This window comes from Homalodisca vitripennis, chromosome X (assembly GCF_021130785.1).
Source record: "Homalodisca vitripennis isolate AUS2020 chromosome X, UT_GWSS_2.1, whole genome shotgun sequence".
Lineage (NCBI taxonomy): Eukaryota > Metazoa > Arthropoda > Insecta > Hemiptera > Cicadellidae > Homalodisca > Homalodisca vitripennis.
Window position 1 is genome coordinate 112248804 of NC_060215.1, and position 72089 is coordinate 112320892.

A 72089-nucleotide genomic window follows, 5' to 3' on the forward strand; every position below is an offset into this window, starting at 1 on the left:
AAACAATATTTGTGCAGTTTATAATACACAAATTCATAACTTATAATAGCACCCCAATAATACAAATGAGAGCATACAGCTTAAGAGTTTGTAACAGATATTAAAACATTATCTTTCTCAAAATGAGACTAAATGGAGGAGGTTGTTCTGCTTTTCTGTGCATTTCTTCGTGGTGGCATCGGTTCTTGTACATGAGATGTGCTGTGTTGGAGTTGATTTGACTCCATGAACGTGTGAGACGCAACCTACCGTGTTTGCTTGTGTCTGCAAAACCTTTTTCTAATTCAGTTGTTAAATTTATTCTTTATGAATATTGATTTTCTAGTTGTCTTTCGTTGAGCCACTGTTAATATTATTATTTTCTTGGTTTTAAATGATTAATTCTAATAGTTGTTATCATTATTGCTATGTCCTTGGTTGCTGTTACTTAATGTTTTTGACTATTCTTATTTCTGTTAGAGCTTTTTAGTATCTAGATGTATCAGACTTGGACGTTCCATTAATATTGATACTTTTTTGTTGTTATTTTTAATCACTAAACAACTATAATTAAAGTATTTATTGCTGCTTTAAAATTGATTTTTCATTTGCTTTTCGTACCTAAATATACAAAATTAATGTATAATAATGGATAAAAATGAATAATAATAAATTGAGTACATTATTTTGCAGTGCTGTATTAAATATACAAGTAATAATTGCACATACAATGATACTATTGGCTGTTATTATTTTTTTTTAACCAGTTGACATATGAATGCTGATTATCCTCCAGGTTAGCGACTCTGTTATTCATGAACAAACTGAGTCTATGGGTATGACAATCTCCAAACACATAAAACGATAAGTGCCTCATCTATTATTGCTGCCTCGTTTATTGGCTAAGCTTTAGAAATAAAATCACTAGTGGGACTGGAAGAAAATGTCATTTCTGTCTATGTGTCTGTCCGTCCACACAATATCTCGAACTCGAACTGACTTATAAACTGTTTTGTGTAAAACTTTATTTATATATTAGCAACACTGAATTCGATGATGTGTGAATCAATATTTTACGACGATAAGCGTTACTGAAAAGTTTTACACTGGTCTTATGGTTAACCATAATGTCAACGAGAAAAGAACAGAATAAATAAAGTTGTAAACAAACCAAATCATTTGATACATCAACATGTACTCTTAATTCGTAGAAATAAAACAAATTAATGAAAAGTAAACTTGGTAACAAGATTTGCTTTCAGTGCAATTTTGTGTTGTAATAATAGGGAAGGTAGCTCACTGGAACTTGATTTTATTTGTTGGCTTTAAATTTTGGGTTAAAAATTTCTACATAGACAAGAATGGGCTTTGTGGTGGTGCATGTCCAACTAAAGAATTTGGCTGATCATCATTGAAGGTTAACGCAGTTTCTCTTTTGCCTGCTAGAAGGCAAGTAATTCAAAATAAATTACAGTCTATAGATAAATTATAAAAAAACTCAAATAAGGCAAGCGACCTTATGACCTTAGATCATTTGTCTCTCGAGTGCCTCCTTAAGGCAATAAAAAGCTCTACTAATCAAGTGAGTTTAAAAATTTGTTTTAAAGGTTTTTGAATTATTAGAAGTTTTAATGAATATGGAAGGCAATTAAAAATCTGGTCCAAAAAATAAAACTGAAATTTTAGACAAAGAAAGGTGGAATCGATCAACAAAAAGCTTTCCCTCTGTCTAGTTCTATAATTATGACTAGGCGCTGAGAAGCTATGTTTGTTTTTAAACAAAAAAGTAGTCTGTGTGCCGCTGGACCAGCCTCCAGACAACCCTTAATGCCTCCTTTTGGATGCAGAAAGTTCTACTGAATGATTGAGCAGCACTGCAGAAACCCTAGAATATAATACCGTAGCTTAATACCGTAGTTGATTCTAATAAGCCACTAAAACACTAGTTTTTGGGAAGAGTAGGAAATTTTTTAAATTAGTCTCATAATGAGGCATTTTTTTTAAAGGACTCGTTCGATGAAAAAAAAATGCTATTACTCTTACAAGTATTGTACTCCCCTCTCTCACTCAAACATTCACTAACCATTTGGTCTGGTTCAACGTATTGTAATGATATTCACCTTGTCAATTGAAACGTTCAGTGGGGAATATCACCTAACTGTATTATATATCATTTCATTTGACTATGTCCGTAAAAGTCCTTGTGTTTTGTATGTTTTCGATAAGAATATGCAATTTTAGGAATGGTGTTAAACCCAGTTTGCCATGTATGAAAGTAAGGAGACACAGGAAAGAGTAGTGTAACAAATAAAAATCGTATGAAAATTGTTTATTCTGTTAGGACACGGTTGACAATAAACGCAGTACTCAACGGTGTTCTTGTTGGTCGACAGGAATTTATCGATAAATAGCGAGTCCCTGTGTATCGCAGACATAAGAATCTGGAATCGAACTACACTCATCCAAACAACCTATTTTAACGTTTTGATATATTATTTCAAACAAACATTGCTGTAATAGGATTAATTTTAACATAATTTCATTAGGATTAATTTAACAAATAATCTTATAATAGGTTAAAAATAATAAATAGACCTGTAATTTCCAAAACACCTTCTGAACGCATGTCATGTTATTAACAGTTTATAAACTTTCAATAAAACAAATTTTAAATTTTTGTTTGAAGATTACGCATAAGAAAAAATTGGAATAAAAGCATTATAGGGAATTGATCAATCCTGATCAATCATGATGTAGCCCACCAATATTGATTAAGTTTGATTAAATTTTTATTTCTGTCCAGAAGCCAAAACTTTTTGTAATACCTAAAAAGGAAAGAAGTGTAGGCCAATAAATTTTTGAAAGCGTTTGAAAATACGTTGCATCACTATATTTATTATTTTATTTAAAGCCGTATAATTCAAAAATTGTTAAAAACACAGTCTTGGTAAAGTACAGATTCATGTACATAATTGCAAAATAAAACACTGTATTTAAAATAACGTCGTTTTTGGTTTTCATCCGATGATCAATAGCTAAACCAATTTTTAAGTATGTCTATTGTGAATTATTATTGGATTGAACAATATACTTACACACAATACAAATGTTACTTAAAAATATTAAATTATTTAGGAATTCAGTGTCAGAATGTTCAATGTGTGGTTCAAACCTATTGTAGCAAAATGTTTTGTCTTTAACAGAGGGAACAATATTGAGTTGTTAGTGTCCTGAAATAATTATTTTACTATTTCTGGCACCTCGGTAGGTTGTAATTATTACTAATATTATAAGTAAAGTAGCCGTGTTATTACGAAACTTTGTTTTAAAAAATATAACCGAGCTCTGTTGATAGACGTTAGAGAAATAAATAACAATATTAGTCTTACACATGCCCAGAAAACAAAGTATTTTAGGTACATCTTCACAGCAAAGGGCTTACTGAAAAGAAGGTTTTGCTTAGTTGTTACCAAGGAATCAATTTCCAGAATGTCTAGATTCCTCTGTATGATCAGTAAATTTTGAGCTATTTATATTACCATAACATAACGACTAGTGGTACAAAACTAATACTATATTGCATGTAGTGACAGCTCTACAAAAGTGAATTTTACAAACATATACAATAAGGATATGATTTTTTACAGTATATGTATGAAAGAAAACTAACTAAAGGTAAAATATATTTTATAAGTTAAAACGTATTTTTTTAAGCATTGTTTTGCTTAAAATATACTGTTCTTAGAGTATTTTTCATCAAACTAATTTCATTTTCTTAAGAAACAAATCGTGAAAAAATCTAATTGTTCTAAATCTCAAAATGTATAATCTCAAAATTTGCACTTTTATCCTTAGCAGCTTTTACTTAGCCTCGTTACAAATTGGTGTGATTCCAAACCTGTTAAAAAATTGTTGCGATTCTTAGGAAACTATTCTTCATGGTTGAGACTGAAACAAAAGCTAGCCAATCCAAAACCAAATCCATTACTCTAATAAAATAAATCTTTTCTCCTGAAAAGTGAAAGTTCCACGAAATGGTTATGAGGACCGAAGGGTGGAGGCGTAACTGAAGCAGTATGTTTACATAAATTTTGCTTTAACAAGAACCACAAACCACAAGTAACTAGGGAGGGATTAGGGTTGGTTAATATACTGGTTTTGGTGCATTACTCAAACCAATTAATAACTAATTATTAACATTAGTTGGTTTATTAATCTAAGTCTTTATGTTGACCACTAAAAATTAATAAAAATAAAAATATTAGATCCGGGATTTTCGTGAGAGAAGAACATTTGAAACACTAGTTTATACGAATTATGCTGTGTGTCAATGCACTGTAATTAGATCAATACTATATGTTTTCCTAATACAGTGATTTGAAATTATTAAGCTAATTCAGTAATTGAGCACAATAACAACTTTTACTCTTCAAAATATTAGTCTAATAAAATCAAATTAAACGAAATAACATTGGGTAACTGTAAAAAGACTTTACAAACAAATCGACGAAGTTAAACAACTAGCCTTGTAAGATTTTATTCTCCCTTTCCAAACTTACCTCTTCGACGTCTGTATATTTCGTAAACATGTATTTGACATTTAACGACCAATAGATCTGTTTCAAATATTTAAATTCAAACACTTTTACTATAATATGCATAAATACTACACTTGTGGTTATATAACATTTAGCGATTGTATTTAATTTGCACTGCCCAACATACTTATTACGCTATTATTTCATAATCAAAATGAAATTGTCCTCATTTAAAATTAAATTCATTATATAAATCATTCAATCGCTACATTAAAAAATCACCACAACTAATACTGATAATTGTTTATTCCGTGAGACCTTTCGATAGCAAGGATATTTTCTTCAGACATATGGTGAAATATTTCAATATTAGTTGTGATTTTTTAATGTAGTGATTGAATTAAGAAAAGCCTATATAAGCTCCAGCTTCAACATAAATCAAATCATAACAGAAGCATATAATGTTTAATGCACTTCTATACACAATGATATATAATAAAATTGTTGTAAAAATTTCCAATGAACCACAAATATTCATGTTTTGTCTCACAGAAAGAGAGAAAGAGGGCGTTGATAACAAAAAAGTCACTTTCATTCAGTTACGTTATTGAGTTTATGTCAATGTAACTTGAGTTGTGTTACGCTGTTAAAACAATGTACACAGTTCAATTACAGTTAGCTAATATATGTATTTATTGGCTGAGCCTTAGCGAATCCTATTACATTTGGGGCTGGAAAAATTTTACCTCTGTAAAATGTCTCTCTCTGTCCGCACGACATAGACTTGAATTTGAGCATGAATCTTAATTTATATATGAGGAACACTAAGTTAAGTGATGGTACATGTCACTATATGGTATATCATGTGGTATGTATGGTATAAGATATGTCAAGGAAGATTTGTTATTAGATTTTTCCTTGAAACTAAATTTCTACAAGAATAAGTCCTATGGTGCATCATTGTTGTGTTAATGTCTATTTTGTATATTGTTTGCCAGTCTTCGAGGCCTGGAGTCTAGAGAATGGAATGAGCTATAAATTAGTGATTTTGCATGCAACCTTATATGCAACTTTATATTCATGTAGGTCTTGTAATGTCTTATCTATAATGGCATGCTAACGATAGCTGACAAAGTAATTAGTGCAGGAAAACCCATACTATCAATTTAAACTAAGGTTTATACTGAAAGTCGCGTAAAAATAAAATTATAATTTGTGAAAATTAAAAATTCTTCCAATTCAAGGAAATTCACTTAACTTAATTAAAATTAATATATACATATACATATACCTATATATAGTATAAAAGAAAACAAAACACGTTTCTCCAACTTGAAATGCTTAATATTTCGTCACTTTTCAGTAACATTATCAAAAGCTTGTATAAAATAAAATGTAAATAAATATATGAATGAAGGTTATAAAACATTGCAAACAACAAAAATATATGGTATCGTAACAAGTGAAATAAAACATGTAACCTTTCCTAAACACAGGGATAGATAAAATGGTTGAATGATAAATTTAAATTATTTGTGTCTCAAATTTAATCCAACTGGTGATTTTGATTGAAGAGCCATTATGTTTGCTTGTTCATATCTTCTTAGTAATCATTTTGTGCATTCTTTATTTTCATAATCTTGAAACTTCTTGATGCCAATTAGAGAGAAACAATTTTCAAAGGTTTTATTGTGTTCGACAGCGTGTGCAGATACGGGTCTCATTGACCCGGATATACAGGGTGATTCATGAAGTTCTCCCCCCACTTCTACAGCACATTGTACTAGTAAAAATAATGAAAAAATGTTATATAAACATAGGTCCGAAAACGCTTTGTTAGCGAGTTACAACTAGCGAAAGATTTCACCTGAATTCCTGGGTAAAGAGTAAAATAAAGCCATACTGAACTTTTGGAAAGGTTAATTAAGTAAGAAATATCGTGGATTCTTATGTATTTTTACCTGATAAAGCTAATAAAATAGGTTTCAGAACTGTACCTGTAGTAGTTTTTGAGGGATTCAGGGTTAAATGCAAAAAATTGGGGCACGAAACAATGTTTTTTTAAGTTTGATGTACAATAACTTTGTTAAATTGGTAATAAATACATGAAATCAACAAACATTAATTGTAGAGAATTTAATTCTGAGAAAATTGATATAATCAAAGTCTAAAATAAAACAGAAATAAGTACCAAAAAATCGATTTTATTCAGTATAATACATTACTAGTTTTAAGCAAAATTAATCAGGTTGGGCCAACCGTACGCACCTTTTTATAATAGATGTTCGAAAATGAGGCCATCATTATCAATACATTTTGCAGCACGTTTGTGTATTGCTTTTTTTGCGTTTCTTAATTTTTCAGGACTTCCCTGTATCTGCACAGCCGAATCCATAATACGGGCAATTAATTCATCATGAGAATTCACTTTTGTCTTGTATAGAATGTCTTTCATCCATCCCCAGATGCAATAATCCAATGGAGATAGATCTGGTGATCTTGGTGGTGGGTGAGGCCCTCCACGACCAATCCAGTATCCAGGAAATTGATGATTTAAGTAAGCAGAAACGGCACGTGAAAAGTGGGGAGGTGCTCCGTCATGCTGGAACTACAAATTTTGTCTGAGATGTAAAGGAACATTCTCTAACAGCTGCGGCAACTCTTCTTGAAGGAAATGCAAATAGAACTCAGCATTTAGGCATCCAGGTAATATGAAAGGTCCAATCAGCCGATTGTGCAAAAGGCCACACCAGACATTGACGCTAAATCGGTGTTGAAAGTTCTGTTCCACTACCTCATGTGGATTTTCTTCTGCCCATGAGTGTTCATTGTGCAAGTTATTGACACCATCCCGAGTGAATTGTGCCTCATCCGTAAACAAAATACGCTTGTAGAGTTGATTATTAATATTCAAAAAGTTGCAAAACTCCAAGCGAAGCGGACCATCCCCTAGCTGTAGATGTTGAACCTTTTGTTTATGAAACGGATAAAATTTGTTTCGATTAAGTGAAATCCACACCGTTGACTGCGAAACTCCTATCCGCCTAGAAATACGTCATGTACTTACACCTGGACTGCGATGAACAGCATTAATAACAATATCATCATCAAGTTGGACAGCTCGCTCATAATTGGTTCTAGTACTTGGTAGTGATCCTGTTTCCCGAAGAGTACGAAAAGTTCCTGAAATTGTTTTGGTATCTGGAATCCTCCTATTAGGGTAACGTAGTTCATATTCTTCTACAGCAGCTCTAGCATTACCATTACAGTAACCCAAAATAAAAACCATATCAGCGTATTCCTCTGATGTAAATAAGTAAGGCATTTTTTCGCTGAATAAACAATCGAATTATAACTCACAGAAAAATTGCATTTAATAACACGATTCACAGAACCCGATCTCCTGCTGTAGCTTGCAAAACACCACTAATACACAGTTCTAACGTAACAGTACAGAATACCATTGTTGATCAGCTGTTATTCGTGCGTTACCAACTTAGAAATTAATAAAACAAAAAACTGCATTTCGATGATTAGTAAACAATAATGGGAAAATGTTTGCTTCATTTATTTTCGAACATTTGATGTAAATTTTTATTTAAAAAAAAAATACAACGTAATAAAACATGATATTTTTATTTACAAACAAATTTATTTAACAGTTAATCTTGTTTTCTCAATTTATCTCATCATTAAGGAACAAACATTTTGTTTTTGTTTTATTTTAACTAAATACAGTAAGGTATTTCTTTACAGCTAGTAATGTATTATACTGAATAAAATTTTTTGGTACTTATTTCTGTTTTATTTTAGACTTTGATTATATCAATTTATCTCAGAATTAAATTCTCTACAATTAATGTTGATTTTATGTATTTATCACCAATTTAACAAAGTTATTGTACATCAAACTTAAAAAAAACATTGTTTCGTGCCCCAATTTTTTGCATTTAACCCTGAATCCCTAAAAAACTACTACAGGTACAGTTCTGAAACCTATTTTATTAGCTTTATCAGGTAAAAATACATAAGAATCCATGATATTTCTTACTTAATTAACCTTTCCAAAAGTTCAGTATGGCTTTATTTTACTCTTTACCCAGGAATTCAGGCGAAATCTTTCGCTAGCTGTAACTCGCTATCGAAGCGTTTTCGGACCTATGTTTATATAACATTTTTTCATTATTTTTACTAGTACAAAGTGCTGTAGAAGTGGGGGGAGAACTTCATGAATCACCCTGTATATATATATATATATATATATATATATATATATATATATATATATATATATATTACGGACATTTTAGCCAAAATCGTTAATATGTTTTAGTTGTAAGTTGTTCTGAATTTGTAAAAATAATTGTAACCTATTTTAATGATGTAATTATATGGTACATTGTTAGTGAATTATGGTCATATTACACTATGGAAAACAAATAACAGATTTTAGGCTATATTTTATACTTTAAAAACAAGCTGCAATGTCTAAATATTGAATTTTGTGTCATACTGATTTCGGTTTACAAGGTAAATATATAATAGTTGGCTGTTGCATATTTTGAAACTTTGCAATTTCCATTAGTCACGTGTTTAGTTAAATTGAGGGGGACAGAACCAAGATTTGGCGTGGTCAGGTTTTAGAGAAATGAAGTTAGGAGTGGGATCTTAATCTCTATAAATGTCTCTATTTGGATGTTTTGTTACTTGGAATCAAAACTATCCAAAACATTTAAAAATGTGCAGTCGAATATCAGGGTCAGAAACATATCAGGTCTTGTCCACTTGGTAACAAAACTCACCATGTCCTAAACTCTACTCAGGGATGACTAATTCAGTTGACGGAATCACAACTGGCCATTTTATTATTAGTTTACTGTTTGTATTAATTTTCTTAATATTAATTTTTAAAAGTTTCCTAGTTACTAATATAACTACATATTAGGAGAAAATTAAAAAATCCGATACCTGGCATTAGCAAGTTATTATTGTTCTGTAAAATGAAATAAACTGCAATAACTTCTTACACATATATAATAAGTTATACACTATTATTCTCGTTTTTGTTACTTGTTAAGAGCAATCTTTAAGAGTGCACAAGAAGAGATGTTCCAACTTTAAGATTAAACAGAATTTATTTATTTCGATCTTTTGGAAACATAGCCGTGAATGTCGGTGTTTAGGTAGTACTGAACTGTTTATAACCTTTGTCCTATGGTTTTTGTGTGTGGAATGCTCATAGATTGTGAAAAAAGCATTTAATTTTATAAGAAAATTAATTGAGGCTTCATAAATTAAATTAGCGGACCAACCGACCAGTCCACACCCATTCGAAATTAGGTCGCTTTTGACGAATTTTTCGAATTTTTTTTAACGAACCTAAAAGAAACCCAAAGAATTAAATAGAATAAAAATTTCTTCTAAAACAATGAGGAGTCACACTGTGGAAAACTTGCCATGGAAAAAGTTTATCTTTAACCTTTACTAACGTTTTATTTTTTGCAAGTTTTTAAATATTATGAGAACACAGACTAAATTGGAAGAGCAGTGAAAATTTTGATTCGAAAATTAGCAAGGATGATGTGCTTGAGTGCACAACGAATTTCCATTTCAAATTTGATAAATCTAAAAGGATTTTTATTATAAAGGTCAATAAAAGTTAGTGTTATTCTTAGAGGTGAAGAGCGTTATAGGAGCAATTTTGGGAAGTACAAGGGTGTCTGTAAAATTATAAATTTAATGTATTGTAAATCTTTAAATTTATAGTAAAAGTTAGATAATAACTTTGTATTTCGTGTGTAATACTTCATGTTTGCTAAAAATTTACAGTTTATTTTTAATAAAACTTTTAATTTTTCAGTCTGAAAATGTTTTATACTCGATGGTGAATAGTGGGTGCAGAAAAGTTTGATAAATAAGTGTACCAGGTACCTTAAGAGTGTCCATGTAAACTTTCGGTACTATCGGTTGAATAGTTTACGCATGAAAGCAAAACAAACAAAGGCACTTACGAATTTATAATATTATTAGGGTTATTACTAGCAATAAAACTTACAGTTCCCTATTCCTCAGCAACACAACTTGCCATATACTTGAAGGTAAGAAACAAAACTAGTTATTTACAATAGTTAGTAACAAAACTTACCATGTCTAAACTATTTTATTGTATAAATTCCTTTCATTCAACATTTTAGGCACTAAATGGGTAAATTAGATATTTAATTCATACTTTAACGCATTAATCTACATGAAATTTTGTGTTACAAAAAGGGAACATATGCAAAACAATTATGTGGATTTCTGAAAATGTTTGGCGAGTTCCTGAAAAATGGGCGTGGAGAGTTTTGATTCGAGCTCCATTGGATATTTTTACTGTAAATTAATTAGCTTAGTTAGCTACTGTAAAAATATTATGTTTCCCTAACTTGTGACATAAGTAAAACAGATTACAACTTAGTTTATTTGTGTATTGATTGACGTAGTTTATCAAAACATTGATGCTGTGTAAAGCTTTTACGAAACAGTATTACTTGTTTTTAAACCAAAGTTTTAATTGACTTCTTTAAAATTGATGTAAATTCTTTCACGAAAATATTAACAGTCTTTGGGGAAGACCAAATGCAAATTTAAATAATATTTTGTTCTTCAAGTTAGAACTAGGTTACATATTTGCTCACTTTTTGAGTGAGAACATTTTATTTTAGTTTTATTTTTTTTTTTAATTTTCCTTCATTATAAAACTCCTAGTATCAATCTAATTTACTGGATACTAACTACAATAACTAACTTTATTTAATACTTCACAGTCAAGTACGATTATCGTGCAATGTAAATAATAATTGTTGAATTTGTTCAAATGTAATAAACAGTTAGATAGTCATCCATAACATTTAAATTGAACCCACTAACCCACTTTCAGTGACAGCTAAATTATAACGCAAGCAGTCACTGCTTTATTAAAATAGAAGCAATTTGGTTAGTAATCAATCGCAATATGTTTTATTGCTCTACTCAGGGAAAGGATCTTTATTATGATTCCTTTACCAAGTTTGTTAATTTTTAAGCGTAGTTATATTTTATTCCCAGAATATACTACTAACGTAACAATAATAATATGGTCAACCCTTAAAACTGTTTGTAAATGGTGCATTCCCAAAAACCATAACACACGGAAATCCCTATTTACATTTTTAATACATATTAGCACATATTGTGATTTATAAAAGCTATAAATATAATACAATACAATTTAACTTTTACTTCATCATAGTAATGGGCCCAAGTATCATAGATTGAGGGCATATGTTTCACTTCTAACTCGTCTTCGTGTCTCCTCATAAGGAACACGAGGCCTATGAGGACACGTGTATCTCTGGTTTGTTCCGCTTGTTCCTTGTGGTTCGGCGCAATACATTGTGCTACTAATCATATAAAGTAATCTAATCCATTTTAAGATAGAATATATAGCCTATTTTTTTAAATTTTTTAAGAACATTTTAACACATTCCTTTAAGACAACATATGTGAAGACAGAAAAAAATTGTCAGGGTGCAGTAGGAGTTTTAAGACAACTTTTGGAACATCTTAATATGAGGCTATTATTTTAGAGTTGTTCATGAAAGATGTATGGAGGAAGTGCCATGTTTTTTTATTCAAACAGAATTTAATTTCCTTAAGAAAAAATTTAAAGTCATGTAATTTTCTCCTATTTGATTCAATAAAAACATGAAATTTCCTTATCATAAATAAATCAATTTTACCCCGACAAGCTATAACCCATAAACATACTGGAAACATTTCACATTTCTTTTATTTAGGCCTGACTACAATATTTCCACATTTTAAATTAATTTAATTCCTCTTGGAGTGATACAAATTCAACATTTTCTGTCTTCAGAGAATTTATTTTAAAAAGTTATGTATTTAAAATAAACAAATAATTTCCCGAGCAAAATCGATTAAAGTAGGTACTTTAATTATAGACAGTATACAAGCTGCGTAAAATCCAGAATGATAGCTGGAGCCAAGACTTACACGGCAAATTTAAAACTCATAAAGACGATTCTCAGGAAACAATTAATCATAATTAAGCTATTGTGAGAAAAATAAGAGTACGTCTACTATAATACAGATTAAAAATTACAAAATTATAATGCAGCAAAAAAGAAATTTCAAGGAACATATAATGATTCATGTATTTTCTTCCAATAACAAAGCAGAAATAATGAGGAATTTCAAAACTTTTAACATCTACAGTATATATAATTATGTTATTTTCCTTTTATCAGAATTGCGAATTTTATCCTTAAAATAAGATTGGGCTTAAACTGTAACATTTCTGTAAATGCGAAAGAATGAAACAATATTGTTCAATTAGTTTTAATCATACTACATAGTGTACTTAAGCGTGTACTCAAAGGACGTAGCCAGCGAGGGGATCCAAGTGTTGCGGACCCCCCCCCCCCGAATTTACCATTTTTTCTATTACTTTTTCAGTAAACGATTATTATTATTTCAATAATTCAATATTACTGAAATGTATAGCTAAAAGATCGGTCTCAACAAAGAAACGGGTCAAGAACATTTTAAGGAACAAAATAGGGCCTTACTCTCTGTCCACTAGGGGAAAGTTTTAGTTGTCTGGACCCTCCCCCCCAATTTTTTCTCTGGCTACTACGTCCTTGGTATACTCTTAAATTTCCCTAGTTTAGTTCATGATTTAACTTTGTTGCCATTAAACTCGCACTTATGTGTATGAAATAACAGTAAAAGTTAATAGACTTAACATCGAAAGTGGTGTTAAAATATAGTCACGCTCCATCCCCGACCGTAATGCCTTGTAAAAGGATATTTTAAATATTTCTTCTCCCTTTATTAACACCTTTTGTAAATGCATCTTCTCATTCGTGACTGACTTTTTATGCTTATGAGTAATTCAGTAAACAAAATATCATTGAGTTCATTTACGGGTTAAAGAATAAATTGCAAACTTTTTAAAGCACTATGAGTTTTATGAGTAGTTTAAGATTTGTTTGCAGTAAAATTTAAACTATTTTGTTTCAAATAGTTACTTAGTTAAATTACTAAGCTTTTGAAGGCTAAAACAGGAAACTATTACGGTCCACATTCCGAACAAATAAAATAAACTGAAATCGTAAAAACTATAACTATGTTACAATTTTATTTACTTTTATTGAGTTTTTTGGAATAAAGGAACGCAAGCTACTAATCTCAATCTAGAACAGCACATTCTATTGAATGGTCTGATGGCGACAAAGACAGGTACGACTTTGCTGAGATCCATGATTGAAATTATGTCTTTGTTAAGAAACTCAACACACAGAAGACTAATGCTCAGAGTACTATCAACGTTTAAATTAAACACGAAATGTACATATTACATATTATATTGTTACTCTGACATAAATTAATTAAGTTAAATACGTTAACTCCTTTATGGTTTCCTCATTGTAATGTTAATTATGTAGTTTTTCTAGTCTATCAAAGTCTGGTAGAACGCAAATACTATAGACTGTTTTTGGAATTATGTGCAAACACAACTATCATTTAAATGAAATTCGTGCTCTTAGATTGTAATTTTACAGTATTATTACAATATAACTCTGCAATCGAACTATCTTACATACACTGCGTACATCACGTACAGCAGTATCACAAGAACTTGGCACATAAAGGTCTAAAAAATCTTTAATCGCATAGGCAGTGAAATTACTGAAAACTTGAATAACAACAGCATGTTTCTGGATAAAATGATACTAGGCATTGTTTCAAGTTGACATGAGCCATCGTCGGCTGAGCGCTTCTCATTGAAATCCTTAATACTTTCACAAAATAAATCTGGTTAAAAGGAACAAAATTATATTGTGTTATGCCAATCTTTTCATCTATAGTGTTTCAATATAATTTTAACAGTGCCTGTTAGTTGATAAAGTGTAAGAAAATGAATATCATGGTAGTATTGTACCATACATAATATATATATATATATATATATATATATATATGTATATATATATATATATAAACACTCCCTTAACTAAAAGTAAAAATATAACCCACACGAGCAGTGTGTAAATATTCAATAACATAAAACTAAATGACGTGTATAAATATTGCAATCAGTATTAGTTGAATAATTGAACAAAATTCTATACTATATACAAAGTAAAATTTTTATTTGTTTTATATTATACTCATATTATATCAAGTGGGTTTATTACAGAAGGCCGGAAATGAATAATTAGACATTCAAGCTCAATATAACAACGATAAAATTTTACTTGTACAAAAAAAGGCATTGTTACAACCAATGTTTTTACTGCGTTTTCCTTGGTATTACAATTTACACTAAATGCATTAAAAATAACACTCCGATGTATTCGTTTGTTTAGTTTTAAATTTACTCTAAGGTAATTCATAAATTAAAAACCCTGTGCGAGCCTTCCAAATCAACTAAAAGTGTGAGTAATGTAAATATTCCACTGTGTTTTATTCATTCGATCACACATGAACGTATGTAACCTTCTATCTTAATTATAACCCTGCAGAAAATAAGTTTGTGCGCCTAAACAATTTAAGTACATGCCATTTAGGATCTATTGTATGTATTTTAAAATATGTTATAAAAATATAGATGAAACTTAATTTAATAGGCCTGAATACAAAATAAACGAACACATTTTAAAATGTGTATGAAACCTAATTTAATAGGCCTGAATACAAAATAAACGAACAAATTTTAATGACTATTTTAACACTAGCGGAAAATTCAGTGACATAGATTACTGTTATATTTACATAGCGCATATTAGGAAACAACTCTGTCGGTTTGGAAGTATATAAAAAAGGAATAATTAATGTCTAAAATATTAAAAGAGTGTTGAGGGAATAAAAGCAGATTTATCGATGTGAGTACCAGATCCTGGAATATCACAGACGTGGGTCAACCCACATGTAACGATTAGTTAAAATGAATCGTTCGTATACAAAGTCAACGATTGTATAGCCATTTCACAGTTGAAAAACGATTTATAGTTCCTGGAATATCCCAGGCATAGGTCAACTCACATGTAATGGCACGGTTCAAATTGTTTACATGAATGTGACCCCGTTAAAGTAGAGATACATGTCAAATCTTCTGTCATCTTGCATCACCCTTTTGACATTGGTTACGTAATAAATATAGTGACACATGACTCGCTCCCTAATAAACATTCACATTAAGATAGGCACATCACATTTCTAGTCCTTGTTAATTACTAACGGCGCCATTTCCGATAACGATCTCACATTTTCTTTAATTGGACTGGAATAGTTCCTATTCCGTTATCGACGACTTATCTGATATAGAAATTAAAACAATCACGGTTAATGGCCGATTCCCAATAAGATAAATATGTGTTGTGCTGAAGTTTCCCAATGAATTGTTTGCTTTTTAAACTGCAGTAATGCCTTTGAAAGATTCACGATTACTGGATGGAGAGATGTCCTTAAAAGGTGCTGCTTTTCGAAATCCAAAGCTCAATTAAAGCACATGTCGGATTAATGTTAGAAATGCATGTAGTTTAAATTGTAATGCCAGAAAAAAACATTGTAATTGTAATCCAACTTTAGGGTTTGTTGTTTCAGTTGCAAATATCAATTGCTGTTATTATAGGTAATTAATAATGTCAAGGCAAATTATAATAATTATTCAATGAAAGGAACAAAACTGCAAACCTACTTCACAGAGTATATTACAAGCGAAATTTGTAAACAAGTTTGTTTTTAAAGTATACTGGGTTTGTTGATTAAAAATAATTGTTGTTAATTGTTTAACTAATACTGATTGTATAGCCATAGAAGCACTTTATTTTATTGGTACGGAATATTTATTTAAATCTCATATGGGTTATAATTTTACTTTTAGTTAAGGTGGTTACTCATATTAGAGATAATTAAATAAGATATTTTGTATCATGTTATTTATTTTCCATACATGTTAAAATTGCATATAAATATAGATTTGTAACCAGATGTTTTCATGAAAGTAAGGATATTAAGGAATAAGCGCTTAGTCATCGTTAAATAATATTGCTGGTTAAAAATATGGCTAGACGAGTGTTATCCAGAAGTGTGCCGTTCGTATTTTGTGATTTGGTATTCAAGTACGCACTATCAGTGACTTTTTAGAACCTTGTGAGAAAAGTTGTTGTGATTCGGAAGTGTAAGGGAATGCAAAGTACGAGATAATGCAATGCATGTAAGAAGAGTACGGTTACAAATTTATTACTGTAATAAGACTTTGAAATTACAATCTTAGAATATGAATTAAATTGATATGATGGAATTGTGTATGTGAACTGCTTAGGTTTTATTTTTATTGCTTAAACATTACGTATCAATTTTTATTATAGTCGATTAAAAAGTGTATTTTGTTGTATAGAATCATGTCATGTTCTGTTATTGGTGATTATGGTTTGTTAAATTTCATATGTTATTTCTTACAATACAATAGTAATATATTGATGAAAAACTCTTGGGTTTTCTCATTTTTCATCATTTTCCTGAAGGTCTTAGAGTTGTAGACATTGCATTATTTGCCTGTATTTGTATACTGGATAAATTTGTAAGGGGATGGTTATGTAATTGATAAGGTGATTTTTATCATCATAGAAAGCAATTTTGGTTCTCGCAAGTTCTAAATATATTAAAAATATTGACATCATTAAGTTTAATCAATTGTTTTGTACTCCAACATTAAGCGTACATTAAGACTGTAGTGAAACGACCTTGAGTTTTATCCCGTGGGGACAATGTTAAACTTTAAATAACTTTACGCCCTTATATTTAGAGGTGGCCCTTATTTTATCCCACAACCTAGCTGAAACTGATAGGCAAATGTCTCTAAGAAAGAACCTAATCATCAGGCACTCTAGTTTTTGTGGACACGAAACGAGAGGGTATCAAAAGGGATAAACAATATAATTGATAATTTTTCTCAGATCATAATATTTATCCTAGCATAACACACCGCTATAATTGAAAAGAAATGTTAAATGGTCATAAGCTTCTATTCACACTCCTAAAGTTGCAAGTTTCCTAGGTGATGAATAAATATTATTTATGTGTCTGATGCTCGGCTCTAAGTGTATCAATATATGTATGTAAAGATATACTATGACAACAAATTATCATTTCGTATTTTGGCCTTCGCCAACAAACTGCCGAGGCTATGATTGGTTTCATTCTTATGAGGTTTTCCCATATCGATTTAACAAAAATCCGGTTATGTGGTTATACAGTGTAAACTGGCTCTTGGTCCTAAATTAAAATGCTGAACCATTATTTTCGAATATTTATGGAATACGTTATTATTGGGGCTATAATAATTGATTGCATTAATAATAACGTAATAATTTCAAATAACACTAAGTTTTAAAGGAAATTAAATAAAAAGTATTCAATTGTACTTATTTTTTTATTAAAATTTATTCATATAAAATGGTCAATATTGTACAATATATAAATCTTGAAGCTGATAAATATTCAATTTTTTTTGAAGCCTATAAAATATTTTTTATTAGTAATAAAAAGTATTCACATAAGTTAGGTATGTGTTATTTTATTGTTTTGTCATCTTAAAATTACACACACAAACAAACACTGTCAAAAATACCACTTCATTATGATATAAACAATCTGTAATTTAGTGGCAAGGTATTTATGGCTAGAGCCACAAACAGCTTACATCCTCACGAAAATTTGTGAGGTTGGACGAGAATAATTTTATATTTTAGAATAATTTTAATGTCTACCATTTTAGAAGAATCGTTACAAATCTTACAAAACTTTTGTTTATATGTTTGGTATAAGTAGTTGCGTGTTACTTGTTTTTAATTGAACACATACATTGTAAATGTTCTCATGACTGAATGTTATCACTCGCCTAACTGTATCATGTTTTTCATACATGAGCATTGGTTTTACAAGAAAAGTGATCAGGTAATTGTTTATTGGTATTGGATGTTTTTGAAAGTTAATAGAATTTCGGACATTATCCATCGCTATATGTTACACAATGTATATCACTAGGTTTCGGGAGTTGAAACATATCCTCTTCATCAGGTTTAAAAATTTAATAGATAAACAAATACTTCAAACCCAAAGCATGCGGCAAAGTGCTGTAACTATAAAATAGAATTACACCCGACAACAGTTTGAAGTCCAGAAAGGAGAAAATTAACCCAGGTGTTGTCACTGCACATGTTATGGGCTCTGGAATACTAACTCAGTTAGTGTTCCACTTTAGCTTGAGCAGGTGTAAAGTGTTTATTGTGCTCTTGACTTCTGCGTAGTGACGACGTTTGGGTTCATTTTCTCCTTTTTGGAGTTCTAGGTATTGTCGGGAATGGTCCGTTTTTCTTTTCTTTTTTTACTGGGAAACTATTACCGCACGTTGTAGGTTTTAAGTACATGTTTATGCATTAAGTGTTTTACACCTGAGGTAGAGGATAGGATTCAACCCTCGAAACGTAGCCATACATTTTCTAACATATAACTAAGGCAAATGCCCGAAATAATATTTTAAGATACAGTAACTGTTTTGCTACCTACATATGGAGGAGGTAGTTTTGAACTTTATTGTGTGTTGATGTTCATGTTGATGTATGTGTGTAAGTTGTTTTGAAAGGAAAACAATGAGTTTTTTGTTTTGCTACCTGTGTACACAGGGGATACTTCTTAAACTGTACTCGTATTATATTTAGAAGTAAAATTAGATATTAGCTTTTGGCTTTAAAATGATTAATTACATAATTCTTAGAACCGAGATAATATTGTGCGAAATCAAATATAGATAAATCTGAGCTTTTGGTGTTTTACCCAAATAAGGCAGTCAGTAGCAAAGATTATTGTACCACCCATTGCATCAGATTCTAGTGTACCCTACAAGCTTTTAGTGTTGTATATTGACGACAATTTAGTTGTGAAGACTAATACAGATGGCCAATATATATGATATATACCATAATCTGCATAATTTTTATGGAGAAAGCTGTACTACTACTTGGATTCAAGTGAATTAAAAGTAATGTAATATATTTTGGTGTTTCTCTAATCTTTTGTTTAGTTCGATATTACGGGCTAGTACTTATAATAAGTATTTATAAAGGATTTTAAAACTTTAAAAGAAAGTTATCAGATATATTTATGTGCCTAAAACGCCATGCTGACTGTATTTGTATTGTATGTATTTTAAGTAGTAAAAGTTGTAAAAAATTATATTAATTTATTTTGAAAAATGAAAATATATTATAGATTATACGAAAAATAAAAATAAAATTCATAGTGTTTGAAGGAGAATAAAATTTACTTTAAAACACTATAAAAATGGGTATCAAAATTAACCTCAAAAAAAGTTACACATTTGGTAGGGAAATATTTGAAAAATAAGTTAGAGAAAAATGCGGAAATGTTTTATTGTTTAGCAAAAATATTTAGTTGCAGTTCGGATGGTACAGAACTAATTTATAAAGGTAGCCTGATTTGCCTTCTTGCATTATAATTGTATATTGTATTTATTATTAAAATATAAATGTAATTTTTGTGTAATAATATGAAAATAATATAAGTAATTACATTTACTTCAAATTTTAAACGTAAATCATTAAACTTTAATAATCATTTAATACGTGTCAATATAAACTTATTATTTTGAAAGTAAAAGTTTGATCGATAGTACAAGTTAGAGTATTTAGCTCTATTTTTTAAATAGATTTATGAAAAAATATAAAAAATAGTCATGCAAAAAGGTTTAAAACAATTTATACCAACCAACCATACCAACCATACGTGGATATATTTATACCCTCAAATCTTTGCACCAAAATTTCCGAATACCAATTTTATATAAAACCCAAATATTTTGTGTTCCGCAAACAAATAAGTTTTTGACATTAATGTACTTACCCGTAGAGATAATTAAAATCCAGTAGCTCCTAGTAATACAGTATAACAAAACAAAACAAATAAGTTAACTGTATTCAGTTTAACAGTTTACCTTACGTCTTCATTGTTCTTGTTGTACCCAATGTTTTTGTCAAGAACTGGTAGCGAAGAATATTCAAGCAGCTTTGTATATGCACCACACAAACCTCTCTAGAACCGAATTTGTCGCCCAATATCAAACAAATTCGGATCTACAGGGTAGATGTAGAGCATTAACCCTGCGAAACTGTCTCTCAGTAGATTCCTTGCTGAGGAGTAGTAGATGTGGAGTTCGAGATGCTTTCAGGAGAAGTTGTTGTTCAGTAGTGGTGGTATTTTGAAGTAGATGTAGACTCTATTTAACCTTACTAGGTAAAAATACTTCACTGTCAGTTACAATAGTTTAAAAGTTATATCGTTTCGACACAAATGTAATGTGAATGTAATGTTTTAGTTGTTGATTGAAAAATTTCAATCTTTACTTAACAGATTAAATTCCTCAATATTATAGCACACTTCTAATTTAATACAAACTATATACGAAATAATTCCAACATATTTTTGTCTTAATTGAATACTTCAACCAGTTGTTCATATCCACATCTATAGAACACATTAAATCTAAAGACAACATAAAAAACAATTACTGGATGAGTAATTTGTTAGTAACTTTGTCTACTATAGCACGCTTATGAGTTTATACTTAATATTTTTGTATGGCTTTGTGAAATTTAAAATAGTCCTATAAAATAGCAATTATTTGGTAATCACAAAACAAAAAGTTGATTTGATAAAATTTACAATGTCATTAGTTTGAATAAAGAGCAAGTAATATTAAAATAAACAAATAAAATTGGACTTAACTATAAAGAACTAAATACTACACACAAAAATTAAATTTATGAATATAATATTAAAATATTTACTTAACATTTTATCTCAAACAGTGTAGTGTAATATAAACAACTATAAATTTACAACTAGCTAGTGCATAGCCTAATTTACAGTCGTAAGTTATCTAGTACTTTAAACTATTATATTACATGTAGTATACTTATTATGTACTAATAACAGACAACAAAAATAAAAATTTAAAATTATAGCAATAACACAGTTCACATTAACAATATTGGATTGAAAGATTAACTGAAACGTTACTGAACATTTTAAACGTAATCTTATTCAATATATATAACTTACAGTTAACAACTTGTTTCAAAACATAAGCAATCGAGTAAATACACATTTTCAATTAATAATCATATTATATTAAAACGAAAATTCACAACTAAACTTTAATCACTTCAAATTGTAAACTTTCTTAGTTACTTATGTTTGTACCTACGAAGCGTGCAGATTATAGGGCATCCATACATGGGATGCTAGGATATTTTGATTTCATATATAGTCGTGACGAGAGATTATAGATAAGTTAAGGAACAGATTTGGTAGTATTCATAATGAACTCACTTTGATATACGAAATTTCAGTGAAACGTAAAACGCTTAAGATGTACGTGTACATGGTTAGTTCCAAAAGATGGTTAAATTTAAAACACGACTTGAACAATTAACAAAAATAGTTTTATTTATACTTTAGCAAAATATAAAACATATTTCTGACTAGAACTTATATCTATACATTGTAACAACAAAAACATAAAAACACTTAAACGTATAAAGGAACAAAGTTTAAATGTTTTACCTATATTCATGAGGCTGTAAAGAGGCCTGTGTGAAAAGTCGATAGTCATGTTGACTTTTTTGATAGACTGCGACCAACTGACCACTTCCTTCACGTAGCCTCTTTCATTTTACATTGATTAACCAATTAAACCTGGTAATGATTAATTGTATAAAATATAATGTATTTTAGGGTAAAATTTTTAATTTTCTTTAACAGAAACCGATAATAAAACAATGCTGTAGTAACTAAACTACTTTGAAATACTATTCAACGACAAATCAATGGTTAATCCACATGGAATTCTTATCATATTGTTTGGTTACTTTACTTTGGTAACAAAATTATTGGCTGTTATTTGTCATTTCAGATCATTTTGGATAAAAGATGATTACTATCGACAACAAAGTGCATAATTGTACTGAGAAGTTTATTAGCTCAATAACATAAAATAATTCCTTTATAATGTTTGTTTTATTTATTTTTTTTATTTCGTTATTTCAAACATTTTCAACACTTTCATAGTGTTCCTCAAATAGTAACTTTATCAACGGTTGAATATAAATATCTCGTATATTGAAACTGTTTGGTGAAACTGAATTTATCTTAAATTTTGTAATCACATAAATAGAAAACTAAACATTTTCAAATTCAGTAAAATTGCGTGGTAAATTCCGCTGTTTTTACTTTAACCTAACACTAAATTTAACTGCTATGGGCCATTTGAATAAAAAACTAGGCCTGTATATACTCCCACCTTCCAAACTCTAATACTCATTCCCTAAATTCACAAAAGGCATTTCCGAAATTGTTTAAAGAAATCTCAATACGACTTCTCCCAAAAACATAAATATTGTAAATAGTCACATGAATGTGATATTTTGTCAATATTGATTCCTGCGAGTTTGAAAAATGCTAACCAACTCTTCAACTCCCTTAACTCAGTCCCTGGTGGGCGTTACCCTTGGCTAACTTAACCTATATGATATGTACACTGTCGGAACTCGGACAGTCCTTCATTTATATTCTATGGTGGTTGCTGTAGGGCAACCAAAACACCATGATGTCGAAGTCCGGACACCACATCGTGCAGTGATACCAGTCCTCGAGCTTTCAAGGTGTCTTTGTAGGTCAACTCCAAAGGTCACTCTTCATCCTTGGGGTTGGCCTTCTTGGAGGTACCTCGGACAGTCTTCTTGTCGCGGTCTCCTTGAGGTAACATGTACGAGATGCAATTCTGCTTGTTCATGGTCGGTGATGAGTAAATGATACGATCTGGAACATGAAAACCTTATATAAGTAATTTAATTCTTATAAAGTCTGGTGATTCTAGAAATTGGCTGCTTGTTGTTGGTTAGATGAATTTCCGATGAACTGCAGTCAGCCAGGCATTTATCTTTAATGCTTCACCAATTTAGGATTTTTGATAAATAGACGGGTAGCAACATGTGTAAAATATCCTCAAAGCAGTTAACTGATTCTAAAAAAGCACTAATTATATTCATTGCCGTTCAAATTATTTTTTCCGTGGTTTTTCTGGAGTTTGAAATCTAAGATAATAAAGAAATATAATGCAATGTTTCCAATGCTTTGAAAATAAAGTCATAGACTGTGGTGAAAATATAAAACATGCACCATATGTCGTTATAACGATGGTTAAAACTTCAAACAAATACACCTGACATTAATATTATTTTCGAACTCACTTTAATATAAATTCTTTTGTGAGATATTGTTTGCATCGTTTAAAATGTTGGCTTTGGCAGCATCGCCTTTGAAATTACATCTTTATACAACATTTTTAGTTTAAAAAGTATATAAAGACAAGAGAAAATAATATTCATTCATATGTATGCCGTTAATATATTTAATGCTTACACTCCTTCAGTCAATTACAGTTACCTGATTCATGAAATATAGTTAGGTTTTTCCTCCAGAAAGAGATATAGTGTGTAATAGTTTAAGATGCAATTCTGGGTGTATTGGAATAGCTAGAATATTCATTTCATAAGGAAATGAAAGGTATCATTTTATAATTCAACAATATCATTGTATAATAAAAATTTTTTCGAATAATAATTTATTTTTCTCAAAGTTATGTTTTATTAAAACATGCAATTAAAATAAGTTATGATTAATTAAAAACACGAGTGGCAGTTATTACCGAACTTTTATGTATTAGGGTTTTTGGCAGCTGAAGAAGAGAGTAGATTTCAATCCTCGAAATAGATTTATACTTGTTGTAACTTGTTATATGTCAAATGTCCAAAATCCTATTATCATTTCAAATCACCCATTGTCAATTTAAAATATATTACCATATACATGTTGGAAAAATGCTACATTTATGTATTCAGTCAACCCCTAATATTTGGGCTTATATAAAAATTGCTCAAAATTGCAAATTTAAATGCCTACCATCCTAGAGGAGTGGTGAAGGTTTTTCGTCTCGAAGGAAGTCATTTGAAAAAGCTGTGGCTGAAATTTTATAAAACGAAACCAACTTAAAAAAACACGATATGTTCATTAATTATTATTATTAAATTACATTTAAATGTTGTATTTAGAAATGTCCATACAGTGAATTTTGTTAATACACAGTTTGTTTGAAGTTCATTCTAGACTATCAATAACGCACACTGCGTAAATAATTCTATTACAAATTTACTTATCAGTTAAATTAACTTTTAAAAATAATGAATGAACTTAAAATACTCCAGTTTTTTTTTTTTTTTAATAAAGTGGGATGGAAGATTAGTGAAGGCATTCTGTAGACATTTTTCTGTAGTCTTCAGATAAGTATTCTGAGGACGGAAAAGTATTTCCAAGCAATTAACGTTTGCTGAATTGAATATACTCTATTTAACTTTAACTGAATAAAAGTGTGCCCTCTTAAAGATATTATTATAACAATGTAAGTTATATTAGAACTTCAATCATGGTGTGGCTTGTATAGGCAAAGACTATCTAGTACTACATAGTGTAATAATGTATTGCGAATCCCTCGATTTCCGGGTCAAAACCTAAATAGTTATGTTTTATGTCATAGTACAGGAAATCTATACAGAAAATATTATCGGGCTCTTGTTTATGTTCGCAACTACACTATATCTAGAGCTCCATCCTATTGTGGGCGAGGTGTACAGTAGCTAATATGGAAATTAATATTGGAGCGTGATTGCCGGCAATAACTCTGGATGGCCAGGTTTTAACGTTGCCTCTTCGGGTTAACAGCTGACATAGTCACGCAGGTACATCCACACGCACACGCATAAGCAGTAGGCCCGATGGCAACGCTTCAAGTGACGAATGTATCATTACTAGTACTGTAAAATTCAGGCTACATGAGTTGTAATATTTTGTAATTATTTTATCCACACACGTAACCACAGCTCGATAAAGCAAACAATTAAAGTGTTAAATACGACAATCTTCACATAAAACGTGCAATGGCTATTTTACTATTCCTCCACGTTGAATTATACTGATACTAAACTTGTTTGTGAATGAATGTAACTGAAGGAAGAGTACACACTAGGACACGACTGGACTTGAGCCAGTTACAAACGAAACCAATTTTATTTACGCACGAGCACGACTCACAAGATATTGCCCATAAATACGTCACTCTGGACATTTCAATTTCCTTCATACAAAGAACAATACATTGCTCCTTCCTTTTTGAATCCCAGTTGAGGAAAGCAGTGTAGATATCGGAATGGTCACTATTGATTCATCGAGTTATTTATCGCGTCGTCTTGTGAAGTCAAGTCAAGAATTAATACGTGCAAATTTAATGTGCCATTACAGGACATTTAAAATGTCTTATAGTTTTAACTGTAAAATTATTCACAAAAGCTTAGTTTTTCTGCTTGACAGATAAGCACAGATCTTTTAGGAAGGCCAAGTAACCAAGTTATAAAATCAGAATCACTCAACGGTTGAGAACTCATCCAAACAATAACCACGCCCATTGCTGCTTGACAGATATTCACAAATCCCTGAGGAAGGCCAAGTAGCCCAGTCAAAAACAGGATCGCTCAATGACTGAGTATTTATTCGAGTAATACCCACGCCCGTTGCTGATTTCCACCTGATTTCCATACAAATCCAAAAAAACGTCTTCTTCCAGATGTTGGATTACATAAATTTCGTAAAGAAATTGTCACACGCGCTCAATCTAAAATCTAATTACTGGAAGTTGAATGGTGGTTATGCTGGACTAGATTGGTACAATTCCTGTGCAGGCAATTACTATTAAAACTTATGTCAATTATGTCCTCCATAAATATTACTTTATTTAACTAATCCAAGTTAAAGTACAATTCCATGTCATATAATAACATAGTAAACATGGCAATTGTTCAATAATTAAAACATTTAGATAAGTATTTGTTCATCAAAAAGATATTGCCGTCAAACATTCGATATTGTACCACAGTCTGGTTTCTGCATATTTTTGAAACATTAAATTATGGAATAAAACTGTGCGATTTGATTTCAGGATTAGGTACGAAACTTAAATATTAAACTTTACTATTATAAAAACAGGCCAAACTGTCTTAAATAATTGCGTCAGTAGACACAACTGATGGTCGATGGTGCAATGGAAACTTTAATTCCAACTTTTATAATCAAAGATTTACGGACATTTCGTTTGCTCCAAGATCTAAATTAACAAACTACCGTATTGCGCTGCCTTCAAAACTTCTCGACTCATTTACCAAGATTTAACAGTCTGCAGTCAAGGATATTTTCAGTTTTATTGGTCCCCCCCCTATTATAATTTGTTTTAACCCTTGAGCTGGATTATCAGTAATAATCAGTGATTTAGTTCGCGAATGTCTGCAACATTTAAATTGGTTAGAGTATATCTTTATAACTACAAATTTAAAATTGCAATTGCATTTTTTAATGAGTAATAGAAACGTAAAGTTTCAATTTCAATAAAGTTTTTTTTAATAGGCGTCACTACTAGTCTTTTAAGAACTTTATGGAAATTATTTACTTTCTTTATTAAGCATAATATTTGGTGTATTTTTGTAAGAGTGTATTTTTGAATTTATGAATTGTATTTGATAAGACAGTACAATGGAATTAAAAAATATCTATGTTTGCAGAAATTGTTCAAAGTCCGATATGGCTGAAAAATATCTTAACAGTGTCGTGCTTGTAAATAAGAATTTTGTGATGTGAATTTATTTTAGAGAGCATAGCTTAGTTAACCAAATCTAATTTTCCCTTGACTACAATCCATTACCTAGCAATTTTTATGCAGTTAATCCCTATCATATAACGTACGGTCTTACAGTACAAAACCGAATTGTTCATCCTTAAACTGGTATATATATTTAATATAAATTAAATCTACCTTAATATACTATAGATCTCTTATATAGTGTAGAGGGTATAAATTAAAAAAAAATAATATTAATTGTTTTATGTTGGAAAACTATTGGTTTTAACTTTAAAAAAATAAGAAACAAATTATAATCAGAAATTTAAACGCTTTCAAAACTTAATGTATTGTAACATGGATCACATGTGAATTTTTCGTCACGATAAGGTTTATTTTGAGCAAGAAAAATTGGAAACATTATACATTTTATATCAAGAACAATCAACTTGTGAAGGAAAAGTGAAACTAAGTCTTGAGTGAAACTAAGTTACGGCTATGATGACATAGATTACTGAAAAGTGGTTTGGCAATAATCTTGAAGCTGGAAACTTTCAGCTATAAATCTGTCGACGGACGAGGAAGCAACATCGATAAAACAGACTTTCGAAAATATGTACTCAGTTTAGTGTAGTGTAATGGCTTCTAACAGTCTGATGAGTGTTCAGAGTTAAAGCGTTATTTAAGATTCAAGCTAGTTCGGCGGTGGGAGAGGGGAGACCATTTTTATCGCAAATCTCTCCCTGTGAGTGTTTAATTATTGGAAGCGAAGTGATAAATTCATAGGAAATGTATGAACATCAGAGTTATTAAATCGAACACAGGTCGTTTTCTCACTCTTTAATTGATATACAGCCTCGATTAATTTAATGTAGATTTAGTTAAAACCTTGTAAAACTCTAAGCATCAAACCTTAAACTCAATAACTCATGAATTTATAATTTAAAAACCAAATAATGCTGCTAATTTATAATCTCTGCTGAATCGAACTATTACAATAGCAACTAGAGTTTCATTTTTTATTTTTTTCTGTGGTGATACCATTTGATACATGAATTTAAAAAGCTAAAACTGTCAATATATAACAACAAACAATGCTTAACAGTGCAGAGAAATTACAGTATAATACTCTAGAATTAACTATTGTAAAAAGCATGGGCTAAATATAAAAAAAACTAAAAATCAATAAAAAGTCATATAAAATTCATAATATAAAATGTGAGGACACTAATAAATACCCTTGTTGTAATAAATATGAATAAAACCCCGAAGTGAATTAACGAGACAAGATAAGATTAATTTATTGATCAAATTTTCAATCAGGAACAATACTGTGACAATTGTCATGAATAGAAAACCACCCTTTTGGTAGGTACTGAGAAAGAATTTAAAAAGCCCTAAGTGATCATAAGAAGACCTCGTTAACATAAGAAGCAGGGTGCTGTTCTGCAACTATCTGTACTGAAAGAGACGCAGGGATCCAGTCCCCGTCGAAACACAGAGGCTATAGCAAGCACAGGCCAAAATCTTTTGGGAGTTTAGTAAGATGCTGCAATCCCTGGATATTCTCGACACGCTACGGCAGCAATAGAAACTTCCTGGTGTTTGAGCCCGAAAACTCCACAAAACTCCTCGAAACATCCTCTAATTTGTCTATGCTCCCAAGGTGGATAAGGCAGCAAAATGATGGTGGTGTATTCTAAGATCTGGTAAACAAGTGATTACATTGCGGCAAACTGTACAGTAGCATCAAATCAGGGCTAAGAAATTTCATAAAATGTTATTCTACTAGGGCTTAGTCCTCTCTAAGATTTGACATGGAAACGATTGTCTTACATTACTTCGAAACCACAACAATGGCTTGTAGCCAAGCCGCTTTTACATGAACATACAAGTATTAACCCGTCTTGTTTCTTGACTTGGTTATTTCAGACGTGACCCTTGTACCCACTAGAGAAGGCAATAATTGGTCAACATTAAATTTGATAGCCACTTTAAAGTTTGTCTCGATGGTAACATAGGTTCCATAATAAAACCCGAATAATGGTATTAATGAATATTCCGCACGAGTTATTTGAAAATGTTATAATAATCAAACTGGTTTGTGCTGAGTTTTAATTTAGCATTTTTATCTCTAAAGACTAACTGTATTAACTTCCTATCACTGATTTCAGACTCATTTACATCATTGTTTCCTCAATCCAACTTAGAACCTGTTTATAGTCCAACAAAATTATGACGACAAAAAAAACATTAAATCATGTTTTTATTAAACTGGGGCTATTCATTTATTACTTTTAAGAATCAAAACTGAAGATTATTACACGCACGAATGCTTGTTACGAAACAGTGATATAAAAACGCCCATACACTAGCGTTTAATATTTTAAGTGTTTTAAAACTCTGCACTTGTAAATACAACCCTATCCTCCGCCAAAAAAATCTAAAACCACTCGTGCCTTGGATTAAATAGGTCATACGACACATCCAGTGGCTTATGTGACACATTCCACCTCAGTTGACGAGTTTGTGTACTGTAGCTGAGAGGGCGATGATATTACAATATTAGTCCCTGAAGAAGTGGACGAGTGCATGTACGTCATTGCATGGATGTACGTAGCTGGTGTGTGATTATGCGCGTGCGTAGCCATTTTAATATGATAAGCAGGGACAATTACTGTGCTTATGCACGATTAATATTTTTATAGCATTAGGTAACAATATCTTTCTTATTATAATATTATTATAATTGTAACTGCAGTAGCCTAATTTCGTTCCTTGCCCACAAAACTAATTTTTTCCACGATAATTTATCTTCTAGAATAGTAATGCAAACCGAGAAAAACAGCCTCTATGATTGTCCGAACACAATTAGAAGAAATTATTTCTAATATTTAAACAATCTGTCAATTGTGCTTCCGGTCGTACATGCGGGCTGCGGCAGCTCTGGAGCGAGCAGGTTGCGGGATGCGATCAACGAAAACATCCTCCGACACAATGCTTATCACGTAAAAGAATAACATTGTATAACATATAACAAATATATACATACATTGGAGTAGCTAACGGAATTTTGACCTCATTTGTAAATTCAGATCTTTTAAAGAAACACATACAATAAGAATTTAAATACGGAGTGCCATTAAGGTCTCTCGTAAAAAAGGTGGTTACTGAATTGCCATCCTCATGATCCAATACGAGCCTAATTTTATTTGTTGAATCGTCATAATAATATTGACCAGGCGTATTTAAGGCATAATTGAGAAAACAACAATTGTAGGAACTCCTCATTCGTGTACCCTTCTGGACCGTTTAGAAAATGTTTACACCAAATCCAAAACCTTAAAGAAACTGTATAGAACCACACTCCATAGCTATTACTTGATTTCTTTTTTCATACTTAACTACCCAATTGGGGATGTGTGTTGGAGGGGAAAACGTAAACTATATTTTATCATTATTATATAGGTAGGACTATGTCTCTAAAACCAAAACTAGAATGCACATCGTATTCCTACATTGTGAATACAACCTGTAACCGGGGTCCAGAAACGTTGATTACACTAAGTACGTGGACCACACAAGTAAGAACTTTCAAGATGTTTATATTGTACGCTTAAAGCCCGCAATGCGGTGCTGTAGGATTATCCACTTAACAGCCTCAGTTCACTCATTAATTGGAAGCGTGTTGGTCTTTACACAATTACCAATTTAATGAACTGCGTCCTTGCTATCCTCGAGCATTTACCTGTCTGGGAGCGTCCCCTTTTCGTATAGCGTCTCCGAAACTAGTATAAGAGTAAATGGAATAGTTCTACTTTTTATAATTAAAGTGAATGATTTATTGAAATTTGGGTAGCATAATTATAGTCTTACCCTTCGGGTACTTGTAGCAATGCTTAAAAAACTACAGAGCGGTAACCAAGTTTTAGCCATATGTCTATGAGTAATTGTCATATGCTCAACTGGTACTGCCTGTAGTAAAATAATGTCAGTTAACGGCCATTTACATTGATCTGAAATGTAATATAAATGAAACTTAATATGAACTAGAAAAGAAAATCAAACTGTTTTACAAATTTCAAATATATTATTTTAATTAATACCAAAATCAAAGAGTTTACGTTGCTTTCGATTTGTTTTCAACCCATAAAAGGACTTTAAAGTCCAGTTACAACTAGTCAAGTCAGTGATAACTAAATTACTGAATAGTAGTCAAACATATGAATATTTGTTTATATTTACATTGAATAAAGGAACAATACAAAAACTGTACTGATGTTGTGTGAATCGAATACTAACAGTCGATGGATTTTGAAAATCATTAGTTCTAAAAAAAGGTTAGAAGTGGAGAGTTTCGTTGGTATAGTGAGAAACATTGAAACTAAAGGGCATTTTTGTGAAACTTGATCAATGATCTAATGAATATGTGAAAATTTAAAGGCAGGTTTTCAAATACTAAGTTCATTAACACTTAATGAATTTAATACATATTAATGAAGCAGGTTCTAAGGTTTTAAACATTCGCTGAATGATGCCCAAAGAATAAGATTTTCAAAATGCAATAAATTTACGTAAATAATGTTTCACCGTATTCTGAAAATGCATACATGTTTATATCAAACTTGCCTAAATATTTTAAAATGTAAATAATGTCTTGGAATAGAATACTACTCCTTACAACTAAACTTTTAGTGTCTTGTTACTACAGTTAATTATTCATTTGTTACTACTTTAAGAACTGATTTAGGAAACTGGAATGAAACATCAAAGTGCCGAAGAGGCGAAACTCACAACAGTAACAGTAAGATACTGGGCCGTCTCCGCAACGACCGGACGGCGAGCGTCACCGTCACCATCACCGCCACATCACCACCACCATTAATCACCACACCACTATTAACTCCACTGTCTATCAAAGTCGCCCACTCAGCTCAGCAAGTCCACCATTTTTTTGGCCGCAAAAAAGAGACAGTTTATAAAAAAACATGTCGGCGCGTCACTTAGTTGTCTCGGCTCCGATTTGGTTTCGGGGGTTAAAAGAGGGAGGCTCGATCGATCCACCCCACCACACCCGGCACCCCGTCCCCATTCCCGTCCCGACCCCATCCTATCCCCACATCTCTGCTAAGTACACTTCATTCCCGTGATAAAAATAATCGGAGTGTACTGCCCGATGTCCGCCGCTCGCCGCTCGCCTGTTGTAGGTGGGAAGGACCCACCGATTCCTTTGGACTCTGGAGTTCGATGGTGCGAGAGGACGACAGTTTGATGATTTTACGACCAGTATAGTTTTTATGAGTTCTGGAATCGTTTAACCCTTACACACCGTTCACGTTGTGGGCTATAACTTTCTAAGCTCTTGAGTGTTATGACCTTCAACGTACTGTCACACTGCTTACTGTTGGTTTACAGCTGTGTGCGCGTTCGTTTATGTATTTTTGATTCAGAAAGCTTTGGCGTAAAAACTGACATTATTACTAGACCTAGGCTTAATACGGTAGTTAATCAGAGGAATTAACAACAAAATATAACAATTAATTTAAACAGTAATTTATGATCAGTCAACATAAATTCGTTTCCGGATTTATTTGTTTTAATCACAATTATTCATCACACCATTACAAAATCTCATAAGTATATTTGAACACAACTTCAGTAAATATTCGTATATTCACTCTAAATCACGAACGAATTGTGTAACATTTATGTGTGTATGTTTATTTTGCACTTTTGCATAAAATCTTGTAAATGACTGAGCACAAAGACAAACACATTTTATTTTTCGAGAAATAAATCTATTATGATGATATTACACTCGCAATTATTGATGTAAGTTTGCCATAGTTATGTTTATATGACGGTTTATATTAACTTCATTGTTAATAAACTATTAACAAGCTTCTCTTCACTACTATTAAACAAGGGGATTAATTACAAAGTTGAGATGAAAGAAAACGCTACCTAACACATTCGAAGATTACTAGACCGTTTTAAAATAATTTTATTAGGCAATTTACCCGTCCTTAAACTAGTGAGAGTTAATATATTGGTGGTAATTGGTTGTTATATGACAACGCGCTTAACATTGTTCCTACACCGAGTGTTTTGGTACTCTTGTTGGATGTTATTAAAGTATTAAAATATCATTTACTACTCAATATTTTAACAATTTAAGTCTTAAGGCATAGCACGTCTTAAAATTTGCGGAACTAATACGTCTCTTTAAAACATTGCAACGATAATAGAAGAAAAATTAATTAAACCTATTAAAAAGTATCAATTTGAAGTTAGACGTTCTTCACAGGATGAAACACTTGTTACTATACATTTCTGTATACTATGACTGGCTTTCCATTCAAAATGTATGTATTCTAATTCCTAATACAAATGTACAGATTTAAAATGTGTTTGGCGACTAAAAATGGTATTACTTCATTCATTGTTCGTTGTATTTATGAATAGTAAAACCTGTGACAAAATAACGTAATTAAATATATTATTGAATAAAAATACAAATTTCAAGGCTCCGTACAGAAGTTATTTATTGATATATTTGATAGTATAATTTTAATTCCCAAAAAGTTAATTTGTATACTATACTATAATTTTTATATTTACGCGTATTATATATCAATGATTAAGAGTTAAAACAATTACTAGTTCGCTTGATTGATTGATTTGCAATTAATAACAAGTACCACTACCGAACACAGATGCCACTATTAACAACTGAACTGAACTGAACTGGTATTTGGCCAAGATATGATTTGGCCATGAGTTTACCAAATACCTAAATATGTATTTTACCTTCACCAACAAAAAAAGCATGCCTCTTAACAGCAATACAACTAAAAGCTAAAGATAAAATTAGGGCGTATATAAAGGTCATATAACTTGTTAAGAAACATGAGCAGTATCCCAAAAACCGTTCCGTAGATGCCAATCGTACATTATAAACATGTGATCATGGGTCATTCTCACGAAAAGGGGGTTTTTTAGGTCTCTGTTGATAAAATATCATAAAACGGGAATAAATCTACAGGAAAATAAGTTTAACCATATACATCAATTTAGGTTCAAAATATTCACAATGAGTTAGGCTTGATTTGATCACTAAGGATACATTATTTTGTCATTAATTCTTAGCTTTAGTCCCCTCCGTGGACGTCCCTTGCATTGAACTGGAAGGAAAATACAACGAATATTTCATAATCTTCTATTCTTATTTTGGACACTTTTAATTTCATTCACTAATGTATTAACTAATATTTGGTTTTTAGAATTTTTAAAGATTGAATTATATTTTACAAGTTTTTAATCATATATGAAACTCGGTCCATAAACTTTTAAGTCCCCTCCATGGACACAGCAAAAACTTGTTAAAAAAGCCAGTAGAGTGCAGCACCTTTCATCTTCATATCTCCAGTTGAATTTCAAGGAAGCCATTTTTGTTGCTGGTGAGAGTTTTATGTTTCTCTGTGGAAGTTAATGGTATATTTTAAAGTTTTTGAGTATACAATTCTTCTTGGCAAAGTTGTAAGTGTATACTCCGTGGACATCACATTACAAGGTAAGAAAAGTATAATTCAACAGCTATCATGTATTTTTTTATATTTCTAACAGTTAATATTTAAGAAATAAGCACACCATTATCCTAACCTCTGAAATGTATTTTATAGAAATGAATAATCAAGATTTATCCCCTCCGTGGACGTCCCCTCCGTGGTCTTACTGTGTCCACGGAGGGAACATCCATCTCCACGGAGGGGACAAATAAAAATAGTACAATAAAATAATGCATTTAAAACAGAATTTTGAATTATTGTTAATGGTTTAATTTAGCCTAACTATAAAAATTGCAATAATGGTTCTAGAATATTAGTTTTATAATTTATAAATTTGTAGTTTGACTAATAGTAAATAATGAATCTTTCTATTATCTCAAGCTGTCCACTAAATTCACTGTGAAAAACTCCATAGTTGATTTTTCTAACAATCTACAATGCCTTTGGAAATACAAATCAAAGTTTTTGTGTTTAACATGTCTAAGTTTGATGTTATTTTTAGGACTATGACACGAACAAAAAAAAAGAAGCCAAATCAGTCTGATGCTCAAATAGCTAGAAGACGTGAGCAAAAAAAATTGAGCATGCAGCGTGCTAGGCAAAAATTGAAAAAATAATTCTTGCATAGTACGAAGAAAGTAAAAAAGAAAGAAAAGAGAACGATACCACCAAAGGAAGATAAAGGGGTCAATTAAAACAGTGAAGGAAATGAATGAACGAGAAAAAAGACATTTCAGGAAGGACATGGAGAGAGAAGGCAAGAAAAGTATCGTCATGAAAGGAAACACAAGGAAGAAATGACTCAGCGTCTGGAGGAAAATACTCCCCTAACTCACCATCCCTTCTAAATAATTCTCCAATAGTAGAAGAGGACCATGACAGAAGCGGAATCAAAAGGGGTAAGAAAATGGCAAGAAGAAATCGATACAAACTGAAAAACAAAAATAAAAGATTTAGAGGAGGAAAAAAACCAAAGACTGACTACTAGACTAGAAAAATATAAAAAACGATTAAGCAGGACTTAAGAAAATGGAGAAAATAATTTAAATGAAACCCAAGAAAGACCGTCAAGAAACTTATTAATGAAGACAGAGATGGCAGTTCCACATTCAGAAAACTACTATTTGCTGAAGCTGTAAGTAAGCAAATCAAAGAAAACTATAAGAAACAAAGTTCACCTCGAGTTAAAAGAGCAATAACTCAGGCTTTAGCCGGAAAAATTGTAAAAAAATATCGATTAGTCAACGAGCTGAAGAAACTAACTTCAAAAAAAATGTTTGATAGGCCTAGTGGTTATGATGAAAAACTTAAAAATTATTTCAAAAAAGAACTATGCTTCACAAAAAGCTAGGAAAAACTGTTTCAGTCGTTTTTAGAGACAGATAAAGCAAGAGTCGTCTATGTTCTGGAAAAAAAAGAGACAATTACCAAAAAAAAGGTAAAAAAAAAAGCAAAAAGCGCTTCTTGAACGATAGCCTTCATAAACTTATATGAAGAATTCAAGAATGTGTACCCTCAGCACAAAAGTTTGAGCTACCAAACATTCTGCCGCCTTCGTCCCTTTCTGGATTTTACATCCAAAAGCATCTGACAGGGAAACATGCTTATGCAAAGTGCATGAAAATATGCTACTTTTGGTAAGAAAAATTGCACAAACCTCAGTATATTAAATGAGAGTTCGTACAACAGATGTTCTCAAAAAAAATTTGCTGTGACCCTAAAAATCAACTTTGTCTTCTGAGTAGAAACTTGTAAACATTGTATGTTGAAACAGATTCATGTTAATGAATTTACAGATGTGAGCCTGTGCTATTTCAGAAATGGATACGAAAATTAGTACCTGTGCAGATTAAAGGAAGTGATAAAGATGTGTCCGAAAACTGTGAAAACTGATGAGATTGAAAGCACCAAGAAAAGCTTTGTAGAAAAACTTTTTTTAATGATCTTGAAGTGTTTTTAAAACCATGTCTGTAACATAGTTACATCAGCATGAGGAAAGTTTCAAAAATTAGAAAAAACCTTGCAAAAAATGATGTTCTAATACACATGGATTTTTCTGAAAATAGTTTTGTAAATATAACAGAGAAATCCAATCAGCTCATTTTGGAGGCTCAAAAACCCCAAGTTTCAATACATACTGTTGTTGTATATTTTAATAAAGAAACCAAAGAAAATCCCCAGTTCTTACGGAACTTTCAGTGAATGCACATAGGCATGATGCAGCTGCTGCAATTACTGAACATTTACTGTCTCTAAAAGAGGAAATTATGTCTTTGATTCCCAATTTGAGAAAGTCCAGTTCCTTAGTGACGGGCCAAGCACACAATATATAAAATAAAAAAATGTTTCAATTAATGGGTGTATATTTATCCTCACAATTTGGAGCTGAAGAAAATGCACTGGCATTTTAGTGAAAAGTTCTCATGGGAAAGGTGCTCCAGATGGAGTTGGAGCAGTACTTAAAAGAACAGCTGACAACTTAGTCGCTCATCAAGTGATATCCCAGATTGTGATACTCTTTGTACAAGTTCTTCAAGAACACTGTAAGAGTGTAAAAATTAAATTAGTTTTCTGAAGCTTCAGTTAATGAAAAACTGACAAGTACATACCTGAGAACATTGTACCATTCAAAGGAACAATGAAAATACATGAAGTGGTTTTCATAAAAGGTACATCAACCCTTGAGTTTAGACGTCTCACATGTACTGATTGTGGAGCAGAAACTTGTAACCATTTCTATTTGGGTTCATTTCAGCTTGCAGACTCCAACAGTATCCTTTTTTAATACTGTTAATATTTACTTTTGCACTTATATTAAATTTAATATGATATTGGTAAGTTGAATTATTTTTAAGTACTTCTCAAGTTACCTTATGAGATTTAGAAAGAGGGATCAATCAATTTAAAAGTTCAATAGTTTTAACATTTCTAAAAACTCTATAAAATTTTATAAGGGAATTTACATAAATATTTGTATTTTTTACACTTTTCTATAATGTTTTGTGGCTTTTTTAGTTTTAATAAAAATGTGTTCCTTAAAACCATATTACTTCAGGTAAACGAACAGTTTCCAAAAAGTTGTTTTACAAGGATGTGTATACTGACAGTGAACAAGAAGATTCACCAAACCAAGAAGAAAAGGAGACCAAGTTAAATCCAAACAAATCCATGAAACCTAAAATTAATGGACTATGTAGTTGTGTGTTTTCCCGGAAAGAAATGTGTTAGGCATTATGTTGGGTTGATTATAGCAGAAGAAGGGATTGGAGAATATACAGTTAAATATTTAAGAAAAATCAACTGGGATGAAATAAATTTTTTTTTCCAAGTATTGAGGATATATCTGTGGTTGATGTTTCTGACATTACAAAAGTTCTTCAACAACCTGTTTTGGACTCAAGGAATCGCTACGTTTTTGATTGCAAGGACGTGGAAGTTTTTATAAATTTAATGTGTGAAAGGAGTCTTAGTGTTGTAACAATGTTATAACGTGTGTTGAAATACTCATTTTAAGTTAGTGATTTTGATTATTTTTACTAGACCAAGTAAGTTAGATGCTAGAGTTTTTCATTCATCAAACTTTTGATTGACTAACATTTCATTAAATGTCATTTTATATGAGGAAGGCACTTAAAATTTATTCAAATACCTACTAAAATAACAAATAATTATGTAAATAGGTAGTTTAAAATATATGTATGTTCCGTCTTTCTCAAGGTAATAAAAATACATTCTTATTGGATCCTACATTTTCTCAATAAGCTCACAGATACAATTAATTCCCCTCCGTTGACATTCCCGTCCTCCGTGGACACCTTCAAAATAAAAATAACTTTAAAAAATATATACACATATTTAAAAACTTTGCCTTTGGTTTGTAAGTGTTTAATACTATTATGCAATGACAGAGAGTTTAAAAATATATTAATTTTCACGCTTTGATATATTCTCAAAAGACATGTCTGGATGGTACCTTTTCCTGAGAATGACCCTCATACATTTTGCGTCTAGTTTCCAAATTAAAAAATCAATAACTTAGGGAAGCGAGTGTTGTTGCAATAACACCTAGTGTTAATGTTTGTCGTTCCTGTTTCTACTTTATAGGGGTTTCATAAATCCAACGTAATGTCCACTCCAACCGCCCACCAGATACATCACGTAGTAGGGATGTCTGAGCTCTGAGCGCCCACTACAATATCCGGACTCACAACTGACGTTGTTTTAATAAAAGAGAAAGCTAAATGTAAACCTTACATTCTAGTCGACACGTAAATGAGTTTTCATTAAATTTGTAAAAGTTGAACATTTTAATATCAGGGACAGATTTAAAATAGTAAGTTAATCAATTTCAATCAAAGGCAGTAGTGGAATGTGGGAGTTTAGAATTATACATCTATTCAGATGAAACCCCAGATCGAATGAACTGATGGTCTATATAATTTGGAAGGAATAAAATTGAAATAAGTTAAATTAAAGCTACAACTTTACTCACTTTGGCTTGTGAAGTCTTATAATGACAAAATTCTTCGGATGATTCACCTGGAAAAAATAACACAACATTAATAATAAAATTACAATACAGTTAAACTCTTACCAGTATAGAGGTCAGTAGAATTAATGAGCAGTAATTGGCTGCTAATTAACTAAGATACAATTCGACTCATGACTCGCTCGTTACTGGCAAGAAACTGAGGCAGCATTTTCATAGCTCTAATTGCTACTGGCACGAAACTGACCAGGACTGGCGGGGAACTGAGTGGTATTGTACATAACAAAATCTGTACACATTTCATCGGAAACCTAAATAAATGGAAGCGATCAACCATATGTACTGTGTACCATACTACGATTAGAATCGTTTCATCTTTTATCACAGTTAGTTGATGTCCAGACTGACACCTTGGAAGTAACACTGAACTGAAGATTGAATCAGCTACACCTAGCAGTTGCAAAAAATAATTCCTTTAGTTGATAGATAAGATGAAACAACGGACATGAACAACCGTTTTGTTTTTGCTTATATATAAATCAAATTAGATAACTAGTGTGAGCAACATTTTGGTTGAATCGTATTTACATACTGATGTTAAAAATGTAACTCATAACCATAGTGCCCAGAGCACTCATTAAATTCGAGCTTATGTAGCCATGGGTTCAGCGTAGTTTAACTGCGGTTTATATTCAGGTGAAGAGTCGTGTTAGTGTAGACCTATTTAGCCAGCTATCGAAATTATTCCTAGTCCGTCAGTATATCTCTACAACCGGACCGGATCACTGTATTCGCCTACCGACAATCGGCCGTTTCCTGCCGCCTAGGTCGCCATGATGCCCCCTCCCCTCCCCTCACGTGGGGGCCCGGACCCTCCTCATTATTACGTATCCTGCCAGCAGCGTGCAGGCCGGTGTAGCGGGCACCCATCTGCCAGCCACCCGCCGCTAGCCGGCGCGCCGCTTCGCTTCGCCTTCAACAAGGACTTTCGCTTTCATGACTCCGCGGTCAACCTTGCCATCCTTATCCTAGAGCCCGGACCGTCTTGTCAAGTGTTGAGAATCTAACAGTTGAATTCACCTTTATGAGAATTAATTATTCAATTTTAGGGACTGCAAAACGTTTAGTGAAATTTTCTTACCCAATGGGGAATTAAAGTCTGCAAAATATTTGAATCCAGAAGGGTATCGTAGTTATACAATTAAAAGTATGAGGAAAGACATTTAAGTAAATATTCAAAATCTTTATAAATCCATAAGTTATATAAGGTATTCGAATCATTTATTATCATTTATTATTAATCGATGACCTTTCGGATGTTAAATTCAAAAATTCCTTTTCATCCAGATTAAATAATAATTACCTACATACGTCTTAAAATTACGTAAATATGTATTATTGCTTGAATTGTTTGCTGTAGACTTATATATGAAACACATGTTTAATTTTCTTGCTTACAAGTGTATCATGATCCAAAATTCATGAATAGGGAATAACTTGAAAATGTACAATTTAGAGTATTAAAGGAAAACAGAATAGAGCTGGTGTGAATTAGTTCTGTTTTAATTCGATTCAGAGCCTGTTACCGTACATCGCATTAAACACTGTACAACAGAAACTATACGAGAACCCTAATACGCGTTTGAACTACTTTTTCTGTCGGAAACAAAGTCAGTGATAAAAAGTTGCAGCAACGGTTGTAAGTATGAAATAAAAAGTGCTCAGAAATCCCAGGAGTTATAAATGTAACAAGGTCGCACTCAGTAAAACGTGACAAGTAATGCCCAGCGGAGCCGGATGTTTCAACTGATTAAAATGTAGAAGTAAATAAAAGTCCGCCTGGAGCACGAACCCGTCTTTAGTGACGATGAGGTCTTTACAACCCCTAGGGGCTCGATTGTATAACATTGTCATGTCTATTTACCTTCTACTGTTACAGGATTTTCAGTAATAGTAATTGCGATTTAGTTCGTAACAGAACTATAATACAATTTTACATAGTTTATGTTTCAAAAACAACACCTTTCAGGATAAATGCGATTGATTGACCCTCTTAACGGGTGTTCTGTGCCAACACATCTTTCAGGCTTAGAACATACACAGAATCATAATATTTTTTATTTTTCATCACAAATTAATGTACTTTAATTCTTTGTTATAAAGTGGGCTTTGAGGTAAAACATTTTTCTTACTTGATAATAATTAAAAGAAAATAAATAATGGGAATTTAGACAGTTTCTTTTTAAATTTCGATCTACTATAATAAAATTAAAAAAAAATTGCTTTATCGCATTTGTACATACATACTTATAAACTAAATTTATATATTAGCAAACAGAAACAAATTAGAAGTTACTAGCAATTACATAAGTGACATAATGACAGTTTATGTAAAAGTTACATTACTGGTAAGTTATTAGCTAGTAGGAATTACACAGTATTTTATTTTTCATCAGGAATGAATGTATGTCTCAACTACTTGTTTAATTCAAAAAGTAGGCTTTCAAAGAAAAAACTACTATATAATAAAATTCTCTATACGCTGAAAGAAATTTATGACATCTCAATCTCACAGTAAATTTTATTTTACATTACTTTCCAGAACACACAACTGCTACTATTTAAATTTTTCCTCGAGGTTAATTAAAATTTGCATAATGAGTCTGTGAAACAGTACAAGACTAACATGTAAGATATGTGCTTATCGATGTAAGACGCCGACAAGTAACACCCCAAAGAGTGCTGCGATGACGAAAATCGCAAGGGATACAGAAGGAGGGATGGTGGAAGCTGTAGGGTGGAAGGGGGTGGTAAGTTTCAAAAAGTACGTCAGCTGCCGCTTCAGGAATTTTAATCAGCCCTGGCTTGACGTAAAGATAACAGAGACGCCATATTGTTTGACTTGACATTTTTGCATTTTGTGTCTTCTTCATTCCCAACTCCAGAGATTACTTTGTTGGCCGAACTGGCAAAGTAATGGTTAGGGGGTGAGGGCGATGGTTGTCAAAACGTTTAATTAAAATTCTTCTCGGACTTCTGTGTTTAAAGTTTTGACAATGCGATATTTCGAAACTCTTGTCAAGACGCTCTGTTGGAATATCACTACTGGCGCCTAAGGCTCTCGGGAAACATCGAATTTTGAGAGGGTTTCCCTAATGAGCTTGTCCCCGAATGATGTGCACTCAGTAAAACTTTTGGGAATCTGTACTGATGATAAATTGACATGGTCAGAACATGTTGACAACCTATCTTAGAAAATCTAAGGGTAAGTTTTCTGTAGTAGAAGTTAAGAGACATAATCTCATTTGATTATATGAAAACATGTTACTTCGGGCTGTTCCAGCCACACATCTCATATGGTTTAGTTCTGTGAGGATAATCTTTTGTAGTTAATAGGATAATGAAGAAAATTGGAAGAACAATGTGTAGAGCAGCAATTTAAGAACACGACAAACCATTGTTCACTAAAATATTAAACGTCTTCATATGTGACATATTAATTTCTGCTAAAAATAACTTACATTTATTTCCGACCAGGCTTGACATCCATACAATTTTTAAATGGAACAAGATTAACTTAATCTTCAACAACATGGACTGGCAAAGATGTGATCATCACATCAGGAAAACTCAATCAAATTTTCAAATAAACTCTATGAAACCACTCGGTAACACAACAAGGAATTAATCAATTGGCTGTACACTAATCCATTTTATATATTAGAATAATTTTAAAATTATTTGTATTACTTTAAGCTATAAGCATATAGATAAACATACATGTAAGATTTTGTCAAATTATATGTAAGGCTTTACGTTTCTTATTTCACTTTGTTACGATCAATAGCAAAAATGTTTGGCTTTGACTTATTTAACACTCGACATAATTTTCTGTCATGAACATATGTGGAGATGTCTTCCACACTAAACAGACTACAAACAAAACCATGATTCACAAAAAACAAACGCAAACATCAAAAGGTGGAAATAACCGCTTTACTTAGTGCGATACTTCTGCGCAACAACATACCAAATTAAACAACCAAAAAGTCTTAGCAAATATTATCTCCAAATAACACAATGCTATAAAAGAAGCGATAGCATTGATTACGTAATACATAATAAATTAATCACTATAGTTGCATTTGCTGTTTTTCTTAAATATGTGATAGTAGTAGTATTTATTTTACGTTTGAAGTAATCAAAGTAAAAAATAAATGTAGATGTATAGAAAAGATGAAATTATATTTTGTGATTCTGTTTAGTTGACTGTAAGGTATTAACAGGATTATATGGTTCCCCAAATTTAAGTCACTTACATGAAATTTAGAATAGTTGATGGAATAATTGAACCAATATTACCATAATTTAATTTGTATCCGGCAATGCACAGCTGTTTTGATTAGTACAATTATATGTTTACAAATTTGTTTCGATTTGGTTATCTGTTTAGTTTAATTTGCAAAGATAATGACGGTCTATGCAATATTGTCTAAGCGATGTTCTTATATTCGTATTTAAGTGCTATACAAGAACCGTATTAATCGGTATTTTAACAGTAACTATCTATTATAATTTATTAGTGAAAATATAAATCACAACTGACATGTATTATATTTGTAATTACCTTACGACGCGACGGTACACTAACTTTTTAGTGTGTGCCAAGGCTAAAATTTATACTCTTCTCATAATAAAACAATGATCAAATAGCATTTTCTCCGAGTAGAATTATTAAAAGCCTCAGTTTGTAAGAGAGCTGTTGGTAGAACGCTTTCTCAAACCAGTTTAAAAAGAACTGCGCCAGAGAAGCGTTAGGTCGTGTCTCCCGTCGCCGTCGACAAAGAATGTTAGGTCATAAATTTTACGGGTTTGCGAGGCAAAGGGCCCGCTACACAGGTATAGCGGCTTTCTTGTCTGCAGGAATCGACGGAGGAGTGGAGCGAAGGGCGAGGGACGAGACATCGCCGTAGTGTCAAGGTTACAAGCACTTCTGCAAGGGTCTCGGTACTACGCAACGGTCTGTGAGTCAAGGTTACGCCTAGAATCGTACAGATTGTAACCGGACAATGACATATTGTTTTACCGTTAGCGAAGTTTTTAATGTTATCAAGATACTGAGAACTAGGCTATTGCATATGAATTGTCGTAAATCCAAGAGCGTGTAAAACAGATTTTGGCCAAATCATTTTCATTGAACTTTGGCCATGATCATTTTGATATTTTAAAAATAAAGAAATAATGTTTAGATCCACTTAAAACTACTAAACTATCAAATTTTACGCATATTTAAGGAGGAATTAATTTAAGCTGAACATACAACATTTTAAAACCACTCCATTCTTAAACAATCGATTCTCCATATAATGGTAGAAAACACATTATTTTCAAAAATTGTGAAGATTTGCCTTTATTTATAATTTTACAACTGTCTCAACTCACGTATTATTAAACACTTCAATGTTAACCTGTCTGATCAGTACCACTAGATATGTTATTTAAAGTTGAATAAGGTATTTTACTAAAATCCAACTACCTACGTGCTAGAGCCAGTGAACTGATGGATAAGAACACAATCCGAGTACTCTGTCGTCTAACAGAAAAACATATCGACAGAGCTCCAGTACTAAAATAATCAGAGTCAAAAACAGTGTTTTTAGTTCCCGAATTGTCACCGTTAGTTACAATATACTTATTTACTGGTTTATAAAGTAACTGGAAAAACAGACAGATTTAGTACTTCGCGTTAGTAGATCAAAGTAATCAGTATAATTAACTTACAAATGTGACAAAAAAACTAATTAGTTTTTACAACAGTTTCAAGTTGTGGGATTCTCAACGAAAAATGTTAATATTGGCTAATGTTACGATCAAAATAACCTCCGTAGTAATGTATCATTTAATTTATTTCAATGCAGAAGTTATAATTTGCCTAACAAAACAACAAATTAAATCATGGATGTGAACTTAAAATTGTTGTTCTCCTTGTTTAATTTACGAAAAATCCGATAAAGGAAACAGTTTGTAAATAATATTCTTTTGCTTTTTTTAGATTGCAAATACTTCCAGAGGAAATGAAAATTAAATTTCACAGAGTGTTATTGTACTCAATATTGAATCTCGCGCCGCAACAGGTCGTAAATAAAGTCGAGAGTAAACTAACGTAATACGACACCATTAGTGGCAATAAACACCAGGAACTCTGTTTTATTTCCTAAAATCGTCGTGTTGCACATTGCTCTGCCATCGCTTCTACGGCAGTTTAATTTACTGTAATAGGCGTACCCGGTCCATGAGATACTACTTCTGTCTCGAATGTATAAACAGTAAGTTAATACTTGCGAAGAGCAATAACATCATTTTGCAAGACATATGTTTATTCTGTGTAATTCGAATTTAACATCTAAGCCTACAATGCTTACTCCTATATAAACACATTAGTTTTGATCAAGAAAAATATACTGTTACTAGTAAAAAATTTAATAATATTTATAGAAAATAAATTATGTAACTGATTCTGTATTAAAATCTTTCGAAATTTAGGTTTTTTAAAAAGGACTAGAAGTAAACGTTTTAATATTACATTTTGTAAGTTACTATACTTCTGTTTGAGAGTGCTATTAAAATTAGTAATAAAGTTAAATAATAACAAAAATTATAAGAACTCCAAAAACATTCTTGGTTTCAACATTTTTTAATTTCCACGTTTATTAAAAACCATGGTTTGGTGACTTTAACGAACTGTTCACTCATGTATTATTTTAAAATTTGAAACTGTTTAAGTGAAAATGAAAGAATGACTCTAGTGTGTGACGACTAAGAGAGATAGATACTCACTGTAGACGTCTAGAAGACGATGAATGGAGGAAGAGGTAGAGTGACCAGTAACGCCACCGCGGCTGTCAGAACCAACAGGAACTGCTGCGTTAGACTGAACATTGTAGGACTACTGATTGGCCTCCAGTACTGGCCGGGTTTAAATACTCGCTAAACAATTATGGTAGAGATAACCTCCTTATCAGCGGGATTAACGATGCGACCCGGGTCACGTGACACATTAGGACCATATTTAGAAATGGCTGCCATTACAGTAATTGTAATGACGTAACCGATTGTTACAGCCGATGACGATTTTGGGGGATGGTGCTGGAAATTGTTAACTCTTAGGTAAACTATGAAAAATAGTCGCGTTTGGTGTAAAAATATTTTGTGGTTCGAGAAAGGGAGGTTTGAATTATTTTTAGTTTCATCACATGTCAATTACATAGAATAGAACTAAACGGAATTTTAACTAATAAATTTAGAAGTAATTCCCCCTACGAAGCGCTAGAATGTGAATTTAAATTTAAGAGACAGGGAACAGATAGAAAAATTAGGCTCTAATTGGTAAAAACTGCAAAATCAACCTAAGTCAAAATATTTTAAGGTCTTTCCAGGAATTTTTAGTATCGAACGCACCCACATAAAAATTTAATTTAAAACTGCGCATTTTTATAAAAGTTTACGCCATTGAAAAAACGTTTTAAAATATACAGTTTTCACATAAAAAGTTTGGTTGCGATATATAGAGATTTTAAATATAGTATTTTACTGAAGACATACTTTATGCGGTAAAAGTTTCCTTAATGGAGAAAAGCATAAACGGTAATAAGCTACTTAAAAAAAGATCGTTGTAAAAAAGATATGTGTCGATTCACTAGGAATTGTTTGGGTTTGAAAATATTCATCATATCTTAACAAATCTAGCAATATAGTCTTCAGTGTGAATTATGTGACAACCATTACAACTCTTTTTTACAAAACAAAAAACTATAAGTTCATCCAGAAGACATCTCACTCTTCTTGAACCACGCCCAAAACTTCCGTACTACATACGCCGTACAACTGATATTTTAAAACTTAAACTTTGATATACTTATATGCAACTTATTTACATATCACTAGGGTATAGGGCTACATAATGCATTTTCATTTGTTCGGAGACTAAAATATATGTATACTCATAAGCCAATGCGTGCTTATGAGTTATCGTGTGTATATACATTTTATCAAACACTGCCATGTAGCTATTGAGAGACTATCCAGACGTCATTATTTTTTTGTCTGAGGAAAATTTTTGAAATTATATTTTACTCGACTTCTTCGAACTAAATGATACATTTCATGAAGTTCCCATGTTGATATCGGCATCTACAGTGACTTGTAAGTTATTTATGGGAATTAGAAGTACGTTTTACCCCCTCACAAATGACTGAAAGAAAAATTGGTCTTCATACTTTTTAGTTACTCCTAAAATAAAATCTATTTTCCAAATTTTAAATTAGTTGAAAATCTTTAATAATCAATGACTGAATCAATTTTTGTTGTAAAATGGATGGTGTCTATTGACTGGTTTTCATAATTACATTGAGTCTAGTGACCCCCCATAGACCCCACTCAATGTCTGAAGGTTACGCCCCGAACATCGATCGAATTTAGTAGTAAGTTTAACCGCAACCCATACATATTTGTGTTTACAAATATTTACAAAAGTAATACTCAGTATCGATGTAAATATTTATAAAAACAAGGCCTAAAATAGATTAGTTTGTGGATTGTATAACACACTTCAGTTCGAACTCTGAGCCATTTAAATAGTAATCAATTGTGCGCTTATCTCATTACAACGCAATTTGATTGTGTTATTCGATTGATACAAATATTGTTATTTTCTAGGATTTCTGCTTTACATTTTCAAATAATCTTCATGTTGAAAACCCGTAACATCGATGTTGAATGTTGTGAATGTGTTTCTAAATTGGTTTGGACGATAAATATACCAATAAAGTATTTTCATCTAGACACCACAAAAGATAATGATTTAGAAACTTGCCAAAACGATATCTCTGTGTATTAACTAACATTTGAAAATAATTCTTTTAGCGATCATGATTAAATGAGATGTAAATTTAACATCTTTTACAATTTTCAGCATTGCTTTGCAATATTTCTACAACTAACGAAATGGAAGACAGATAGTAAAGAAAGTATATTTTTTATTTTGTGTAATTTCTTTTAATTGTTTGCTGAATTGTAGTGCCTGACATTACACGTCAATTTTCCTGGTTTACTTTCGATAAGATTTACCGGCAACGGTTCTTTATGCACATGCTGTTGGTTGTACCCTAGATGTCTCTAGAATCTTGAGCGCTGACTTTATCACATCTTGGAACAATATTAAAAGGGACCCCATTTATTACTTACTAAGTTAATATTAAATGGATGTATTAAACGGATGTTGATGATCGGGCGTTTTTGAGGTTCCGGAACTTGGGAAGCCCCGACGGTCCTTGACTTACACTTGTTCTCTTGACTTTATCGAGGAGTTAGAGTGCATTCACAGTTGAATTTTATTTTGTTCCTGATCTGTTCAACAATAATAAAACTAAACCCATTTTAGTAGTAATTACTTAGTTTTTAGTATTTTCTGCTTTAAATCGCAAGACGTGGAGGGAAGATATTACCGAGCAACTATAAGGTAATATGGAAAGCTCATATAAAATTATGTTATAGTGTTGATCTAGTTGGGAATTCAGTCAGTAATATGGCATATGAATGATTTCTGTACGAAAATGGCACTCATTTCAGTAAAAATAAAGTAATTTTAGTCTAAAAAAAGTAGTAACAAATCTAAAGCTTTTTGTTGTGTTCTACCTACAAAATTCGTAATATTTTAAGACTACTGAATGTAAAACATTTATCTTGTTGCTGGTATTTGTCGATTTTTGTGGTTAAATTCAGTATTTTCGGAATTATTTCTACGAAAGCACTCGTGACTAGCCGAAGACACATGATAAGCCTCAGCAATTAAGTATTTACGTATATATCATGACGTCGTTATGAAATTATGTAATGAAATCTTCATTAAGGTACCTGTAGGAATGAGCAAATGCTAATTTATTATGTTTAAACTCTTTTCAACTTTATGATAATTTTTTTAAAAGGTTTCTCGTTGACTCTCGCAGGTAGGTTGCAAAAAGTATTAAACCAGTTTCTTATTAAAGAGGTAAGGTGCGAAGGTATGTACGATGTTTCATTCAAAACCGTCGAGAGGTTTCAGAGATGTCATGATGACTAAATAAATAGCCTAATGTTACAAGAGAAATACAGATTTTAATTCAATGGGCGCAACAACGATTGACTTACATAACCGAAAGCCTCTAAAACGTGTGACTTACGTGTGTGGGGTTTTGTTATTTCTACGCTTTTATGTAAAGTTCGGATAATGACGGTTGAAAACACTTCACCATCTGTGTAATTTAAAATAACTTTCAGGACCTGTGTTAAATTATTTTAATAGTTTTTTGATGTCGAAAAAAAAACGATAGACATTTTATATTTTGTTGACTTGTATATGAATGCAAAAGGTTCACAATAAAAATATGATAGTGGGTGGGGGGGGAGGGATTTCACATGTGGGAGATCCCATTTTAACTTGCTATTTTGCAATGTAAAATCAACACGTAATGTACACGTGAAAAAATATAATCGCCAATATACCATTCATATACTGTGCGAATTGTAAATAGCGATGATGATTTAAATTTTTCATGTTATAACGGTTCATTTCTAGAGGAGTTAATACCTAAATACGACCGAGACAGTTGGTGGGTATTAAGGGGTTACATAAAAGGCGTCTGTGAAAGAGATAAGGATCCAATTTATCCGACCGGTCAAACAAATGAAGGCTTAATCCCGATTCTGATTCTCGCTGACAAGTATGTCAGCACTCGGCAGCAGTGCTCGTCAGCAGACAGGAATCAGCGCGAGGAACAACACAACTCCTGAACGGGAAGGGTGGCGGGCGAGGGTAGGGGGCCAGTGCGCACCCTCTCTGCGCATGTCCGCGCGGGTCGATGAGACAAACATGGCGGCTGCTTTCGCCCATTCATCACGACTAAACAATAGCCAGCGGTTTTAAGTGGTTTCCTATTTGAATTTTGCTTCTTGGACGGTACCGGGTTTTGGTTATGCCGGATCCCTCTCTTTTAAACAGGCATCAACTCGGAAAGATTTCATATCTGGGAACAAAGCCTCTATCTCATTGCATAAACTCAGCTGAATGAAATCAACGTTGTAAATTATTACCTATTGAGAATATTGAATTAACAACCTATAAATAACATATTATCTTTTATACTTGATTTATACAGTTAAATATGTTTACTTATTAAAATGGTTACAATAGCTACATAAATCAAGAGTAATAATAAAAATAATTTAACAGATTCGAGTTTAATTACTTTCAAACAGCAGTAGTTTATCTATACAAGAAACACATCTGAAACGCAAAAAATAAGATAATGCTATGACGTTTCAATAACTGCAACACAAGAATGATGTAACTAATCTTATATGCTCGTAAGTAATTTAAACAGAAAAGTATATTTAGAACGCATAATAACACTTAACGTAGCAGTTTCAAACTAATAGTTCATGAAAAATTATGGTACTATTATTAATCTGTTTTTTAACAGTACATAGCAAACAATATGTAGGCCTATTATAACACTTGTTCCTACCTTTATTCCTTAACGAAGTTGCTTTATTTGACACCATCACAGACACTGCATAATACTACAGAGCAATAAATAGAATATGTTCCAGTATCCCTACATATCTAATATGATTTGTATGCACAGTTATAACGCCATATAACATTTAAATATCATTATGTGAACAGCAGCAAACTTATAAAAATGTAATATCTAATGTCATATTGTTTTGGTAACGTCTACGATTATGTAAAACATATCTGAATTAGACTTGCATGTATAACACAAATCCAACGGCAGGATTGCATTCAGATATTGATTAATCATAGTTTAGGCTGTATATAAACACCACTAGGAGGTCTAGGTCAGGACAGCAGAGAAGTAAAAAAATATCGAGCCTGAAAATGTGATAAAACGTTATATTTAGCCCATACATTGTAGGCCTTACTTTGGGAGTAGAATTAAAGTAAATCACACATTACCAAAATTATTGCCCCCATTGTAACAGCTAGAATGTGTACATTAATGGCAAAATAAAGTAAAATCCTTTATTTATACAGTTTTATACAGTTTCTACATTGAAACCCAGGAATGAAAGCAAAGTTTATAGTAATAAAACATAATTGTTCTGATTGGTTCTCATGCAGTACTGTTTTGTATATAGTGTTTCATATAATTTCTTAATATAATAATGAGTGTTTCTACAAACGGTTCAGTCAATGATAAGTGTTAGATAAGATTTATTATCAATTCTAATCAAATAAAAAATAACTGAGAAAGAACCACGGTGATCTTAATTTTGCACCTGAAACAGTGCCTTTATTAGACATGTTATAAATTACAATCAGAGAATATTCGTTGATGTTGTTCACTTAACTATTCTTATATATGTTTTTTATTAAGTATAGGCCCTATAGAGCCCAGTCGAAATCTACCTCGTTGTTATCTGCCAAAAACTACAGAGTGACAACCGGTTAATTTTTGAGTGGAGAGAAAAGATACTGCCGAAGACACAATCTGGATACACAGTATTTATAGCTCTTGTGTATTTATTAAGAGATCTTTCCGGTACTAACAAATCTTAGAAAGATTTGTAACGATGGGATACTCTTAAATTTGTATTACATGAATCAGAAAATGTTGATCGTGTGATAAGAAATATTGTCTTTTTAGTGGGAAATAATCGTGTGTGGTGAATATGATGTGTCTAAAAGACAGAGTTCACGTGGGAAATGGACAACTCTTACGTTTTATCAGAGAAGAAAGTATGCAAGGAAGAAATTGGCTATGGGTAGTGTGGTAAAATGTTTACACTTCTGACTTCCTCAAATATGTTTAAAGCTATTAGATCTACCAGTATGTACACGATTGTCAGCTAAGCTTGGAGCGTTATCAACATGTTATAGTTATTTTGAAATAAAATTTAAATTCCATAAATAATATTCTTCATATAGCATACTAAATTCAGACTCAAGCAAAGAGGGGAGTGAGTGTGGTATTGGATGTGCATTACTACTAACATCAAGCTGGAGTCCACGCACACAATTTCCCGGCATGTTTAGCAATCTGTGTAAGCGACCTCTCCTGGGCATGTCATGGTTCAGAAGTTTGCGGCACTATCCGCAAAGCGGGAATTCGTGTAACCTGCTGTACTATTGGTTGCTTTATTGAGGTTATCTTGATTTTGAGAAGAGTACCTCAACGGAAGAGACTCAAAGTGTTCACAATTTGGTAATCCATTTTTTCTTCCTTCAGCGTGTTGACACGGTGATTTTCATCGCACTACATTGATGTGAATATATTACGGAAGTAGAGGACAACACTAAATACATAACAAACACGGCCTTGACTCTTGGGAGACCGCAGCTCCGAAGCTCGATGTGATGAGTCTTAATGATTGGGATAAAACCTCAAAAAAAACAGTACACATCGTGATTGTATGTTTTACTTCTACATTGTGGCTGGAGGTGGCTATAAGGGATTTATAATACGAGGTGTTCTTCCTGAGTCTGTAGAAGCTACTATATCTAATATTAATTAATAAATCGATTGAAAAACCAAATAAAATATGTATTCAAGTCCTTAGAAAGTAGGATTCGATCGTCATTTAATATATTTTGGATTATTCACGAAATAATAACTTTTTAACCATGTAATGTTTTGTTTTTATCAGTTAAAGTAGGATTTTTTGCAAATTATTTATATTTAACTCGAAATTCTTCCAATGAAAGACATTTCCGTCATAAAGTAGATAAAGAAAACCCATAACGTTATACTCAGTAGATCTGCATATGTCACGTCCAAATTAACAGCAACACAATGCTGTTTTAAAAAACAAATTACAAATTTACTAACCAGTACAAGCAAATTAAATATGCATCCAGGCAAATCCGAGTATAATGATTTGGATTTCAAATTTACTTCCAAATTATGTGAAATTATATCAAATCTGAATTCCTGCATGGGTAGCGTATTGAATATTTATTTTGTGCCACAACAAGGAAGTGCAGTACTTCCTCTTTGAATCCCTTTTTTGTGCAAAGTAAGCGACAAGAAACGTTTCTCAGATAATACAGTACTGCGAAAACAGGGGGAAATGACTTCACTCAATTCAAAGCAAAATCCAAACAATCCATACCGCACAAAACGCGATTGTTCCGCGATCGGCCGTCGTAGCGCTAGAAGCGTTGTTGCTATGGTAACGATAAAGTTTTCAGTTGTCGGTGCGCGGTGCAGTGCCAAAGACGACCGAATCAATGTCTTAGGCCGTTCTACGACCTTGGCGTCTAGGGGCCGCGGGCCGGTCTGGCTTGGCTTTGGGCCCCTGGGTCGTCGACCGCCGCGCTGCGACCGGGTCCGTGGGCGATGCCCCCCAATGCGAATTATTCGCGGCTGCAGAAACCATAATATGGAAAAAATAAAATTCACATTCCAAAACTTAAGGCTGTTACTGTCTTTTTAAACGTATAACAAACCTCAATAATTTATATTAAATAAATACACTCAACAGTCAGCAGTAGTGGATTACATTAAAATTAATCAAACAGTAATTTGCTAGTAATGTATGTAATGTGTTAATTCAACTTTGAGATAATCTTTAGTGTGAATTATGTCTTCAGTGCCAGCCAAGAACACTAAATTATACTTTAAAATTTGGTGCACTAGAGTAGACATTGAATGTTGTACACAAACATTATAAATTATAATTTCCCCCATAAGAAAATAAAAAAAATATAAGTGCACATCAAAAAAACTAAAATGAAATCGTTTATGTTTAATATTAGACAATTAACGATTGGCTCTTAACTCTGCCTTGTTTGCTGTATTCTATTTATTAATAATAAGATTAGTAACAACATTCATTTCACTTATGGTTATAGTGAAAGGATATATTATGTTAGAAACTGTGCCAATAATTAATGTGTGTTACATTAACATCCATGTTAACAACTTTTAAGAATACCAATTCTTGTGTTTGTTTGAATTTGATAAAACTGTTTCCTTTGAAGATATACCGAAAACTCAAAGAATTCACCTTTACAGTTGATCTTGCCAATTGTGCCAAATAACACTCGCCGACTCCACTACCACAGTACTCAGTTGTGCAAAAGGATGTTTACAGCTGATGTTTAGTAGAGATCGACGAATGAGCTTTATGTTCGTATTCGCTCTAATCATTAAACGTGTATCACACGTGAGACCGAAATTTTGGAATGAAAATTTCGAAAATAGATTCGAAATAATTAACATCCGAAGTTAATTTTAGATTACGATTCAACATCAAAAGCTACATAAATCATATGAACGAAGTTGTTTACTAAGGTATCTAGGGTTGTGAACGGTTTAAGTCGTGTTTGGAAGGGCTTATTGAAAGTTATAATTTTATACATTAATACCAAGTGATAGATCAATACTACTGAGGTATCAATGTGAATAATAATGGGATTTTTAGATTTACTACGGCATCCAGTGATAATAAACTACATGTGTTAATCAATTTTCAAATGTTTTTATGTTTATGTTTTAACATGATTGAATAAAAATGAGTTGCTATGGTTGACAATTGTAATAAATCCGCTTCTGCCAGTAATGTTAACATCAAGATATTATATGCATTTTATTTTTATCATTAACTACGTATGAGCGTTTTAAAAGAATCAAATTTCAAACAGCCTTTACAGTCTCCCATAACTTATGTTCTTTTTTAAAACATTGAAAATTTTATCACATGTAATTCATATTTTGTTTACATATTAAGCTTGGACAAAAGTAAGTGTTGGGTGAGCCATAAAAATGCACAAAATTCAACAGAACTAGGGTTTTGATACTGAAGACATTTTTAATACTGCCACAGAATATTGCTGATTTGGGACCCACAAGAATTAGGATCTTCAATTTGAATGTTTCAGGTCCCTTGCCAAATATCACCCTGACTGTGCTGACTGAATGGCTACATACTCACTATACTGTATATTACCAAGTTAGTAGGTTTACTATCGTAGAATAACCGAGTTAAAGAATATTTAAAACCTTTGTTATAAAAAACAACTTATGAAACTCACATACATCGATCTAGTTGGAATATGTATTTTCGTTCAACAAAACAATGGATACACAACTATAACGTTGATACTTTAGATAACTACATGAATATAAATAAATTAAACACAAAATCGAAATGATTTTAGCCTCTAAGATACTTGGTTGTAAACCAGCAATTACAGTAGGCACTCTGTAGCTTAATACAGCAAGAACATATTTAAAATTTCTTACAAATTAGTCGTATAGACTAACAAGTAATAAGTAATAGAAGTAGTAAGAATGAAATGAAGTAAGTAAAAATGTAGTAAATCACAGAATACAATTAATCGGTTGTATTACAGCTGTCATCAAATACGAAAACAAATTTTAAATCGTAAAATGCATGGTTTAAATAAAAAAATATTATTTATTTGGTTAGATATACAATAACATAAACAGTTATTAACGCAGTCAGTGCAAATGAGTAAATCATGTGCGAAACCTGTTATTATATAATATAAACAATTAGGATATGTTATATTTATTTATTGTAGTATTTATAAAATATATTACTGAACTGTAGGAACCATTAAAGCTCAAGTTTAAGGTCAAAGACAAAACGGTTGTTTCGTGGAAAGATTTTGAGGTTATGTTTGTGTCCAGAGAACGCAACGACCAGCCCGCCCATTTCAGATAGTCGGGTGGCCATTGCGACCAAGCACTATCAAGATAACGATAACAACAAGGAAATGTGGAGATAAGAGACACTAAAGATAAGAGTAATGCGACTCACAGATAGCCCGATGTTAATGGAAGCGACGAGCCGAGCACGGCAGCAATGGTAGCGATGAGAGAGCGACTGAGTGGCGTAGCGCGTAGTGTTCCGACCCGTCCCGTGAAGGGAACCCCCGGCCAGAGCATTACCATAAATTATGACCAGGACCGTATTGCCCGGGCCGCCCGTTCGCTTGGCTTTCACCCACCCTGTACACCCGTCTGTACTGACCTGCTCGAACAAAAACTGGGCCAAAAGCAGTGTACGAAATAAACAAATAGCAACTTTATTATATTCATGCATATTACTCGTTGAAGTTAAGATTTCAATTTTAACTATGTGTCGTAAGTGAGAAATTAACACAATAATCAAATGCAACATTATAGTCCCCACCTATAGTTATTTTCATGGTTGAAACATTACAAAATATTTACATAATCATTCATTTAAAATTCAATAGTACACAACATATATAATAGACTACATAACATAGCATATCCAAGTACAACGGAATAGCAGTAGAGTAACATTTCAACAAAATAACCTATTGAGCATTTGAGGGTTTGTAGAGGGGATCTGAAATTCATAAATCACCCTCCAACCGAAGAAGACTTCTGATTAATTCATGACTTTGTTTGAAGGAGACTACATTTGGCCTATTATTGTTAAATCTATATATTTTCTTATTGCACTATATATTTCTGTCGTGGTTTTGGATTTAATCCAAAAAAATAAAAAGACCATTTGGAAAATATATCGTAATTTACATAATAAAAACAATTAATACCAAACACCACTTAACAAGTTTTACTGTGAAGGAGACTGATGACTAATTTACAACTATCCTTTTGACTCATGAAATGAAATAATACATACATAAAATCCAAAGCCAGTTAAATTTTGAATTAAAATTTTATTTACAAAAAACAACAGCTGACTTATATAAGCAATGCCAGCCATGTCACCTGAAATTAAAATAATACTATTTATAAATGAATAAAATACATGGAACTGAAATTTCAATTAATTCTGTTAGAAGTGTTCTACGTCGAAAAAACACGATTTGCTTATTTTTAACAGTGTACATAGTATAACACATAAATTACATACTTCTTTTTAATGGGTTCTGGATAAAATGTTGATATTCCTCCCCACCGGAATTTTAGCAAAAAACAATATGACACAAAAGGTTCAGTTACTCTAAAGAACACATACTCCAAAACTTTGAATATAACTTCAATTATAAAAGAATTACAAAAGAGAAAGTGAAATCGTTTTCTGTCCATCACAATGTCAAAATAAGTCACAGGTTGTTTTCAAATATACATACTTTCTAAAAAGACATTTTGCTATCAATAGTAATATTGTTAAGTCCTATAAATTTGTATCATTATGACTGTCAAACATTGTACTACCAAGAAGTATATCAGATAACTTTACCTTCTTCAAAGATTGTAAACGTAATTTTAATACGTGTATTAACCTCTAATGTAAGAAAGGTCCATAACTACTAGCACTTCTTGATAAAGTGGGTATTCCTTCCTCTCCCCATTAAACAGTGAAGCAAAAATTAAAAAAAAATCATGGTTAGTGAGGATGACACCCAGGTTTGAAGCAAAAAGTTTATGACAAATGGAATACAGTTTACCTTGAATGATAAATTAATTACAATTCATTGTCAGTCACAATAGATATTTAACAAGTTTCTCGAATACTGACCTACCACAAATTGACCTTTATCACGTTTTAAATGGATATATAAAATACGATAATATTAATTTATACAAAGAAGTATCGCATGTACTTGGTTAGGGAAACTACTTTTTATTTTATATGGCCACAAAGCAGTGTTATAATACAAATGCGTTTTTTCAGGTATACCGTAAGGTTGTCCCCTCTCACTGTTACATACGAATAAAAAAGTAAACATAAGAGATATACATGTGAAAAGTCAGCTCCGTTACGAATGTACTGGTTCAAGGTAGCCGAAGTAAGATCATTGGCGTTGCAGTTACAGCTCGGTCAGAAGTCCGACCGCGACGTGCTGACCAATGAACCAACCAATTACGTGCTACATTTCAATGCAATTCTAACCAGCCCGAGGGTTGTAGTTAGAGAGAGTGCTGGCGGTCAGAATCGTGCTCAGGTCTTGCTGTCAGTGTCAATCTCCTTGCATGGAGCATATATCCAGACATGGAGATTACTTACACAAAACATGACCACCAAATGAGGCTGAAATTTAAAAAAATTGCATTTGTTTCAAATCGTTCACTACATACGTTTTCCTTCATATAATTGAATAACCATAAAAGAAGATTTGTCGAATATTTGTTCAATATGACGGTTACTAGGTAACATTATACCCAGTATGTGCCCATTTGTGTACACGTTCCTAACTAGGTCTGGGGGTCAACAGCTTAGCACAATCTCCTCATTCTTCCAAAGCAGATTGTTGAACTTGGCTACATACTAAGATACTGGGGAGAATTGTACCCATTGTGTGCCCATTTGTAACACTTTCCTACCTGGGTCTAGGAGTGAACCGCTTGGCACAATCTCCACATTCTACCAAAGAAAAGTTTTAAAAGTAGGCAACATCGTTAGTTACAGAGTAACATTATACCCGGTGTGTGTCCATTTGGATACACGTCCCTAACTGGGTCTAGGGTTGAACCGCTTGGCACAATTTCCACACTCTGCCAAAGCAAATTGTTGAACTAGGCAACATTCTTAGTTACTGGGTTAACATATTACCCAGTGTGTATCCATTTGTGTACACGTCCCTAACTGGGTCTGGGGGTCAACCGCTTGGTATAATTTCCACACTCTGCCAAAGCAAATTGTTGAACTAGGCAACATTCTCAGTACCTGGTTAACATTTTACCCAGCGTGTGGCCACATCTCTCTTTAACACAATGAATTACTCACTGATATTTACATTACTTTTCACACGATTTAACGATTTAGCCTGTCTGTAAATTTGTAAATTAATATTCTCTGGCAGTTTATATTTGTTTTTATTTCATAAATTTTTAATAAATTTCTCTTATAAATTAACTTATATATAATATACTGAAAAAAAAAAAAAAAAACATGTAGTGTAAATCATATTGTACCGTTAAACCGCATAACAATAGATCTGCTCAAATAGTTAATACACCGAAATATTTAGTTTCATAATTATTTCTACGTCGACTAGTAATATTGCTGAGTACCAAAGACGATTGCATTTTATTCTCAAAAACTCGGCGAATACTACATATAAAAATCATTTACAACATAGGCTCCGCGTCATTATATTCATTTTGTCTCCTATGTAAAAAAAACGAGATAAAGTACTTAAAATGTGTGCTCATCCATAAAAACTGTATCTGTCTAGAAATCTCTGAGCATGCATTATACTAAGATTCAAAAATATATGTGGGGAGATCTGTTTTGTGGCCATTAAAAACATCAGTATATGATAATATTGTGCCCCATTGATATGATGCAGATTCATATTTGTTGTACGCTACAACCACAATTCACGGAAGCAAAAGCGAAACAATGAAAATGGGAAGGGTGCTTGTGACCATAGTATAACAGGACTAGTTTCACCGTGCAGCCCCTGCATACCTGGTGGTCCACTTGTTCTACCTACCATGGCTCCTCCGAAGAGCCCTACTCGACACTATCCTGACTAAACAAACGGAATGTAAGACTGAATTTAAACAAATTCTGAATCTTGAAACTGGTACATTTGGCTTAATTATATATTGTCGGATTTATTATATGACTCTTTTGAACATAGATATAACGGGAAGGGTTGATTCAATGTGACTGTTGAGTTTAGCTCCAGTTCACCTTCCTCTTAGTGCAACGTCTGGAATCTGACTCAGGCTGGAATCTGGAGCATTGTTCGTATGAAGGGATCCAAAAATTCGGCGACAAACAGAATATATATCATTTGTCTGAATTTTGACCATACGTTAACTTTAGAAAGTTGAAATTTCCCTAACCAATCATACAAATTTTTTAACGCATAATATTCATATGGGCTGTTCATACCACTGAATGATTATTTTTAAATGCCCACAATTATGTTGGTAATATTTTGGACAAAGATAATATTTCCCGCACTAAAATGTTCTCATTATATTTCACCTACATTTACCGTTCCTATCATTGAATATCATTGTTATTCTGTCATTTGAACAAATACTCTTATCACCAACGTTATTAATGTACGTATAAGTTGGTAAACGGGAACCGTCACCCAACATGTTACGTTTGAGAAATATAAAATGGTCCAAATTCTAGGTTTAACTTTAATCAAAATAAGTGTCTGACGTAATTACCGCAAAGAAAACACAGAGAGAAATATTTATAAATACTACACTAAAAAACAACCACACGGTTTCCTCGCAAAATCAATCATGGGGAACACCTTTTCTATGAATATTTAAGTACAGTGTGCCAAATTCTTACGTTTGGGGCATTATTATTGATTTTTAAACATAAGTACAGTAAATTTAGAGGTAATTTTATGCCAGAATAAGCCACCTACAATATTCACTATGTTAAGACAAACAAAACATATTTCTTAATAATCCCATTGTTAAATCGAATATGAGGAACAACAAACATCAATTTGATTTTTATTTTTGTTTTTTTTATCCTTCTCAAAAATCATACATATGGGGAAAACTCATTTGTATTTAAAATACTACTGTATCAAAACTAAAGTAGCTGTAATAGAAGAAATTAATTAATTGTATTTTTATATCATGGATTGTGGCTCTTGCTTCCCATCAGTACAGAAGAAATGATCAAAATATATAACTTAAATGTGGTTTATTATGGTAAATTTTGTGTCGTCCTTTATGTCAACCAAGAGACGAGTAACTTCATTTTACCTTATAACGTTGTACAATAGTATTAATAAAGGGTATTAATAAATATCCGAAAACGACCTGTACATAAATATACAAATTGGAGTTGGCTTACCTTACGAATTAATATTTAAACTGTCCTGTAAATAATATAATTTCCAAATATTCTGGATAATTTACTATAAATAAGTGAATTACATTTAATGGATTTCATTAAACCCTGCATTAACGATCTTCAAATATTTATTGACCATTTGTTTATATTTGCTAACGAAAAGTGACGTGACAATAAGGACCGTCAAGTTGAGCAGGCACATACTATTATACATAGATTTTAATATTTTAAGCTGATCTGAATACATAAACATGTGTGCAATTTTTCATTGGTCTATCCCACTCATCCACTCCCCATCTTTACGCCCCTGAAGCAAAGTGTCAAATATAAAGCTATGTGGCAGTGAGAACTAAGACACTTTGGTGGCTATTTTATTCCCAGTTATTAAAGTACTAGAGATCTATGAAGGTAAACAGGGTTATCGGTAAATCTAACACAGTGGATGACATGCGCAAGGAATACATTGGTAAGATATCATTAATATTGAGCAGCAGTTGCGGAAGTAGAATTTGCCTTTTTGGGGATGAATCTGATCGAAAGAGATTAACCAAGGATGTTTAACCAAATGGAGGGATAAGGATAAATATAAATTTGAATAAATTAGAGAGACCTAGTATAAGTAAAATATTTAACTGATTTCTTTCAAATAAGTTGTATTGCTATTACAGATATATTTTTTAACTTTTATGACTCATGTGGAGGGGGGGCGATTCTGCATTCGATACTCGCTGTTACAAACGTAGTATCACTGCAAGCAGCTGGCTTTGAGTCATCCATATAACCTCAGAAGAAGCCAGTATTTCTAGCCTTTCTTAAATCTATCTCAGATATATTCATGTTATTCTTAGTATATTCAAGAAAGGACAAGGATAATGAGTTTTTGGTTCGATTCAAGGGTGAATATCATAATCGTGATTTTGAATTACGTGGTTGTCCACCACATATTATAGGTATGGTAGTAAGTGTTGATTCAATTGAATTTTGAGTTTAGCTCCAGTTCATCTTTTATTTCAGTGTCTGGTATCTGATGCTGTCTCACACTTGACTCGTGGAATCTGGAGTCATGTTCTTCTGAAGAGATCCAAAGAAAGTCGACGACGAAGAAGCTCAAAACAAAACATATGTACATCGTTTCGACATCAGAGACAATATAAATATGTGAAGTGGTAGCTTCATTGTCACATCTTGAGGGAAAAAAGGGAGCCTATGCCGGATTGTCAGGTTTAGTTTTCAGTTTATGTTAGTAATACTAATAGCCCATATGCTGCATCAGTCTGCCACGGAGAGCTCGCCACTATCTACTAGCAAACTGAACACGGCGCCAGAACGAAAAAGCACCAATTGATAGCCTAAGATCGGAATGGTGAATGGAGCTAAAAGTAGAACGTTAGGTCTGGACTTACGAGTCGTACCTGACTCACGGATGCACAACCCTTGCAAAAACCCTTCAACGTCATTGACGTACTGTAGGATCTGTGTCCGAGACCTTGGCTATAGAGGGTGGTGACAAGGCATCGCACGGAGCAGCACAGCGTCGGGTTTTTGCAACCGTAGACTAATTACCATCCCATGTGTTTTCCTGTTTAGTTCCTCAGTGCGTATTGAAGTAAACACATATTGAAGTAGTTTTCGTTTTGCTGTTTTAGTGGGTTATATGTTGTGCTAAAAACGCTAAATTTATTTGTAGCTTCAATACTATACGTTTAACACCGTACGGTGATAATAATTTAAATTATTTAATAATGAAAATTTTTAACAATAATATAGTTTTATTATATATTGTAAAACTGAATTGATAGGTAATATCAATAACATTTCTAATTCTGATACAGGCACGAGCATTTGGTAGCATATTAAAACAAGAAATATAGTTATCAGATTAGACTCGAGGAACAGGAAAGAGGAAGTAATTATTAACAAACCGGTCAACTTGCTCTTGACCAATCCTTCGTTTCTATAATCCTTTGGACCGTCACGTCGCGTTGACCTCTATCTGAGCAATGCGAAATGGTCACTAGGGTTCTGTTAGGGGGGGGGGGGGAGGTGCAGGACAATTTATCCGGCCGTTGCACATAGATTCCTCGCAAGTATCTACAGGAATCAGCGTGATTTGGAATATTAATGTTAACCACGCATTGCCAAAGCTAAGAAATGTCATATTCAATTAATTACTCAAAGATAATAAAGTTTAAACCTGAGACCTATTTCCATACGGTTTATGAAATAGAATTCTCAAAAATATGCTATCAATATAAATTTAACCCACTTATGATTATTGAATATGAGCTTTTAATAAAAAGTATATTCCGAGTCAATTTAAAAACTGAAAAACTTCTGATTGAACTCAAAAACTATTTAGTACGAGCACATGCAGAATTGTATCAAACAATCGTAGCTGTAATATTCGGCTGTTTCGTTTAACAAAAAACATAATTTTTTTTAGGTTATATGTTGTTGCTACTCAGCTGATATACACAAAAAACAATAAAAAATATGTATTTCACAACTTTCCCAGGTATATATAATTATATAAAAAAGAAAAAAGAGAATTTGTTGATTCCAGTAATCTACATGTATAATAAAATATAAATACGCGTAACTTTCATAGTTGGGACGAACTTTTATTTGATTAAGAACAAAGTTAAGATATGTAAAATTAATAGATACGAACTTATATTATTGATAATATATTAATATGGCATTGGATTGATTTCATGGATAATCATTTTATTTTTCTTGTAAATATTTTACTAATATTTAAATACTCGTTTTTTCCATTTTAGTTGACATGTCGTTGGTTGTAATGTCAAATACCAATCGCGGTATACCAATGTACCAAATGCAACTTTTGGTTATGACTAGTATATCAACTTGCTCTAATGATTCTTATAAGTCGTTTTAGACACTAATAATTCCAATATCTAAACCTTTTCATTAAAATATTTGCGTAGTTTCAAATATGGTGACAAATATTTGTAAAATAGCACCAGAATATACCAAACTCAAGATAAATTTATACTTATAGTTTTTCTAACTAATGACATTTTTCATAAAAGATATATAAAATACAAATTATAGAATTAATCGTAATACCTGAATAGTTTTTATTTTACTTTGGGAAATAAGATGTTGTACATACTTAGTGTTACGATCCAGAGCATCAATGTAGTATACATATTTCTGCATACATGATATATAATTTATCTCGGTAGACTAGTTTCAGTGTAATTGAAAGATAGTTCCTGGTGAAAGTGTATTTATATATACAATGTTTCATTATATAACTTTAATCACTTTAATGTCTTGGTATTAACTTTATTTTTGAAATTAAGGTAGAAATAAGGTATCAAATTGTGGAAATTTTACATTTAGACTAGAACCAGAACGAGTTAATATTTTTGAAAACATTCTAGATTGCAAATGTATTTCAGACAGTAAAATAATCTAGACTATAATAATTATATACTGTAATATTTTATAGTTTACGGAATTAACAAATCTTTATATTGCTTATTTTTTTTAGAAATATACATGATATTCTACGCTAAAATCACTATCATGTCATTTGTCATATATAACTATAACGTTATGTGATGTGTTTGTCGTACTAGAAAACACTAGTTTTTAAGCTATCAAACATAATTTTGAGAAGAAGCTTACCTGAAACTCGATTTTTATTTTCACCTTGTAATGCTTAACGGATTCGCTCGAAACACCATCAATGTATCCAGGACACTTACATTCGAGGAAGGTTCACCACGAAATGAGTGACCGGTCGCTCTTCTCAAGAAACAAGGGCTTCTTTGAGAAGTACTGACCCTAAATCGTGAGAGATGTCTTTGTACTTAACGATAACATTGATGGCTGATGGCTCTCTCCCTTAAGTTCTTCATTACCAATAAATCAACAACTGACCAGTCATGCAAAGACAACTGGTACATTGAGAGTCAGGTGATGTTTTGGACTGACATGTGGGATGATATAATTGGGTCTAAAACAGACTATAGTCTTAATTTATTTTCTTTGGGAAATCAGAAAAGAGAGATGCACACCCACTCTCCAAAGATTACGTCATACAGTTATAATTACTCACTGGAAAGCTACAGTGATGGTAATGAACGAATTTCGTAGATATGACAACTTAGAGGAAGTTATCAATTATGTTATATATGTATAAGAATAAAATAAAACATAACATGATCGTCACGGACATGAATCAAATTTTCCTGCTACTAAGTATTCAAAATTATTTTCAGGAATCGTAATAGATAATACTGTCTTTCATGTGAAAACCTCCAAAGAATTGTGTACAACAATATTGGTAATTAAGGACACAATACAAATCTACACACAATTAAACCGCAAGTAAATTGCACAACACATATGTGTAACCCTGTGGTTGTGATAAATTACGTATTGGAAGGTAAAAAACAACTTTGCCTGTCTTCATTACAAATATAACCTAAGAAATACAAATAAAATAAAATATAAAAACACAAAAGACTGAATTATAATAGATTAAAAATATTTAGAACAATAATGAGATGATGACGTTATTGACAAAATCTACCAATCAGGTGAGTTTTCCACAGCACACGAAAACATACTTTCCAATACACACCTTGAAATAAGGCATTCTAACATGTTCAGCTGCCATAACAATTTTTCAAGTAAGATCATCCTCATCTTCTTGAATCCAATATTAGATAAGATTTACTGTATTTTACTGAGTTATATTCTTTTATGTTGTCATGTGTGCAAATGTGTGTCTGACAGTTCAAGTGATACAAGAACTAAACTATGTTGAAAATGGCAATTTTATTTGTCACTATGATACAAGTTTTAGAGTTCTTAGGCATATGCAGCCTTTGCAATGACTAAGTGTCATCACTATAGAAGGAAGTGAAGGAAATAGAGCTCCCCTAAAGCCTTAATAAATTATAAAAAACGTATAACAGCTATGCAACTTGTTTGAAAACAGCAGTTAAACGTATCATGTTCCTTTCCGCTTCCCACCACGATGTGGTGTGTTCTTCAAACCAAAATTACGTCCTATTTTCGCCACTGTCAAAGTATCATCTGAGTTGTTTGGTTCACACCTTGTCATTATATTGTTTTCACAGTTACAGTTTAGAAATTGTTCGACCTCTCTGAACAGATTTTTCTATTTTAAATTTGTTTATTGATTATGGTTCTCCACAAAAGGCCAAAACACGACACTTCATGAATTTGCAATACAAAAATTTAACAAATTTTAAGTGTCATAAAACCATGAGATATGAGATTAGGCATACAAAACTAGTAATTATGGCGACCGGTTCGCCGAAGTCACAATATGCAACTGGAACAGCTTTACGTTACAAAGTTCCAAGCGTTCCTTAAGGGGGTTTTTTCACCTGATGAAGAGGATGGATTGCAATCCTGGAAACACGGTGTTTTATTTTTCGAACATTAACAATCGCAAATGTCCACAAATCTGTTATTCAATCAGAACTATTCAGAACTGGTAGTATCTCATCGTCTGGATAAAGAAGTTATCATGAAAGAACAAGAGGTGGAAGTGAAGACATCAAATCAAAGGAAGTAACAGAATCAGGTGAAAGACATACAAAATGAGCCCAGATGTGTCTTTAATCAAAACCATTATTTTACAAAATCTATTTACCATTTGTTTATTGGTAAGTATATCCATAAAATGTTGAACCTTTTCACACTACTGCTCGTTTTGCGTGTCAAATAAGTCAGGGAAGCTCGTGGGGAAGCCGTCGAGACTCAGACTGGTATCAGCCATCGAGGTTGCCGGTGATTTGTCACCGCAAGACTAAGGGTTTCGTGCTGAGGTCAACGATAGATGGTATCATCGGATAGGCGGAGGCCGTAATAATGGTGGAGAGCTAGAACAATTTTTCGCGACACAGCTGCACCGTGAAAGTCTAAGTGTACTCGACGAAGTGAACCACATCTTCTTCAGCTGTATGAGGTATGGGCTGATCATCGATATGGCTCGAGGAAGAATTCGAATTTAGGATGACAGCTGGTGACTCCCGATGTGAGAAATGAGATTAAGTTGCAGAGGTGTACTCGACGACGTGAACCACATCTTCTTCAGCTATATGAGGCGTGGGCTGAGCACCGATATGGCCCGAGGAAGAATTTGGGTTTAGGATGACAACTGGTGACTCCCGATGTGAGAAATGAGATTAAGTTGGAGATGTGTACTACACGCTTTTAATTTCTATGTTCCATAGTATCCCATGCATATATAGATTTATTACATGGGACATTAGTCATATAATACGACAGCAGGCCAAATGATTTTTATTGGAAACTGCCCAATAGGCCGGAGGTTTGGAAAACGTAAAATATTTAGATTACAATCAGTATTAGCAAAATTACTATACGCATAACGTAGCTATGGTGGGAAGTGTTGATTTAATGTGATTTTAGAGTTTACAGTACATACTTACTGGGTACAATACATAATTATAATAAAATATACATACTGTAACACACAGTAATTAATATTTACCACTGAATTCATTAGTAAGAATATCACGCAGAAAATTAGAATTCACAAATTCATGTACAAACGTTTTCATTGGGAACATTTTGCTGTAAGTTATGAGTATAAGTTAGTAGGCTACATTTTCTTGTAAGAAAGGCAATAATCCCTTTCGGATTCGTAAGAATCAAAGCTCCTATAAAGAACATTTCAATCAAAGCTATGATCATACTTTTAGTAATACATGTATAAATCGAACGAGGTACCCCCATCAGCAATGCGTGAGCCTCAAATTTTGGGGATGGAAAGTTTGATTTGTTAGAAAGGCAATTCTGAGATTTCAGTTTGATTTGGTTTTTTCCCCCGATTAAGCAGGCGCAGTTCGTAAGATCCAGTGCACCGCCAGGTTGGTGTATGTGAGAGACCTGTACAATCTGAAAATAAAAAAGTATAGATATCTTAAATATCTTCAATTTCAACCAACAGATTAATAATTCCATTGTATTGGAGTTTAACGTTTATTTTATACACAGAAAAATAGTTATACAAAATACATGCATTTACTGGAGAAAATTGTTGTATGACTAGTAAAGTTTGCAGTGTAGTTTCAGTCAGATATGAGCATTATATTAATGATAATAAACTTTTTCAAAAAGCCTCGATTGATTATATTAACCATCCAAATTTTAATATTTGTCTAAGTTTTAACACTGTATAGATCAAAATTGACTTTCGCACAAGTGTGTACATAACAGATATCGGTTTCTCACATTCTTGATATTTTTGGATAATTACAAGTTGAGTATATAATATATTGTGACTGATATAATACTAATGTTATTCCGTAATACCGGTATAAAATGATATTCAAGGATTTAACTAGGACACATGAATATGATAAAATAAAAGTAAAAACGTAGTTCAGGGTTACACAATTGTTCGTCTTTTAGCTTGGAAGTATTTCAATTAATAAAAGCATTTGATTGATGGTTGATAATGATGATCGCAGTAGGAGTTTCGTCAATATTTAAAGATACTGAAGGAAGAAATCAATATGTTAAGTGCTAAATGATTTACTTCTTAGAGTTCATTTTTGTTTTCTGATGCAATATGCGCAGTTACATAATTGTCTCTAGTCAGTTAAACTTGTGATATTCGCTTAGTGCCGTTAAACAGGCAAAATTAAATCCATGTATATTCATCAATGTTTGTTTATCATAAACTGCTTCGTTTGTACCAAAAATAACAAACTACTTTTTATTGCTTCCATAGCCTGAATATTGTATATACTATAATAAACATGTTGAGTTCTAAAATATTGACATTTTTAGTCCTAAAATTTGATATTTTGAGTAACTAGACTAGCAGTTGTTTATTTAAACATCTCTGTGTATTACAGAACTTTAGAAATAAAATGTATACGTTTTAAAACCCTGAATTACAAAGACTCAGAAGTATCTCTGCAGTTGTCATAAACACTACTGTCAAATTTCACAGTTTTTGTTCAAAAGGCAATCAAACTGCTGATTGTAAACCACTACTTGTAATGTGCTTCAGGTGTGGTTAACTATCGGTCCTGCATTTTTGTTAATAGAATAACAAAACAAACTTATAAATAACATACATAAGGGATTCAATAAAACATTTGCCGAAATCCTAATGAATTGTATAACATTGATATAATTGATTTAAACGGAAAAACTACTATCAAACAAACAAGTGGAACTTTTGTGGAAAATAAGCTATTATATTTAAGAAACGAGAAAGAAGCCACAAACCTATTTACTGATTTTTATAATTTTAGGTCCCATACACTTATAACTACAGACAGTAACAATTATTATCGTTCCCTTTGGCGAGCTCACTCATCTACAAGGTGGGTCATATTGGAAACCGGAAAGGTTCTCACAAACACAACTTTGTGATTTTTTGTGTTATGGAATGACAGTCTATTATGAAACTTTGCAATAACTTTTACAAAAACGTTTCCTGATTTGATAAAATAAAAATATAGCATATAATATTTTCAACCTTGTCCACAATAATTCATATCATTTACACCCAATGCAATAGTACAACTGTATGCCACATTTTCTTCGAGTCAGTATTTTTACTACAGACGCTGTGTAGTGTAGTACACTTCACTATTCAGGATGTGTAGAAAAATATTGACTAGATCAATGATATTTTAAAAAAGAATGAAAGTCAAAAATATGTTTTCTGTAAAGGCGAGAAAGCAGAGGAAATTTTGTTATGTTTAGTTTACACGTCTTTAGGAAATGGCTTTTCTCTTTAGTCCCCACAATACGCGCACGATAATGTATTAATAAGCTACATTGGTTCAAATCATTCCATCCCCTCAAAAGATAAAATGTATCACTGTGATTGTATTTGTACATTTACAAGATGCTTTAAAATTAAGTGTTTATTATCTTCCATTTTTTCATTTTTTCAAACGTTTCCAACACAGATATTTATAAATGTCTAATTTATTATACACTTATATATAAACATTTACACAAATTATTTCCGTATTTATGTAATGTACATAACATTTATGGAAGAATAAATACATTTTTAATTTTATGAAACTTTTTAATACCAGTTTGGAGTTTAGAATTCCCATAGATTCTTCTTTCAGAAAGTTATATTGTTAAAAGTAAATTCTTAATTTACTATTTAAATTGAAGAATACTCAGTTTGCATAGTGTTTCTAGATTTTCAATATGAATTACCCTTCGTTTTGAGTGCAAACAGTAAGATCTGGGCCCAAACAACTCCCTCCCCTATTTAAAATAGCAAAAACATAAGTCAGGTTTTTTGCTGGAATTTAAGAGATGGTATGTATATTCAGGGTTTCCATTACTAATCGTTCTAACATTTGAATGTAAAGAAATACAGCATTTGATCGCATTCCAATTTTAATAGAATCAATAGATTTGCTTATTTCATTGTTTACAAATTTCTGTTTAAGAAAAAAGTTGTACATTTTTTAATTAAAACTTTTTTTGGCTTTGGGAGGTCGTACAACGTTTTCTTTGAATAGTTGTAGTTGTTTTTGGTAATTTACAGTTACATTTCATCATTGCTACATAAGTTAATAAATCCAATGGTCGTAAAATGGTTTATATTTTTAATGGTTTCATGAAATGTGCAGCGGTAAAGAAATTGAGCGCGACGATGCCATGTTCACTCGGCTTGCCGCGCCGGCATATATAGTTTTATTTGCAGTACAAATAAAACTATTTAAATGTGATTTTATAAATTAAATAAGAGGCTGATACTCTGTATAGTCTTATTCTACCTACCAACTGAGCAACTGGAACGTGGAAGGATGTTATCAAATGGAATAAGGAGGAGTGTCGGTAGAGTACAAGAGGGCTCGGGGCAATGTTTTAATGTGAACAAATTTTTGGATTCTCCATGCGCTGTGTGGGCTTGTAGGCTAAGCTACCCAACCATACCGTGCACCAGAGAATGACACTGAGGGGGAAAACAGTGAGCTACCCTTTGACCAGGATCGTGGGCTGCTCGGCCGCAAAAACTTCGTCTTGTGTGTAAATGCAATTAACGGATTTTATCGAAACCGAATGCAGATAATAAAGGAACTTTTGAGATTAACAATTTATTTGTTTAGTTATTAACGGTACACCACCATTTAACATAAACCAGACATTGTTTTATAAGTTCATTCCAGTATGGCAGAAAAAAGAGGCAATATAGTTATTAACATGTATAGACAGTAAATAGAAATAAGTGACAAAGCAAGATGACATATACTTCCAACAATAGTGAAAAGTCAAAGGCAACGATAGAGGCAAAATAGCGACCACAAGCAGCAGATCAACAATATGTAAAACAAAACCACATATACACAAGTGCATATATAAACAACACTAAACAGTAACATAACAGTAAATAGCTAGCAAACATGACAATCATGGTAAAAATAACAGTAAATAATATACAAATATAACAATAACAGTGAATAACAAGCAAAAATAACACTAACAGTTAATAAATATCAAAAATAAGAATAACCGTTAATAATTAGAAAGAAAACAATAGCAGTAAAGTATAAATAACAGTAACAGTAAAACACTTCAATGGTTATAACAGTAAAATAAAGAATAACAGTAATAAAGAATACAAGTAGTAGTAATAGCTTTTGCATCATAAAAGCACTAAACATTTATAGATTAACATCAAAACAAAAACAAAAACAGAAAACAAAAGAACAGAAAAATCAGTACCAAAGAGGTGAGAAAGACAGCAAGCATTGACAATGCTTCAAATGTCATGGAGTTCATAATTTCATGTCACTATAGCACTTCTGAAGGCTGCTGTATTA

General features: G+C 32.1%; 1 protein-coding gene across 2 annotated transcripts; it reads right to left on the reverse strand.

Annotated features, from left to right (window-relative positions):
- Positions 1-22065: 22065 nt before the first annotated feature.
- On the reverse strand, positions 22066-56607 carry LOC124369793. Of its 2 annotated transcripts, none has more exons than XM_046827896.1 (3): positions 56269-56607; positions 39424-39470; positions 22066-23462 (listed from the first exon to the last, which is right to left on the reverse strand). In XM_046827896.1, the coding sequence occupies exons 1-3, from the start codon at positions 56551-56553 to the stop codon at positions 23339-23341; spliced, it is 456 nt and encodes a 151-aa protein (XP_046683852.1). In that variant the 5' UTR covers positions 56554-56607; the 3' UTR covers positions 22066-23338. The 2 variants fall into 2 exon arrangements, 1 of the variants encoding a protein (XP_046683852.1); XR_006923093.1 differs by lacking the exon at positions 56269-56607 and adding an exon at positions 46258-46408 and having other exon boundaries at positions 23367-23462.
- Positions 56608-72089: the final 15482 nt, after the last annotated feature.

Coding starts and splice junctions, on each gene's coding strand:
- LOC124369793 (XM_046827896.1), bottom strand. CDS start 56,553: ATGCATGAATATAATAAAGTTGCTATTTGTTTATTTCGTACACTGCTT. Junction 39,471..56,268: donor CCATTAACATCGGGCTATCT/GTGAGTCGCATT, acceptor TATTTTTTCCAG/GTGAATCATCCGAAGAATTT. Junction 23,463..39,423: donor ATAAGACTTCACAAGCCAAA/GTGAGTAAAGTT, acceptor TTCATGTTCCAG/ATCGTATCATTTACTCATCA.